The 72,089-nt window shown below is 41.5% G+C and overlaps 1 protein-coding gene across 3 annotated transcripts; it reads left to right on the top strand.

The window, feature by feature from the left end:
* Nucleotides 1-651: 651 nt before the first annotated feature.
* Nucleotides 652-50,127, top strand: banp (BTG3 associated nuclear protein). 3 transcript variants are annotated; one of them, XM_078256701.1, is made up of 13 exons: nt 656-790; nt 2,715-2,793; nt 3,218-3,345; nt 3,465-3,664; nt 3,876-3,965; nt 4,219-4,391; nt 5,569-5,808; nt 7,999-8,157; nt 12,756-12,877; nt 15,176-15,247; nt 26,944-26,988; nt 44,211-44,351; nt 49,049-50,127. In XM_078256701.1, exons 2-13 carry the CDS (start codon nt 2,724-2,726, stop codon nt 49,163-49,165), a joined length of 1,557 nt encoding a protein of 518 aa, XP_078112827.1. In that variant the 5' UTR covers nt 656-790; nt 2,715-2,723; the 3' UTR covers nt 49,166-50,127. The 3 variants fall into 3 exon arrangements, with proteins under 3 accessions (XP_078112829.1, XP_078112827.1, XP_078112828.1); XM_078256702.1 differs by lacking the exon at nt 656-790 and adding an exon at nt 810-2,262; XM_078256703.1 differs by lacking the exon at nt 3,876-3,965 and having other exon boundaries at nt 652-790.
* Nucleotides 50,128-72,089: the final 21,962 nt, after the last annotated feature.

Here is a 72,089-nt window from a genome sequence, read left to right on the forward strand (position 1 = left end):
CAAGCACAAGGTGAAAAGACAGGAGGAGGAGCAGAGTGGCAAAAGGAAAAGGATGTAGCCTACCCAAGGAAGAGTGACACCACCACCTGCAAACATGCAGTGTCAGAGGGAGCAGGACCCTGCCACCCAGCAGCAGTAGTTTGGCAATTGGTACTGCCAGGCCAAAGCCACTATTCAGCATAGGCTATTCTATTATATAGCCTATTCTATAGTAGGCCTATTAATAATAATCTATTCATGTCAGATTGATATTTGATTCTATTCTATTTCATTATGTATAAGCTATTCTGTTTAATTATGTTCCATTATTATTCATATCGATTTATTTGTATAGCTCTGAAAATGTTACAATTTAAATGTAATCCTGGACAGTCTGCTCAAATGGTGACAAACACAAACTACTGCTTGCTTCTGCCAAAACGACAATTTCTTCTGTAGCCTAGCGACCCCTTATTACAGAAGTTTAAATCAACAAAATGATTTCTGTGACGTAATTTTTATGTTTTTGGTAAACAACAATGAAATATCTAAAAGGCTAACCATCTCAAACACATTCCCTTCCACATTTTCCTTCAGTTAAAAATGAACGGATAAGTACTACAGTTAATTTTTTAAAATCTTCTGATGAGTATGCGTGTTGCTTCTGCTGTGGTGGCAGCGACAGCAGACTGCCGTCGACTGGATTGGGTTCCCCTGAATGAGCGAGGAACAAACGAAGGCTCATCTCTCGCGAGGAACGACGCCGTTATCGGAATCTCTACAAACAACACGAGAATTCATCATTCACACGGTAATATAACCCAATCTTACACGGTACATGTGCTGCATGCCAGCAGTTGGGGGAAGAAGATGATTTAAAAATCATATTTATAGTTATTTCTTTCAACAATCATGATTGCTGCATTTCATTTTGTCGGCCTTTGGGCCTAACTAGCATGCTAACACCATGCTAGCGTAGACACCGACTCATTTGCGCTGCTTCGTCTTTAACGTTAGCACGCAAGCTTGCAAATCGGATTTTGTAGCTGTGCTAACTTAGCTAACATTAGCTAGCTAGTATCTGCTCAAGCTAGCTAGCTAGTTAGCTTACGATATTGCCAAATATAATGTTTTGCCGAATTGCAGTAACGTTCGTAATAACGTTAGCTAAGATACATACAATGCAATTGTAGTAAGGTTACATCGGTTTGTTTTATTATTTTATCGTTACCCATAACTTACTTTGCATCGTCAACAACAGACCCCCGCCCAGTTAACCTAGCTAGCTAACGCTAGCAATCTAAACCTTGTCAACTTAATCGGGCTGGCAAGACTTTGCCAGTGTGCCTGATATGTAACGTTAGCTGGCTTTCTTTTGCCAGCAGCTGTAATGTTAGCTGCCTCGATCCACTCAAACTACCAGCACTAACGGAACTGAAGCTAGTATCACCAGTTAGTTAACGTTAATAAGATGCTAGCCGGTTTTGCAGTCAGTTCTCATTCACAATGACATGTCTTTCAATATCATTGCAATTTATTTGGCCATACATGTAAAGAGGAATTGACCCAGGAGGTGGGCATATCATATCTATGGATACATATCCTCTCTCTCTCTCGGACACACCGTTATTGTCACTTGTGTCTGGATCTGGTTCTCTCTCTTCTGAGAAGACATTCCTCTATGCATGCTGTGCAAATATACAATGAATGCAGTCCTGTTTGAGTCAGAGTTTAGCTAAGTGATTGATAGTTAAAAATGCATCCTTCCATTAATTCCATAAATTATAAGGCAAAGGTTTTTGTCCTTGTGAGTTCATTATGCCAAAAACTGACTGCCCTGGCTTGCGTCAATATTAACGTTAGTAGTCTTTTAAAAAATAACTTCAACTTAAAAAAAAAACAAAAAAACGTGGGTGTATATTTTTGCACTTTAAGTCGAATGCTTTTATCTCATGAGACACAAATGTACTCAGATGAAAGCTCAAATACATCTAAAAAATCATAGTAATTACAAAATAATTTAACTTTCTTTGATGGAATGATGCACAGAACTTGATTATTAACTTCTCTCTTATTACTTACTATGTTAGTACACAAAATAGCAATTGTATGATCATAACTAAATAATAAAAATGAACAAACATGTTAAGCAGGCAAATAAAATAATGCAATCAATGAATAGCAGCAAACATGACTAAAACGCACAGCAAAGAGGCTTGACAATATTTGGCATTAGCCTACATATTGCATGCAAACTTTATATCGACTTGACAGACATAGATGGTCAGTATAAGGAAATAATTGTTAAATATGTTTTAAAAAGCCGCACTAATATGGGAGTGATAGTGACAATTCAACTTTTTGTGAAAGAGCTTCAAAGCTTGTTTGTATGCAACCACTTGTACATGCCATTAAAGACTTTTTTGAATAATATAAAGTTATATCTTGTATTTGTGTAGTTACTGATTTTAACATGAAATAACATCTTATTCCTGCAACTTAAGAAACACTTTCTTAAACATCTGTGAATTGTACAAACAAGTGAAATGCAGCTTACGGAGTTTGAGATTACTTCAGTTGTTTGACAAACTAGTCACATTTTTCATGCATAGTCTCCAGTAATGCAGAGGCAGCAACAGACACAGCAGAAATATATTTTGCCTTATAGTAGCATGTCTGTAGAAAAACATTTTGCTGTCTTGTTAAGTTAACGTTTTTATATTATCTTATTTCAGTTGTGAACAATGTCTGAACAAGAGTTGGATGAAATTGTGCAAATAACAGTGGAGGACTTTAACCAGGATGACCAAACAGGTAAAACTCTTGTGAAACATTAGTCTATTGTATCTGTATCTGAATCTATTGTAGTGTATATTAAATTACTGGATATTTACATTCTCTGCCCTCTTGACCAGATATTGTTAAGTTCCATATTAGGCAAGTGCAAAACTATCAAACATGGGCATTTAATCAGTAACAATTTTACTAATTCTCACGTAATTGTTTTAATGTCAGCTTACTTTAGGGTAAGTGTGTGCTGTACAACTTCATTATTTAAAACTTGCACAATAAACGCTGTAAATGGGTTTGGCACTTGGTGTGATCAGATACCCAATACCCCTGCGTTAGATTGGAGCAGGAGCACAGCTTCAATCTGGGCATTCCGTTTTGAAATCTGACTTAGAAGGCTGATGTGTAGTTTTAAGGGTGTCTTTACAGTATATTTGATTCATGCCAGACATACTGGACAATCATGGAGACGATGAGGAAAGGCCTCAGAAGAAAAAGAGGAAATTAAGCAACAGCCAGGAGAATAACAACAACAACAACAACAACAACAACAACCAAGACATATCTTTTATTAAGGTACCAGCTCTGAATAATGGGCACTGTCCAAAGCTCATATGGTTTTATACATTCAAAATATGAGGATAGGATTTGTTAGTTAAGTTACACATACCACGTTTTACAATTTGTTTTTCCAGAATCTGTTGGTCTCATTCACCGCATCAATCAGCCAGCGACTGGAGGGAATTGAATCAAAGTTACATTCCCTGGATGCTACATGCAAAGCCCTTGGACACAAACTGGACAGCATGGTGCCATGTGCAAAGAGTCCTATCCAGGTTCCTATGGTTGCAGGGTCTCCTCAGGGGGCCACTCAAACTTGGAACAAAGTGCGATGGTAAGATGAAAGTATTTGCACACTAGTGCATGTTTCACCAATTAAACATTGCCTTCATTCAGTCTTGGAGTGCAATTGTCCTTTCAGTCATTTTACAAAGCTGTATTGTGATTACGGGAGCCAGCAGAACCACAGTACCTAAACTTAATTTAGACTGCAAAGCATGCATACATGTGCCAGTTAACCACTGTGTTTTGAACTTCTCCTTCAGTGTTGTTCCACAAACAAATGTGATAGTGAGCAGTGAACACCCGAAGGGCACTAGCCAAGAAGACTCCCCTCTGGAGAATCTGCTCAGCAAGTGAGTGGCTCAAATTCACACTATATTCCTAGTGGAGACAGAGGTCAGAAATGTGCAAATCCTTTCCAACACAGCGCCTCATGAACAATGTTGGGGTCATTATTGGAAAACAATAATCAATTGTACCTTGCCCCAGTTTTCAGTCCAGACATTTGAGGACTGTAAATAATCTGCATTCCTCACACAAGGTGGCCGCTGCCATGATCTGTCTGTATGTTAGACCTACTGATTACAAATTTGTGTTTCTTTTCAGCACGATGACCAGGAAGCGTCAGAACACAATCCTGGTAAAGGTGCCGGCCCCTGAGGAGAGTCAGGAAGAACAAGACAGCGGGTCTGAGGCCAGCGACACTGTTTCTAATGGTGGCCATTCCAGCAACGCGCAAAATGGCCAAAATGTCACACTCATCACACTCAATTCAGAAGGTATGACTTCACACATTGCTCTTGTCCACCTTGTAGTCCACTGACTACAAGGTCGTATTTTTAAGGACTGCCTCACTGATTTTAAATTGTGTTCTTTCATATACACCATTACACTTGTCAGTATTCTCTGCATTTACTTGCAAGCCAATCATTGGGGCACATCTTGAACAGTACCATCATTGGTTGAGCAGCAGCTTTACCTTTGGGCCACATTTCTCCAGTAAGGCAAAGGAAATCTAAGCCTTACACCTGTAACTTTTTTACAACAACAAACCTTCCTTTAGTCTTTCAAATGATAAATGGCTGTATATACAGTATATAGGCCTAGTGCTTTTATCCAAAGTGCCAAATTTGCCTCTCATTCACCCATTTACACACGATAGCAGGTAGTGGTTTGGACACTGGTCTGATTTAGGAGCCACAGCTGCTGCAAATAATTACTTTTGATTGTTTTGTTAAGATTGTACTTATTTAACATGGTTAACGTGATGCTTTCAGATGGTGTCCATATTGAAGGAAAAGCAAACTGCTCATGTGTCATATTCATGTCCCTGTGGTTCTGTCTCAACCTGTATTGATAAATGCTCTGATTGGTCATATACGTTTTCAGTGGCTTTACTTAGTGTTTTTGCTGTGCCAGACAGAATTGTTCAATTCTAAATGTGCAAACCTAAATGAAGTCCACATTGTTGTTACTGTGTTGCTATTTTTTGTGATTGTTGGTTTGGTTATTTTCGGTGGACTCGGAACGTTCTTGGTTATCTTCAAAGGCAAACTATTATTCATTTATTTACTTGTTAGTCAGCATTAGCGTGATGGTACCATGTGGTGTTCAGAACAGGGTGTCTCATGCTTTGTTTTTGTGTTTGTTTGTGTGGTGAATTTAACAGCTAACATACGCTGAGAGCAAACTGCCAGACCACATATTCAGCTTTTTAATATCATCAATAACATAAGTTTTGCCTTCACCTACTTCTCATTTACTGCCACATGGGTGTGCTATTGTATTTCATCAAGTATCTCAGTGGCTCTCTACCAGCGTGGTATACGTCAACCTGTGAAGGAAAACTAGGTAGAATTACATACTGCCCCAAATCTCAGTATTTTTAACTACATGTTTGATGAAAGAGAGCCATGTAACTGGGTTTGATGATAACTGTTCTCCTGTTTACTGTAGATGATTACCCAGAGGGCACATGGTTGGGAGATGAGAACAACCCAGAGATGCGAGTTCGTTGCCCAGTGTCTCCAGCTGACATGCTCCATATCACCACAAACTGCCGCACCGCAGAGAAAATGGCTCTGACGCTGTTGGACTACCTGTTCCATCGGGAGGTCCAGGCCATGTCAAACCTCTCTGGCCAGGGCAAACATGGCAAGAAGCAGCTGGACCCGCTCATGATCTATGGCATTCGCTGTGAGTGCTCCTGCCATGACATTACAACCATCTAGTATTGCCAAGTGCATCAATTTCCTGCCACATGCTTCACTTTTCGATATTTTTCTGAAAAAGTGCAGGTCGACCTGGTGGTAAACATTATTCCACGACAGGCCAGTTTGCAAAATAACTAATAACTGTCAAGGCGGTATCCAGTAACCACTGTTTATCTCATGATTATTACATGATTTCTGCATAGTTTATTTATACTAATAAATCTCACTCAGTGGGGTTTAAATCCTTGCCCCCTTACAGCAATAAATGAACTCTGTGGGACCTTCCCACATTTCATCTTTGTTCCATTACAAAGCGGCACCGATTTGAACACAGAAATAGACTGCAGTCTGTATTCCCAAGGCGGGTTACAACAACACACATTCATCATTGCACACACGCATTAATGTGCAACACATTTTATAACATACCAGACTGTAAATGACAAGCACATGTCTGGTAGAAAAGTCCTAACGGAGTCACCCTCAATTCAGTGAACTCTTTGATTCCTGATGAAGCAGAGTCAGGGCTATGATGGTAGACAGACAGATATTTATGAAGGTCCTGTGGCTATGTACTATATTTGTTATATGTTTCATATTGTTGTGTAAAAAGGGGCTCTGTTAGCTTTAGCCTTTCATTTAGGGTGCAGATTGTGCCCCCTGCAGGAGGTTTTAGTAAATATCCCCCATGGCATGCATGAGTGCTTGTATACTTAGTTACCTGTATTTCCTCTCAGCAGTATGGGTGGGTGTAGTTACTGTACATGCAGATTTGACCTGACATAGAGGTATGCATAGGCTGGAGCCGGGCCAGCTGACTTTTGGGTGACTCATTCTGCCTGCTTTGACAAAAAGTAAAAGGAATGAAGGAGCAAGTGCCCTGCCTGCCTGTACAGGACCCATCAGGTGTGAAAGGACTGCCATACAATGCTATCCCACTGTCCACAGATGCCCCTCAGCTCCCCCTCTGTCTCATTTTCTACCCTGAGGTTATTGCTTTGTTGTTAATTTAATAGAAATGAGCTGTCAGGTGGCCCACCCCATTTAAACAGTCTATAACAGTGAGATTGACAGCCACTAAATACAGCTGCATCCAGTTTCACCTGCTCATATCTTTACTGAGGAAGGGATGAGGGACAGTCACAGGCCTGTGTTAACACTGCTTGTCGAAGGGTAAGTGTGCAGAAGTGTAAGTGTGCAGAAGTAAACAGAATCGGGAGAATTGTTTCCTTCGGTTTTCATAAACGTGATTGCAGATGAAGTAGCCCTATTACAAACACCTCCTGTCCTCTTATATAGGCCTGGCCCATCAGCTTAATTATGGCCAGCATATATTCTATTGCAGTCTTAGGCAGTGTCCTCATTTAGGATGCTCATTCATTGTATCCAACATTTGTGTACTTATATTAAACAGTCCTTCCAGAAAAAGGAGGAGTTTTTTTGTGATTGTTGCAGGCAAAAATCCTTGATTATGCAGCACGTTTTCTTAAAAAATGCAATGGAATATGGGGGATATTTATGCAATGAAATTACGGGAACTTGCAAAAACTGCGGTTTCATCATGGCTTCATCGCGGGGTTTGCAGCTTTTCGATGACGTACACGTCGCGTAATTATGTCACTTCATAACGTTCCCATGGCAACGGGAAAATGGCTACTCTTGTGTCAAGTAAACGCAACATTTATCAACTTTCTGCTAAGATATATGTGACTTTTTTGCAATGAAAATGCGGGGATTATGAAATCATGCAAGCCCTGCATATTTTGCGTGGAAATCGACAATTTATGCGGCGAATGTGCGGCGTATTTGAAAAAATGCGGGCTCTGCATAAATATGCGGACTTTGGCTGATTATGCATTGAATTATGCGATCGCATAATCACGTTTTTCTGGAGGGACTGATTAAAAGCTTATATAAGACATCTCATCTACAGTTATGATGACAATATCAGTGTATACTAATTAGGTGACGGAAGGGACATGTAAACATATTCAGTACTTGTTTCCTCCACTAAAGCTTAATGGAGGGAGCATTTTCGGGGCAAAAGGACACAGAAAAGACAATAGCCTGGGCTGGGACAGATCAATTTTGAGATATGATACAACCAAGCCAACAACATTTTTGATAATTTATACAGTATGCGATGACCTTTGAACTGTCCGTGTCCCCACAGGCCACTTGTTCCACAAATTTGGCATCACTGAGTCAGACTGGTATCGCATCAAGCAGAGCATCGATTCAAAGTGTCGCACCGCCTGGAGACGCAAGCAGCGTGGCCAGAGTCTGGCTGTCAAGAGCTTCTCCAAACGCACACCTCGGAGTACATCAGGAGGTAAAGTATAGATTATTATCAGCGGGCTGTAAAGCATGCATTTGTCTAACTTTCAGTGCATCATGATAATGGCACATGCTATATAGGGTGTTGTGTGTGTGTGTGTGTGTGTGTGTGTGTGTATATACTTGTTTATATGTAGACACTAAGGCATGGATACCCAATCTGAGCCCGACGGTACCCGACGGGCCGGGCCGGGTTCGGACAGATATTTAGAAATTATGGTCGGGTTCAGGCTCGGTCACATCAGCGCGATAAGGCATTTGTTGTAAAATGGTGCTGCGGCTCCTTTAAGATAGTTCAGTGTGTGTGCGTGCGTGTGCGTGTGTGTGTGTGTGTGTGCGTGTGTGTATGTGTGTGCCATGTTCATTCATTTGCTCACCAGAAACGGGATTTTAACCCCGACGTTACTGATTTTATAACGTCGGCCCTGGAGGTAACGAGTCTCCCCTGGTTTTCTGACCACGCTCGGAAACGAAGCAATCAGGAAAGGTTAACACATTGAACATTTTAAATTAAACAGCTTATTAACGTGCACTTGTTGCCCCGTGTGCGCTGATGCGCTCATCTGTTGACATTTCCGAATGCCTTCCTACAGTTGCTTAATAAAAGCGGGCTTTCCACACAAAAACGTAGCCTACATGTGTCATTAGTATGAGGGGAAAAAAAAAAGAGCTTTTAACTGTGTCGGGCTCGGGTCGGGCTCGGACACAAATTTCTTAATGCCTGTCGGGCTCGGGCCGGGTTCAGTCACGGGCTCGGACAGAAAAATTCAGTCCGATCCGGACTCTACTAGACACATTAAATAAGTCAATATCTCAAGAAAATGCATAATAGCAACTTCATATTTATATTCATACCTTAAGTACCCCTAAACAGTAAGGGCTGGAGTTAATTATTTGTCAACATTTCTGTATTAATATTAGGGGTGGTACGGTTCACAAAGTCCACGGTTCGGTTCGTATCACGGTTTGAGGGTCACGGTTTTCGGTTCTGTACGGTTCTTGTTATTTTTTCTTTTAAGAAATATACTTCAGCATATGATCAATAGCTAAAATTAGCTAATGTTCCCACACACCAGACTTATACGACGCTGGCGCATCCTCCAACTCCGGGCAGCCTTCCTTATCTCTCCCACTTGACATTTCTGCATGTGACGTGACCCGCAGTGCTCCACACTCCACCTGAGGAGCGGTCGGCTCGGCGCCTCTCAAAATCTGACGAAAATCTTTTAAACTGACCTTTGTCGATCAAAAAAACAGACAGATTCAGCAACTGTATGGCCTATTTCTCGCTTAAAATGTTTTCAGAAACACTTTTCGGTGAACTATTTTCGTAAAATACGAGATTGTATTCAGAGCGAGAGTCTGTTTTGAAATTCGGGAGCAGCAAGAACCACGTGACACATTCGTCCAATCAGCTGCCATGTGTTGCGTTCGTCACGCTCATCCCCCTCGTCGTTTCCAGTAAGTGTTTTAACATAGGTGTCGAAAGTGGGCACTACGGCAGTAAGTGGTTAGTGCACATTAACAGTGTACTGACAAACCGTGCGACGCACGCACGCTCCGAACCCGAGACAAGCGAACCGAGCGGTTCGGATGTTTTTTCATGAACCGTACCACCACTAATTAATATGCATACAAAGGACAAGGATTTTCTTTAAACTACTGAATATGCTTTAAGATTCAGACATTGTAAAAATACCAGCTATATGTTATGTGACAGCCAGGTGGAACGAAAGCGTGATATATATATATAGATTTCTCTAATCTAAGACGCCCTCCCTTTTTCTACAGTACTTACCAGAACATTTACATTTGGTTATTTACTGTGTATCATTCTTTTTTCCAAACATATCATATACAACTTAACGGAGAACAAACCACATACTAATATGTCAAAGAATCACGTATACGACTGGAGTGAATTCTAACAAGTTAAGCATTAGATCACATTCAAAAATCCCATTTAAGTCAACAGTAACATATCCAATTACTTTAAAACCTTCTGACACTTTTCTTGTTAAAATGCTTTCGGAGTGAGCACATGAGAAAACTAATACCTACCTGGCTCCAAGTCTTTATCAGCTGATAACGTTGCTATGTTTTTGCGGCTGTTTTCTAATCAAACAAGGTGCACAGTTGTGAGAATCAACTACACACCCAAAAAAAAGAGACATCTGCTGCTGTTTCTTTTGGTTACGGGCCACTGACGCCATCGCTGGTTTCGTATTGCTTTCAGTAGAGCGGCACGTTAAGTTAGTTAGTTCGTAGTTATGGAACTCATTAACTTAAAGGGAACATTTGCCACCTTTTAATGTGGATGTCCAAATCAGTGCTGAGGGTAAATGCAGTCCATGAAGAAAACAATTCCCCAGTGCGTGCAATATTGACTGAGAAAGCAAGTTCTCCTGCTTGCGGAGATGTAGCAGCCATGCCTACATGAACCAGGATGCATTGCGAGTGAGCAGTGAGTTGCTTAGCTCTCTTAGCTTTTTAGTAAACATAATAAACTCACAAAATGTCAAGAAAGAAAATATTCGTACACCTAAACAAAAAAATGCAACCATACACCTTCTAAATTCAAGTTAGTCTCTCATGGATAGCCACCAATGAATATTTCTATACATTGTTACTGGTTATTCCACCTAGAGGCTTTAGATTTGGTGCAAATTCTCAGTTGGTCAGTTTTGGCATATTCTTGCATTGGCAGACCTTTCTCCACAGCGCTGCGGAGGAGGGTCTGACTAGTCCACAAATCATTTCGGGATGGGAGAGAAACGTCCTCTGGTGTATTGGCATTTCTTTAAACCAATCACAATCGTCATGGAAGCGCTAAATGCCACACGGAGCCACGGTGCCTCTGCACAATAGCCTCGGGAAGGAACTTGTTTTGGTGGAACTCTGAACATTCAGAAGTTGTTTTAGTCGTGCAACAGAAAACTCAGATTGGACAGATAGTCTAGCTAGCTGTCTGGATTGTCTTGGATCTGAGGAGCAGTTAACCATAGTCCTCATAAATCAACCAGAGTTTAAAATTCCAACACAAAGAAAGCGCAAGGTAACGGACATCCAGCCGAAAAGAAGGACATACGGCGGAATTTCTGGCGGCAATGGAGCAATTCCGGAAGTGGAAGGTCGTGGATATCGGCTAGTTTTGGCATGACCGGGGAACTACTACGGTACATAATTTACATGCGCCCTTTTCTCATTCATTGGCTGTTTTGCACCAAAAGACAAAGGATTCAAAGTTCCCTTTTTCTCTCGGTGCCTGTTTTATTACTTTGTATGCAGGAAAATGACAGTCGCACACAATAAACGCATACAGGTTTTATTTCATCAGCTATATGAAAGCTATGTTAAGACCTGAACCCAAATTCAGATACAGTGTGTATTGCTGCAGATGGTTGTAATCTGCACACAATGCCTGCTGTCCTTCTCTCCCTGTGAGCCATCACCTCTCACCTCTGACCAGGGAAAAGTAAGACTGCAGGGGAAACCCAAATATCCTGTGAGCACACACTAGGGGTGGATTGTCAGGCCCTTCCTTTTCAGGCCACACACCCCAGAGTGTACAACACAAATACTAGTTCAGATGGTGCATGCACAGACATGCAAAGACACACCAAACGATATTTCCTTCCCTAATCAGATTACATGTTAATGGATCGGGAAGAGGGAATTCTTCTGCTTTTAAAACCATTATTTATCAGTAAACCAGCAATGAGAGCTCAGACCAAAGCTGTAGTTTTCACAAGCCACCTGGCTCTTGCTTCCTCATCTGGCAAACAAAAGCGCTGAGGATTATTTACATAGTACAGTACATAGCAGTAACAACGAAAGATGGGAGACAGCCTTACTTTTCAAAGCAGCATAACACAAAACAGAAATTTTGAAGTGTATGTGATATGTGCGGAATTTCTCTATACCATTTAAAGCTACATTTCTTTTTTTTCATGCTCAAAAAAGTAGTCGTAGTACTAGACTGCGTTTCTCAGCACTGTTAACTCTGTAAAGTCTGTCACAAGATAGGCCCTCAAATCTTTTTAGTCCTCACTTCTCCTAAATGGTCTTTTTATTGCTGCACATTTTTTTATTATTATTTTGTGGCCTTTGATGCGGACTCTGCTGTCACTGAGCGCTCTCTGTCTTTGATTGCTGACATGGTGTCTTAATGTCTTTTGGGTTGGATTTGCAATGGTTAATGTGACGAGTGACATGCAGGGGTTTCAGACTGCTGGCGTGATAGCGGGTGTTTAGATTGAGGCCTGGAGTTTGGTTTTGGCTGTTAGACCATAAGTGTGTTTGGATGGCTAGCTAGAGAGTCCTCATTGTGTATTTAGGCAGTATAAACACGGCATCATCAGGCAGATGGCCTGGGCATTTGCCAGTTTTTTTTTTTTTTTTTTTTTTTTTTATAAATACAAGAGGTTGCAAAGGCCTCTCTAATGTGTAGGTGTGTGTGTGTTGGTTTGTGTGTCTGCGTCTTAGAGACATCCTTTTTTCTTATGTGTGCTTGAATCATTTGCACTGTTCTTGACTTACTTCCATTGTACACATGAGCGCACCAATGACCATACGTTTTTTCCTCTTAACCAGAGGGAGGCGTGGGAGAAGAAACGGGCCACATTGAGACTGCCACGCAGCAGACCTTGCACTACACATTGGCCAATCAACAAGTCCAGTTCCACCGTATTGGCGAGGATGGACAAGTTCAGGTGGTGAGTGTCAGACATGTTATCCCTCAATCTTTGTCTGAATTAAGCAAACCTTTTTTTATTTATTTATAGGCAAACACACAACAAAGTGCTCTCTTACATTGAGTCTTTATCCTCCTTTCTCACAATATTTATCAGATGTGTATCTTACAGTTAGCTCCCTTTATTCTGATATTTATTTTCTCTCACTGCTGTCATATGAGGGCCCCATAGAGAAGGGTTTGTAGTACAGGGGGAAAGAGCTTTCCACCCACCACAGTGACACATGCAGCGGTATAGTACAGTATAGTGCAGCTTATGTCAACGAAGGCGTTGTCCATGATCAGGGATTGGATGACCTTACAGCTGCTACGGCCAAAGGTCACAGTCAGGCCCGCTACAGCGTTATGGGTGGGCTGACAAGGAGGAAGTGACCGTACCTCTCATATCTTGTCTTCATTTTGCCCTGAAATCATCCCAAATACCTAATTTTAAAGGGGTGATAGAATGATTATGTAGGGTATTTTACACTGTTCCTTAAGGTCTCCTTAAAATTGCCCGAATGCTATTTTATTAGGCCCTTAACTACCCTGTGAATATGGCTCTATTTGGAACAATGATGTCCGATTTCAATTTAATACATTTTTGTGAATTTCAGAGGAATTCTAAGGGGAGGCTAGCTAACTCTCATTGATAGAGCTCCATCTAGCCGCAGGCTCTATCAATGAGACTCGCGGACAAGAGGCGTTTATTTCCCCGATCGTTTGTTTAAATAACTCAACACATTATAATTACACACATTATAAGATTAACTGGAACCTGTGGTAAGAGATTGCTGGTGTAACAAGCTCGCTGACCGCGCTCTCACTCACACACACTGGCCATTTAGCAGGAAGAGGGGAGCTGCAGGTTTTGCATTCTATCACCCCTTTAACAAATGAGGAGCCAATCAGTCGAATAAACTCTATTGCCTGTTAAAGGTCTTAAAGATATCAGAGTTTTGAAGTTGTCTGTGGAATTGATCAAATTGATAAAGTGCCCTGTATTAGGTCAGGGTTTATCATTAAGGTTACAGGCAATAATTGAGTGAGAGCAGCTTGGCCCATTCTTGTTTACTTGTATAGTCAAACAGCTGGTGACAGATACTGTACACACAAGCTGTGAGACAATGTTTGTCATGAGGGGTTTCTTCATTAGGAAATGAAATAGAAGTTCCTTTTCTAAGAGCCACAAGTGCATGTGTGTGGGTTACAAAGTCAGTCTTAACCCACGAAAAAATGTGATTAAACCACATGATATACACCCACTCCATGTAATGACAGTGCTACAAAGCTAGCTCATAATTGACAGTGTTGAGTATATCTGCTGTTAATAGGTTGCTACGTGATGCATGGGTTTGGAGGTACTGTTGAAAAGTGACTCACCTGAGAAAGGAAGAAACAGGCATCAAAGATGGAGGGCGGACAGGCACGAAGAGAAGTTAGGTAGAAGGTGGAAGAGTGAGAGAGAATGATTTTCAGGAGCTCAGTGTGCAGATATTACCCTCCCGGCACTGCAGAGTATAAAGGGTGCAGCTGATCTTTAAAATGTATGAGTGCTGCTAATATGGCAGAGGAAATGAAGTATACTTACCGGCTTTGATTCAGTGCTGCAACAAATGTTTGATAATAACAAACAAAATGTGTTGCTGGATTACACGCACCACACAAGGCCTGCTATTTAATTATTTTTAACCACATTCTGTACATTGCAGCTAAAATAAAGCTTAAAGGATAGATTCACAATGTTTCAAGTTTCTCTTAAAACAATAGTCTTATACCCATATGAACATTGAAACAGGTTTTGCTTGCTGTGATCATTGCTCCACTTCATACTGGCATTAAGAGATCCTTTCCTGTCCCACCCTTTCTGTGATTTTAATGTAAGTGTGATCCACTTGATTTGTTTAACTTAGACTACTGAATCCTCATATAATACATTTTTGCACAAAGCAAGGACTGGATTTTGATCCACATCCCTAATATTAGACACACTTTAGAAATGGATTTCTTAATGGGCAGTATGAAGAGGAGGAATGATTAAAGCAAGCAATGTTCAATGTTAATATGGGCGTCTGACTATTGTTTTAAGACAGACTTTGAACATTTCTGAAGCTATCCTTTCATCACAATTTAAAATGGTAGATAATTATATGTAGATTTCTCTGTAGTTGAAAATAGTTTTAGAAAAAAACATGCCTTTGCAAATGTATTGATTTCTTGATCATATTTGTGTAATGTTTCCTGCTTCAGCTGTCTCTCATTCTTCATCTGTTTCTCTCAGATTCCACAGGGTCAGCTGCACATTGCCCAGGTGCCACAAGGAGAGGAGGTGCAGATCACACAGGACAGTGAGGCAAGTGTGTGTGTGTGTGTGTGTGTGTGTGTGTGTATGCGCGTGTGTGTGTGTATGCGCGTGTGTATGCGCGTGTGTGTGTATGCGCGTGTGTGTGTGTGTGTATGCGCGTGTGTATGCGCGTGTGTGTCTGTATGCGCGCGCGCGCAACATGACATCATGACTTTAAACATACATGGCACTTTCCTAAAGCCAAGAGGCGTGTTATCTGTACGCAAGGAAAAGAAGAACGGGGTTGAGTTGAGGTTGAAAAGAAGAACGGGGTTGGGTTTAGGTTGAAAAGAAGAACGGTGTTGGGTTTAGGTTGAAAAGAAGAACAGGGTTGGGTTTAGCAAAAGAACAAACGTGGAAAGGAAACACGAGGGACGTGATCCCCGCTCTCCTGGGTGAAAGTCCTGTGTTTTACCCATCCGCCACCCCAACTAACCTCATGCGGATTTTCGGCCTTTCATACGGCGTCAATTCCCACGCACATACCTGCAAACTAGTCACTTTTCGGCAAAAATCGCCGTTTTGAATGGGAAAATGTCATCCAAGAGTTTTTATTTTGTGGGGCGGGGGGGTGGGGGGTACGAGACCTGGTGCTAATATGGCACTGGTCCCTTAACGACCGTTATCTACCGGACTGAATTGCAACGCGGATTTCGGTGCCACTGAAATGCCTGCGCTTCTCTATGATGCTCGGAAAACGGCCGTTTGTCATTTTGTCTTTTTCAGCCCTTCTGAGTTTGCAGGTATGCACGCAATCGCAAGGTAATGTAAGTCAATGGAGACCAAACGGCGTTGGTACGCAAATCATGGCATATGAATTGGCATGTCATACATACACCACTTCATGAGATCAGTCTAGTCTGTGTCTGTGCGCGAGAATGAGAGAGAGAGAGAGAAAAGAGAAACGATCGGCCACTCCTTTTCTTAATTCATTCTTCATTGTTTATTACATTTCCGAGCAAGAATTAATCTCCAGTATAATAGTGTATATAAGGGTTTTAGGGAACTCATGCTTGAGAAAGAAGTGGTTTACTGGGAAGAAAAATGCTGTTGTCTACTTTAGTGTGGGAATGTCAGTATGTTGTGTTGGAAGTCTGGTTTGTAATTTGGTCGACTTCGGGCAAGCTGATTACTTGCATTATTTGACTGGCTATTTGAAATACTCCATTATATCTGTGTGAGCATGTCGAGTCAGCAAATGCACCCTGGTTTGTCCTCTGCAATTTCTACATGACTTAACAGGCACAGAGACATTTGTTTTTATTTAGCTTAGAAACGGTGGAATTGATACATTTGCGTTAACTGAATCATTCATTAAGCTTTCTTTGTTGAGAACAGTAATTAACAAATTCCGAACAAAGGAATGCTTGAAGATGTATAATTTTGCATGAAGACACTACAATTGTGCAGAAATAAATAAAGTTTCCTATACATTATTTTGGTCAATAACAAGAACTGCTGTCCAAGGCATTACTCCACAGAGCTACAGTTTCCTTTTGATGAGGCTCTCTGTCACGTTCAAAGCTTACAAAGTGTTTCTTCAGAAAATTAGGTTTGATCCTCTTTCAGCTCTGTGGAAGATCTACTATTTAAATGTTTAGCCACACCCATTATATCCCAATGAATGATTCAATTTGTGCTTGCACAGGTCACATTTTGGAGACTATAAGCTAGTCTACTACTTAAGAAATGAAGGGCCATGTAATAGAGCAAACTATTGTTTTTCATCTGTCAAATAGGTTTGTAAGAGTCACTAAACATTTGTGTCTTTTGAACCCTGTATGTTTCTGATTGCCCATGCAAATAGCCATCCCAATGAAGCATAATGCACCCCAGTAATACCTGAAAACATTTAAGTCATTATTGAATTTTAGCAAAAGCAGATGTTCTGTAATGTTTTTAAATGTGCCTGCTTTTGCATGGGGTTATAAATTTACATATAAATATTATAAATGTACCTAAATTTATAACTCCATGCAAAAGCAGACGGCTATACACTTGTAAGATTTCTCGTTAATGCAATTATCTAATCAACCAATCACATGGCAGCTGCTTCAATGCATTTAGCAGTGTCGTCCAGGTCTAGACAATTTCCTCAACTCCAAACTGAATGTCAGAATGGGAAAGAAAGGTGATCTTAGCAACTTTGAGCATGGCATGGTTGTTGGTGCCAGATGGGCTGGTTTGAGTATTTCACAATCTGCTCAGTTACTGGGATTTTCACGCACAACCATTTCTAGGGTTTACAAAGAATGGTCTGAAAAAGGAACAACATCCAGTATGCTGCAGTCCTGTGGGCGGAAATGCCTTGTTGATGCTAGAGGTCAGAGGAGAATGGGCCGACTGATTCCAGCTGATAGAAGATCAACTTTGACTCAAATAACCACTCGTTACAACCGAGGTATGCAGCAAAGCATTTGTGAAGCCACAACATGCACAACCTTGAGGCGGATGGGCTACACCAGCAGAAGACCCCACCGGGTACCACTCATCGCCACTAAAAATAGGAAAATGAAGCTACAATTTGCACGAGCTCACCAAAATTGGACAGTTGAAGACTGTTGATGAGTCTCGATTTCTGTTGACTCAGATGGTAGAGTCAGAATTTGGCGTAAACAGAATGAGAACATAGATCCGTCATGCCTTGTTACCACTGGGCAGGCTTGTGGTGGTGGTGTAAAGATGTAGGGAATGTTTTCTTGGCACACTTTAGGCCCCTTAGTACCAATTGGGCATCGTTTAAATGCCACAGCCTACCTGAGCATTGTTTCTGACCATGGCCATCCTTTTATGACCACCATGTACCCATCCTCTGATGGCTACATCCAGCAGGATAATGCACCATGTCACAAAGCTTGAATCATTTCAAATAGGTTTTTCAAACATGTCAGTGAGTTCAGTGTAGTAAAATGGCCCCCACAGTCACCAGATCTCAATCCAGTAGAACATCTTTGGGATGTGGTGGAACGGGAGCTTCGTGCCCTGGAGGTGCATCCCACAAATCTCCATTAACTACAAGATGCTTTCCTATCAATATGGGCCAACATTTCTAAAGAATGCTTCCAGCACCTTGTTGAATCAACGCCACGAAGAATTTTGGCAGTTCTGAAGGCAAAAGGGGGTCAAACACGGTATTAGTAGGGTGTTCCTAATAATCCTTTAGGTGAGTGTATAAACATTACAGAACATCTGCACAAAAGTAAGCACAGATGCAAATATGTGGTGTATAATCTGCAATTTGGTCAGGATGGACGGGTAAGAACATGTTCAAAGTAAACTAAATAGAAGTTTACGTTTACAGATGAATCCATGCTGTTGATTGTAAACCACATATTTGTATCAGTGCTTACCTTTGTGCAGATGTTTTGTAATGTTTATATAGCCGCCTGCTTTTGTATGAGGTTATACAGCAGGAATAATAATGATTGAACGATTGAATGATAATTGAACGCGTCAACATTTTTGCCAGTAAATATATTTCCGATGGGGCAATTGGAATGACATTTTCACCAGATGTCAGTGACAACCCAAGTAATCCACACATACAAAGAAATCAAAACATGTATGTCCATGAAAAAAGTTGTGGAATGATAATGGGAATAAATATTGAACACATGAAGAAAAAGGGGTGTAAAAAGGCATGGGAAGCCAATAAACCAGCTGAAATCTTTCAGTATGTAGGAAGCAATCCTGCCCCCTATTAGTACAAATTAATATCAACTGGATTAGTCCTAATTGATGGCCTATAAAAAGGTTTCTCATTACCAAGGTGTCATTCAAGAAGCATTTCATGATGGGTAAAAGCAAAGAGCTGTCCCAAGACCTTCGCAAGCTTATTGTAGAAAAACATACAGACGGATATCTAAACTTCTGAAAGGTCCAGTGTGCACTGTTGGGGCCATTATCCGGAAGTGGAAAGAACATAATTTCACCATTAACCGGCCACGACCAGGTGCTTCTCACAAGATTTCTGACAGAGGAGTCCATAGAATACTTAGAAGAGTTGTCGAAGAACCAAGGACCACTCATGGAGATCTTCAGAAAGACCTGGAAGAAGCAGTTACAGTTGTTTCAAAGAAAACAATTAGTAATGCACTCAACCGCCATGGCCTCTATGCACGCACACCACGCAAGACACCACTGCTCAAGAAAAGGCATGTGGAAGCTCGCTTAAAGTTTGCTGCACAACATCTGGACAAGCCAATGACATACTGGGAGAATAGAATCTGGTCAAATGAGACCAAAATCAAAACTCTTTGGCTGTCATAGCATACACCATGTTTGGAGGAGAAATGGCACTGCACATTAACCCTAAAAACACCATACCAACAGTGAAGTTTGGAGGTGGGAGCATCATGGTGTGGGGCTGTTTTTCAGCATCTGGCACTGGCAGACTTCATATAATTGAAGGAAGGATGAATGGAGAAATGTACCGTGACATAAGAATAACAATCTGCTGCCATCCACCAGGATGCTGAAGATGAAACGATGGTGGACTTTTCAGCAAGACAATGATCCCAAACACTCACTTCTCATGCTTCTGTCATGAATGACGATGCGTGGCGCTTTTCACATATTATCACATATTAGTTCTTGTTAGCTGAGCAAAGACGTCTCTTCCTCAGTTTCTGTAGGTTCCTATCTTGGTCATATGCTCTACCGTGGTAGAGGCTTGTTGTCCATTGGTCACGATTCCGTGACAGTGTTGTCCATCTCTCAGGTTTTATGTCAAAGTCTATGAGATCTCTCTTTAACACGTCCTTGAAGCACAGTTTAGGTCTGCCCGTATGCCGAGTTCCCTCCTCCAATACTCTATGTAGTACTGAGTGGGGAATGCAAGATCGTGGCATTCTGTTGACATGGCCTGCCCATCTCAAACGATTGAATTTCAGCCTTGAAGACGGGTTCAGAATTTGTGACAGTGAACAGTTCTTCATTCGTCATCTTGTTCTCCCAGGTCTTTCCAATAATAAACTGCAGGTTTTTTGTGTGGAAAGCACTGATTCTACTCTCTTGGGGGTGATATGTAGGCCAGGTTTCAGATCCATATAGGAGTATACTCAGTATACATGCTTCGTACACTCTAACTTTAGTTCGCACAGATAGATGTATATTCCCCCAGACTCGTTTGGTTAGACGACCAAAAGTAGAGGCTGCTTTTCCTAAACGAGTGGATATTTCCAGGTCTAGTGTGGTGTTGCGCGTCATGGTGGATCCCAGATAGGTAAACTTTTCCACATCCTCAAGAGTGATATCATTTATTGTGAATGAGTGAGATTCAGCAGCCTGTGACATGGTGACAGTTTTCTTCAGGCTGATGGTAAGCCCGAACTGGTCACATGATTTAGCAAAGCTGTCAAGTAGGGTCTGGAGCTGTTCTGGAGATAATGCACAGAGAGCAGCATCGTCAGCATAGAGTAGTTCTCGGATAATAAACTGCTGTGTTTTGGTTTTCGCCTTGAAGCGGGCCAAGTTGAAAAACTTTCCATCATCTCGGGATAGTAATGAGACTCCTGTGGTGTTATGTATATCTTTGTAGGCTTTCTGGAATACATATGAAAAGTATATGCTAAAGAGTGTAGGCGCCAGTACGCATCCTTGCTTTACTCCTCTCTTGATTATTGTTATTGTCCTTGGAGACTTTAACAAAGGAAACTTCACTCATGTACTACCTAAATATAGAAGCATATTAAATGCCCGACCAGAGAGGAGAACATTCTGGATCACTGTTACACCACAGTCAGGGATGCTTATCACGCCGTCCCCAGTGCTGCACTGGGGCTATCTGACAGCGTCATGGTCCACCTGATCCCCGCCTACAGGCAGAAACTTAAGCTCTGCAAACCTGTATTGAGGACATCAAGGAAGTGGACCAGTGAGGCTGTGGAGGATCTCCAGTCGTGTTTGGACTCCACTGACTGGGATGTGTTCAGGACTGCAACCAACAGTCTGGATGAGTACACAGAGGCTGTGACGTCATACATCAGCCCATTGTCCACCTTTGATGGACAATGGGTCGGTCCTGACACCATCCTCCTCAACACCTCCCAACAAAGGGTCTTCCCTGACACCATCCCCCGCGACACTTCCCAACAGCTCCAGCTACAGTGCATCACCTCCACCTCCCCCACCTTAAAGGTCCCCCCCTCCACCTCCCCACCCATCTCAGTGACGACTTTCTCCATCAATGAGGAAGACGTCAACAGACTGTTCAGGAGACAGAACCCCAGGAAAGCTGCTGGACCGGATGCTGTCTCCCCATCTAGCTTGAAGCACTGCGCTGACCAGCTGTCTCCAGTGTTCACAGACATTTTCAACACCTCACTGGAGACATGTCACGTGCCTGTTTCAAGACCTCAACAATCATCCCTGTTCCCAAGAAGCCAAGGACAACAGGATTTAATGACTTCAGACCCGTCGCCCTGACCTCTGTGGTTATGAAGTCCTTTGAGCGCCTTGTGCTTTCTCACCTCAAAGCCATCACCGACCCCCTCCTGGACCCCCTGCAGTTTGCCTACAGAGCCAATAGGTCTGTAGACAATGCAGTCAACCTGGCCCTACACTACATCCTCTGGCACCTGGACTCCGCAGGAACCTACGCCAGGATCCTGGTGGCAGGTTTGTGGACTTCAGCTCTGCCTTTAACACCATCATCTCCGCTCTGCTTCAGGAGAAACTCTCCCAGCTTGGTGTGCCTGACTCCACCTGCAGGTGGATCACTGACTTCCTGTCTGACAGGAAGCAGCATGTGAAGCTGGGGAAAGACTTCTCCGACTCACAGACCATCAGCACCGGATCCCCTCAGGGCTGCGTTCTTTCTCCTCTGCTCTTCTCCCTGTACACCAACAGCGGCACCTCCAGTCACCAGTCTGTCAAGCTTCTGAAGTTTGCGGACGACACCTCCCTCATCGGACTCATCTCTGATGGTGACGAGTCCGCCTACAGGTCGGAGGCTGACCACCTGGTGAAGTGGTGCAAGCAAAACAACCTAGAGCTCAATGCTCTAAAGACAGTGGAGATGGTTGTGGACTTAAGAAGAACCCAGCCCCACCTGCCCCCATCACCCTCTGTGGCTCCACAATTGACACTGTGGAGTCTTTCCGCTTCCTGGGAACTACCATCTCCCAGGACCTCAAGCGGGAGCTGAACATCAGTTCCCTCGTCAAGAAAGCACAACAGAGGATGTACTTCCTGCGGCAGCTGAAGTAATTCAACCTGCCAAAGACAATGATGGTGCACTTCTACACAGCCATCATTGAGTCCATCCTCACATCCTCCATCACCATCTGGTACGCTGCTGCCACAGCCAAGGACAAGGGCAGACTGCAGCGTGTCATTCGGTCAGCTGAGAAGGTGATTGGCTGCAATCTGCCGCCGCTCCAGGACCTTTACGCCACCAGGACTCTGAAGCGTGCTGGAAAGATTGCGGCTGACCCCTCCCACCCCGGCAACAAACTCTTTGAGCCACTCCCCTCTGGCAGGAGGCTGAGGTCCATCAGGACAAAAACCTCACGTCACAAGGACAGTTTTTTCCCCTCTGCCACTAGCCTTATCAACAAGGCCCGGAAACCACCCTGACTCTCTCCACACCCCCCCTCTGGCTCTACATGCCACTGTACTTAATCTGCTCTTTTTATCTTAACTATTACTCTCTTATTTTTAATACATTCTGTGTGTGTATATATATATATACACATATATTTATACTTGTTTGTTCTGTTTAACCTGCTTGTTTAACTTATTTTAGAGAATGTGTGACGTGCTCCTACAACACCAAAACAAATTCCTTGTATGTGTAAACGTACTTGGCAATAAAGCTTTTCTGATTCTGATTGAGAAACTTTCAGAAAGCTTGCCATCAAACTGTACTCTACCATGCATTCCATCATGGAATGATTGGATCAGTGATAGCAGAGTTGGGGGACAGCCAGCTTTCTGGAGCACTAGGAATAGTGAGTCTCTGTCGACATAATCAAAAGCCTTCGTGAGGTCTACAAAAGCCATATGGAGTGGTTGTCGCTGTTCTCGTGATTTCTCTTGCAGTTGTCTAACAGCAAATATCATGTTGGTGGTGGAGCGCTGTGGTCTGAATCCACATTGTGACTCTGGGTATACCTCCTCTGCAATCTCCTGAAGACGTTTGAGCAGGATTCTAGCAAGTACCTTTCCAGTGACACTAGGTAGGGAGATGCCACGGTAGTTATTACAGTTTCCTCGATAGCCCTTGTTCTTGTACTGTGATTTTATCATCTTTAAAATCTTGCGGTACCTGTTTGGCTGCCCAGCATTTCAGGATGAGATTGTGTATATGGTTGGCAAGTGGCAGTAACCCTGCCTGCAAGAGCTCACTTGGGATTTCATCTGCACCAGCAGATTTTCCTTTGCTCATGTTTGAGATTGTAGTTATCACTTCAGTTATGTCAGGTTCAATATTGAGATGGCAATGACACCGAGAGGCAGGGAGACTTGAAAGAGTCTGATGGCAGGTGTTCCCCTTGGTTCCAAAAAAAATTGTCTAACTTGGTGGTGATATGGTCTAGGTTCAAGCAGCATTACTGACACAACCATACTGTGTACACAATCTGCACTATGGTAGGTTTGAGTGTTCAGTACTTCCTTCCTTTGCTTCTGAGATATGATGACGAAGTCAAGCTGATGCCATGACTTAGAACGAGGGTGACACCAAGTCATTTTCCTGTGTCTATTTGAGGGAAATAAGGTGTTGGTAATACACAGGTTATTTATAACAGTCGTTGGCCATTCTCATTCATGTGCCCCACACCAAACCTCCCAATACAAGCAGGCCAGCTTTGGTAATCGTCACCAACACGAGGTCCCAGGAGGACCAAACGCTCAGAGTTGGTGGAGGTCTTCATTGCACCTTCAAGTTGGTGGTAGAAGAGGTCCTTGTCAGCAGATAGAGCAACGAGTGTTGGTGCATAAGCAGAGATGACTTTGATCATTCCTTGACAAGTGTAGAGCTTAAGAGTGGATATTCTATCACTAACAGCGGTAGGTGTCTGTATGCTGTTGATGAGGATGTTGTTCACAGCAAATCCAGTGCCATAGAGACGGGGTTCATCAGCAGACTTGCCAAACCATAAGAAGGTATAGTTCTGTTCCTTGATACTTCCAGCACCAGCAAGTCTTGTTTCCTGGAGAGCAGCTATGTGCACTTTGCGCCGGGATAGTTCATTGTCAATGACAGCGGTCTTCCTGGCACCATCTCTCTCAGGGTCCAGATCATGGTCTGTTAACATTCCGGTCATCATTGTCCTAACGTTCCATGTAGAGAAAAGTAGTTTGATATTCTGTGGACTATGTCAAAACATGTCAGACCACCCCATCTGACAGTTTGTTGGTGAGTTGGAGTACCTTACTGGCCAGGGGCTGCCTGGCTTTTAGCGGGCGATAGCTACCATGAGATTAAGTAATCCCTCCCACTCTCGGTGTCCTCACCTACACTCTGGCTCATAACCGGTAACTATCTCATCCTGGGTATTGTTTCCTGCAAGGATGAGTTACAGACGCAGGTTTCCTCTGCATTGGTTGGTTGGTTGGTTGATTGACGCATAGATGCATGGCGCTAAGATGCGAAAGTTGCTGCCAGGACTTTAAAGCTACCTTGGGTGGTCCTCTCACTTATCAAGGGCTTCTCTTTTCTGAAGTTCTCGGGGTCAGAGGACAGGCACAGCCAGTACGTCTACGAGAAGATCCAGATGCAGGGAATGGCAAAAGTATAAGCTATGCTAGGTACAATTGCCTCAATGGGATCCCAGCTCCATTGTTGATGTGTGGCTGTTGACTCAAAGAGTTCATCCTACCTTGAAGGCAAGTTTTGTTTTTAGATTTGCCAGGGTGAACACCCACCCTCCTCATTCCCTATACAGGGATATGAGGGCTCCAGATTAGTCGCCGGAGTACTCGACCATGAGACAGGTAGTACTGGGCTACGTGATACCAGTAGCAGGTTTTTCCAACCTGACCTGACTCTCGATCCCAAACACACAGCCAAGGAAACTCTCAATTGGTTTCAAAGAAAGAAAATCAAGCTGTTAGAATGGCCCAGTCAATCACCTGACTTGAATCCAATTGAAAACCTCTGCAAAGAACTGAAGATCAGAGTTCATAGAAGATGCCCCCGGAACCTTGAAGATGTGTGGAAGAATGGGCAAAAATCACAGCTGAGCAATGTGTGCGACTACTTTCTTCATACAGGAGGCGTCTTGAAGCTATCATTACCAACAAAGGCTTTTCTACTAAGTATTACATTTCAGCATGTGTGTTCAATACTTTTTCCCTGTGTCATTTCACTTCATTACACACAACTTAATTTATGGACTTATTTGTTTTGATATCTTTGTATGTGTGGATTACTTGGGTTGTTACTGACATCTGGTGAAAATGTCATGCCTATATAGCCCCATCAGAAATATCTTTACTGAGAAAAATGTTGACACGTTCAATACTTATTTACCCCGCTGTAAATTTAGTTTGGACATATTGCCCAGATGACACATGTCCCTCACCAGAGAGGCACTCTGCTTGCACACCCAGCATTGGCCTGCTAGTTGAAATCAAAATCTAACTCCAAACCACAGCTGCTGAAGAGGAATTTCCACATCAGCATCATTGTTGGTAATTGTTTTGAGGATGTGGAAGAGAGATTTATTTCAAGTCGACAGTCTATGCACTACACACATACACATCTAATCACATACTGTGTATGATACGTGTCACCCATACATGACAGCTTGACATTTGTGCAAAAGCAATCGACACCTTGATCAAGTGTTTTTCTTATTTCCCGTTCAGTTGTGCCGAAGGAAACTCGGAGGAGAGATGCAGGATTGAGTGAGAGAGTTAAGTGGAGGCAGAAAAGCTCTAAAGCCTTTCCTGCTCTTTGTGGCTGCGCCCAGATTTTTTTCCCTCTCTCCTTCCTATTTCATGACATTGTTTGTTTTTTTGAGTTCAAAGCTTAGCAACAAAATCCCACTTCTCCCAACTGCCACTCATAGAATATGTTTTCATTGAGAACGGGCCCTTTTCATCAAAGACATTGGTTTTAGCGTGCTTAAAAAAAGGAAATGAGCTGTTTGAGAGATTACACTCCTCTCCGACAGCATTTGATATATACATAAAATACAATTAGCAAGATAAAACAACTGAAAGTTGGGGTTGGCTAAATATGGCTTGTATGATGTCCTCTCTTATGTGGTCTTGTAAACATCACTGTGGGTGTTCAGAGACTTTACGGTGGTCATTGCATCTCGATGAGACTGCGTTGGGCTTATACATTTGCGAACGGGTTTCTGTTTTTGTTTACAAGGGAAATGACATATCGTTGACGTATATACAAGGACGCTGCCTCCACCTCACATTCATGAAAAACTCCTCTGCCAAACCCTGAATGTGCAGAGTCCTGGAAACAGTTGATACACCTCAGATATTGACACTGTCAACTCTGTTGTCACTGTTGATAACAAGAGTTCAGTTTAGCACTATTTAATGGCTTGAATCACCTTATGACAATGCAGGTTTTAGTAATTCATGCAGGTTAGGGCCAATAGGAGGGCAAAGAAATGGGCAAGATGTATCATTTAAAGGGGCTTTATGTTTGCTGGTTAAAATGGCTAAATAATTCGGTGTATACATATAATATTGGTATCAGGCTTTTTACATGACATGTCACTTTTCTATTTCAGGGAAATCTCCAGATCCACCAGGTGCAGTTTGGTCAGGATGGACAGGTAAGAACACGTTCACAGTAAACTAAATAGAAGTTATAGTACACAAATGAATCCATGCTTTAGATTATACACCACATATTTGCATCAGTGCTTACTTTTGTGCATAAAGTACAAATTCTTCAAAACACAATGGCTGGATAACAGTAAAAGTGGATATGTGTGGGTTTTTTTGTTAGAGAAATGGTGGTGCACCAATCTTCGGTCAGCTTTACACAGTAGTCTTCGTCAGATCTTTCACAAGTGATTCGTATGTCTGATGGCTGTCTGAGCAGGCTCTTTGTCAATGACATTTTGCTGGTTCTGTCAATAGACCTTTTTCACGGCAGACATGTTGACATGTCATAGTAGGAAAAGCACAGGTGAATTCAAAACCATTAATGATGGCTGCATTCCACTTAGGAGAGGCCCTGGTATTGAGCATGCTGACTCACTGAAATAGCTTACTGGGACACTTGATGGAATTGAGCCATCGTTAAGGTTAGCCATTTCAGCTGTGCTTTTCCTACTATGACAAGTCAAAATGTCTGCTGTGAAAAAGGTCCATTTATGTACCTTAAAGGCTCTGAACACCCACACAGGTGTTTTCAGTTAATCTGGATGATTGGACCTCTTCCCAGACTGACTGATTGACATCTTCCTGAGTCTCTTGTTAGCTTTGTTGCACCTGTTACGGCAGGACAAATGACACCTTTATCATTGTTATTGGTAGATGAAGATTTGTGACCTACTACATTCCCATTAAAGCTCCAGCCCTCCTTCAACCTGAGCAGAGGTCTAATCAGCCAGAATAACTGAAATCACCTGCGTGGGTGTTCAGAGGCTTTAATTGAACCCTAAATGCACAAAGTCACTGAGTAGTCCAAATAGAAAATGCAACATATCTGACGCAGAATGGCAGCCACGTATGAATGTTTCAGTGCCAGGATTTGAATTATCTCACTAAACTGATACTGTATATTTTCCTCTTTTAATGTATTACAATCTTGTGTGGTGTGGTGGTTCTGAAAAAAACAAACCTGTGCCTGCCTTCTTTGCTGGATCTGTTTGCGCAGTGATTGCACAACAACTCTTTACCATGGCGTGTTTGTTTTTCCATGTGACTGCACCTGGCAGATGGTGAATGTTTGCGTTTTTGCCATTCAGGATAGTGAACCATAGTGACTTCTGTGTACGGTGATGTCACATTCATATCCTCTATTGCAATGGTTCCCAACCTGGGGTCCGGGGACCCCTCAGGGGGGCGGCAAAGATCACAGGAGGTGTGCAAGTCTTTATCTGGTTTGAGGTTGAAGTAAAAAAAAATATATATTTGCACATGTTAAACAAATTATGATAATACACTAGAATATATAATGTATACAAAAGTCTGTATAAAACTATGTATTTTTGTTCTTGCTTACAATTGTAGGCAGGCTACTTAGTAGGCCAAACCTCCGGGACCTCTTAACCTGGGGCCCTTGCTGTCATCAGGTCAGCTGCTAGCTCCTATCATCCTCATTTTTCCTGCCGCCACGGCATCACTATTTTATGAATGAAACATGGCGGAGAAATGTAAAAGTGCTGATAACTCCTTTGTATCAAAAAAGAAAGTAAGGCTCTATCTCGAGAGTTACCTCAACTTCGGTTTCGGAGGGGGAGCTCAGCTTTTCTTAGACATAAGTAGAGGGGGGCGCCAAGGAAAAAAGGTTGGGAACCACTGCTCTATTGCACTGTCGCTGTAAGTGTGGCAACCCTGATGTGTAGATGTGAACAAACTGTTCAAATACTTGTATTGCACTTATGTTATAGTAAGGCAGAAAATATAACTTAATTTTAGTAAATGGGAAGTTTTACTGTGGAGTTTTCTTATAAATAACCAATTAATTAAATTAGGACTGGACCCGAAAATTTGACTATTGGGTAGGCATCCAGTTTTTAAATTTGGGATTGTTTTTATACAGACCGACTTCTATAAAAACTGACTTCTTTTTGGATTTCATTGTATGTATTGCTAGGTAAATCTAGGTAAATGTGTATATGTTTTTTTTTTTTAATCTTTCATCCTTTTATCTTGGTTTTTGGTTGTATTGACCAGGCTTAGTAATTTATTTTTTTGCCATTAAAAAAAACATCCCAATCTACCATACAGTTGGATATAATAATGATATACTAATTAGAAACATACGCCCACACTGCCCGAGCAACACACACACACACACACACACACACACACACACACACACTCAGATGTTTTTTGTGTCCTCTCAGTGGCTGACATGCTTATGTCTTCGTCCATCCCTCTCCCCTCCTCTATCTCTGTCTGGGATGTTTTGGACCGAGGGCCCATCCTGTTTCTCTGTTCTTTCCGCTGATTCTCGATCAAAGCAGAGCTGGCCTGTGTATGACCAATGCAGGCCACATATGTTTGCCTGCAGACCAACCCATACTTTAACATTCATGATTTCATCATGTTTGTCTAGAATCAAGACTTTAAGGAAGGAAGTTTTTTCTCACGCGGCCCACCTGGTGGTTAAACTGTTCTGTGCTATTTTGTTAGGACAGGTGTTTTTATGTTAACAGCCAATAGAGTAGTGGTTCTCAACCTTTTTTGTGCCAGTGCCCCCCTATCCATTATCCAGGTCCCTAACCGCCCCCCAAGGAATAAGATGTAGGCTAGTTGCCCCGAATATTAATGATTACGCCGTAATATTAGGCCTGTTGTTGTTACTGTTGTTATCACAAATAATCAACAAATCATATCATTGAATGACAAACAACATATTTATTAGTTTCCCAGGTATCAAAAAAGCCATGTGGATATAGAAATTATATTTACAGGTGTTTAAAAAAAAATGCAACCATTTGACATTCAATTTAAATTAGGTAACAGCAGCCAATCAGAACGACTAGATATGTAACATTCAAACTTTAATTAGGTATTACAAACACTGACAGTAGCCAATCAGAAACCGCTAGCAATTTAACATTCAAATCTAAATCTATAACTGACTTGTTCCAACGGAAAACATGTTGGTACTTATCAAGGGGTAAAAGCAGAAGGATTTACTTCCAAAAGTTTACAACCTTTGAAAGTTAGTGAGAGCCTTTTGGTGATCGCCTTTCTTGCAAGTAAATGGCAAAAAAAAAAAGTTTTGATAAACGCAACCCCACATCGCGCTGCGTTTTGTGGAGGTGTGAGAATCCCGTACAGTAAACAGTTACATCACTGCCTCTATCGCTTCCACAAGAAAGTTTTAAAACACCAAATACAAGCCCTGAACTGCCCAGGAGTTTGAGAAACCGCTAAATGTTTGCCAAACAACAAAGCACAGTCGATGTCTCTCGCTCGTCTTTTACTTTCTCTCTTTCTCCGTGAAATGAAGCTGCCTTCAGGTGCAATAGGAAACGTTGTGTTCTAAAAAAGATCTGACGAAAAACTGTTACTGTGAAATATAAAGTCTACTTGTGCTACATTGGGGGGTTAAAGAACACAACAGGACGTCGCACCACCCTTCTTTTTTTTCTTTTTTTTTTTTTTAATCTGAAGGCAGCTTCACGCTGAAGTACGGAGCTCATTTAAGATGATGCTCTGACGTCCCGTTTCCATGAAGGCAGCGCGGGGCTGCGCCAAACAAAGCTAACAGAAGCACAGAAGAGGAGTTATGATACACTGTCTCGTCCAGTTGCAGTGCCGTGAACTGGCAGGTTTTAATGTTGCAGACCACTGTTTTTTGCAAGTAGTTTAAAGTGTAAACATGTATTGTTATTGTGAATCTTTGGTTTCAACTAGCTTTCAAAAAAACGCCCCCTAAGGGCACCTCAACGCCCCCCTTTGCAAAAAATTGCTTCCAGCGCCCCCCGCCGTCATGTTCAGTACCGCCCCCATTGACAAACACTGCAATAGAGGATATTTTTCCTTCTAAAATGTGAATGGAGGCTAAACATAGAGTATTTACTGTTGGGGTCATTACGAGAAAATTACACATAATTTTTTACTTTTTTCAATGAATTCCACATGCAGCATTCATTAAATTACTTTTGCATTATGCAGTAAAACAAAAATGTACTTGCATTAATTGGGTCACTAAATGTTTTAGGGCTAAGGCTGTGCCTACAGACAATATTACTGCATGAACCAGCCGTATTTTATCGTCTCCCCGCTACCTTAAACAACAGGCCTCCATCAACGCAGCCCTTTGAGTTTCATTACTTTTTACTTCCAAGGTTTGTAGTAAAAATAGCAAAAGTCCACAGCTTTAAATTCAGACTTTCTGAATTATATTCGCCACGGTGTTGGTCATGTGCACTCTACTCATAATTCAGAAATTTCTGGCATGAACTGAAGGCAGAATAAGACGAAGGAGATTTGTCCATAGATATTATGTCAATGAAGAGACTTAAGAGGCTTAAGAGTGTAATGCAAGTAACAACCTATTTGTTCACTCAGTAAAGTAATGCCTTTTTGTTCAAATACAGTAAGTAGTAATGCGATTATGACTTTACTTTCTGAAGAATTTCTGGACCTCCAACACTGCACTTGACAACTAAGACAATCATCACCCCTTCTTAGTAATACATAACAATGTGGTTACAAGCCACCCACTGTCTGGATCCATTTGCTTTCTGCTGCTCAGTTCTGGATTTGTCTGATTAAGATTTCAATCCTCAGTCACTCATTGGTTCAATGCACCATTGGCTATCCGTGTGCGCGCACATATGTGATGTGTGGATGCATCTGTTTTATGTGAGTTTTTGTTGTTTGTATTGTTTTACTGGCTGTTTAGCTATGTGTGTGTGTGTGTGTGTGTTTTCAATTGATTGAGGTAGTCCACACATCCCCATGCTCCTCCTCTCTCACACACTCACAAACGTCTGCTTGTGTCCTCAACTGACCTGCTCGCTGAGCCTGACAGCAGCATTTCTCTCTCTCTCTCTCTCTCTCTCTCTAGGATCTAGGAAGTTTTGGCCAGAGTTTGGTTTAGATTTTGCACCACAACACACATTTCCAGCAATTATTCATATCCGTTTACAGAGTACATAAGCGATTTTTTTTTTTTTTTTGCAGATTTCCATCTCCTTTATCACGTTTAGCTTTTCTGTAGGGTATAGTGTAGGCTTTTTAAAAATGCAGCATGGGCTATGTATAGTCATTAGTTTCTTGCAGATAGACACCAAAGGATGCAAGAACAAAAAGCTGCAGAAAGGACTCTATTCCCTTGGCAGTGTCTGGGAGCCTAGTCCAATAAAAAGCTCTTTTATTTTCCCTTTCTTTTTAGCTCATGCTTTGATAGGGTCTGTAAAATGATGAGTGCAGGGCCAAAGCAAACACACAGTGACTTATTTTTTAAAAATGAATTTTGCAGGTCGAGCTTTTCACACGCATGCAGTGGTACAATACAGTGGCAGCGTCTCCTCGCTTGTATATTCTCATATTCTTTTAGGTCAGCACTTAAATCTGATGAACCCCAGAAAGCACATAAAGACCCTCAAGGGAAACAGGGCCCGAACAAGTATGGTGTTAGTGATAGCACTTATTCAAGGAGATACATCGCTTTGATCAGATATGGTCACATCTAAATGACAAATGATGTCTTTATCATGATTGGTGTGGTGTATCTTGGACCAGAATTTGTTAAGAACCTCAGACAAAGACAAAACAGATCAGACTTAATCCTGATGTGTGTGTTTTTGTAAATGTCTAATGTGTGTGTTTACAGAGAGGCCTACATCAAATAGGCTATGTATTATGTCCCTGTTTTTGTAGTCTGGCAAAATAGTGCAAAGGCTATTAGTGTAACCTAGCATGCCCAATCCATCACACAAGTGCACTTTTTTCTTTCTCTGGGGTGGTTTTCCTCTCGTCCCTATTTGCGCTCTTTTTTTTTTTTTAATCTTCCATGTACTTTTTAGCTGTGATTACACCTGTCTTTTAAAGGCCACCTGCCGCATCCAATCACTCCAGGTCACATTGACTGTCAGCCCATACTCTTGGGTGGAACCTTGGCCGCATTATCCGTTACATAGATAAAGAAAGGTTGTCGCACTCTCTGGTTGTGATTTTAAACCGCTCCACACAGATGTTTTTGCACTCTGGCTCCATCAGGGTCTCTTAATTTATGCACATGTTTTCCATTGCTTATTTTGTGTCTCTCTGCTGTATTTGTCCCATTGAGAGTCATTCACAATCCACATTATGGTGTCCTGGCTCACGGTTTTCCTATCAGATCTCAGTGTGTGGATATGTCATGTGAGCTGTGGCTGGCCACAATATGAATGCAAAAAGCATCGCACATTTGTTGGACATCTTTTATTGAGCTGTCAAGTGTCATAAATCTGGCCTTAGAGGCTTAATTATGGAAGCGGTTTAGTAATTCCCTCCACTTGATTTCTTTACTTCTCCGCTACGGATGGGTACAGATAATGGATCGTTGAATTACTTACTACTAATTACGTTTTATTACTACTACATGCCAAATCAATCTTTTGGTAGTTAGTTAGTAAAAAAATAACATACACTGTGAGTTCTCCCTTCAAAGCTGTCATTATTTTGTCATCAGACTATGCAGACTATACCTAGAACATATACTAATTTAGATATTAGGGCTGGGCATCGACAATGATTTCCCGATTTGTTTCCGATTCATAAAGTCCCAGATTTGTTTTATTCTCGATTCAATTTTATTCCCGATTTTTATTTTAAATTCAAGATCGATTAGGTTACTACTACTACTACTACTACTAGATATGCTAGTTTTCCTAACAACAATTACTTTAGATCATGGAAAATAGAAATTGGTATATTCTGTTTGATTTTGTTCTGTTTATAAGTCTGCTACTCGCTGTGTTCAATGCTCTGTGATGCTCTGCAGGAGGCCTGTTCCATACTGTCGTGCTGCAACACAAGTGTTTTCTCATGAATCCCATTTCTGAGAATAACATTTGTTGTGTTTAAGACTTCACAGCTAAAATAAATTCCTTCCCTCTGTGATTATTTGGTCAGGAAATCAATACATTTTGCAACCACTCGTCGAAAAAAAAAACGAATGTGATCACCTAAATTCTTTCGCTCACAGCTCGTCAGTCGTGTGTGTCAGTGTTTGAGTAAATCATGCTGTCCACTAAGTTAACTGGTACTAATCATGCTTTGCTCACTGTTGCATAATGCTTCAGAATGAACTTAACATAAGATTCTTTCAGTAAGAGATTAGTGAGAGGATTTAGGGCCTTGAAGGATAAGGGGTCAAACCCCTGCCCCAGCTTTACTGACAAAAGAAATCCAGGTGTCTTTTTGTAGTTGAGGAGACAGGCTGTGTTAAAATTCTGAGAGTGCTGCAGACTGACCCCTCTGTCTCTGTCCACACATATTGACACTGAAGATTTACTGCATGCAGTGAGTAGCGCAGTGTGCTTCACACATTTCACTATTCACTTTGTTTAGCTGCTCATGCATGTTTAATATGTGTAGTTCAGCTGCAGATGTTTCTGTATCCGCTTCCATCTCGGTCTATGCCAACTTAGTCCTGAACTTAGTGCAAATGTGCCAGCTGAAAGTCTGAACAGCCTATAAAACCCCTTTCATGTAGACGGAAGAGAAGGCAGACCCCATGAAACTATAAAATAACTAGTCTTTTACTGCACACCCTGTCTGTTGTAGCCTCTTATCTGGTGCCCTTCTCTCTTTGTGCTATGATCTTACCCTGCACTGATGCAGACCAAATGGAGGATTGTAAGATGAAAGGAGCGACTGATGAGGAGGAGGGAAGAGAGAAAAAAGATGGGGAGAGGAAAGCCAGAAAGGGAGACTGTCTGTCTGAAAGGGATGTTTTGACCCGTTCATGATTGAAAACTGAGACCAGTTAAGCTGTGAATCGGACAAAAACTCATGCATGGTACCAGGTAGAGCTGTCAATCTTTCTCTATCATACCATTCAAATTTCATTTGTGATTTTTTTTTATTTATTTATTTTTTTTTATATTCAAATATTTAATGCTCAAATGCAACCTGTTATAAATATGTACTACACTACTCAGGTTTATGCATTATCAATGCCACAATAAGCATGTGTTTGTTGTTACATGTTCTGTCCACTAGAGGGACTTCCAACATCAGCTTGGCCGAGAGGGGACCTACGTCATAGCAGATTGCATTTCTGGCACGCTGCTCTCTGTTTATATTCTTTTCCACCACACACGCAGCGACAAACACAAATCAACAGAGAACGCTGTAATGAAACGTTATCTAACAAGTGTATTGAAGCGGCTCTGTTGTAAAGGCTAACGTTGCTCAGTTAGCACAATGATATCATGTTAGGAAGCACAGCCAAAACGATTTGTTATAAACTTAGTGACAATAGTGTTAGCCACGATGCTAATGGAATTGATAACTAAGTCAAACGGTGCTGCCACTACTATTTAAGTGATTTAAAAGCAACCTGTTTCTTGCAGATTGTCACGTTACTGAGAATACAGCTGTTAGAAGGTAATATGAAGTCGAAGCTCTGACAGCTGTAGTGCAGCTAACATTAACTTTAGCTGTCTTCATGAAGCTCCCAGGTAAGCTCCTATAACTCGCGACGCAGCTAGGAAACCAGAACAAGCTAACTAATGATTACATAAGCATTTTGGCTCGGTGGATGTCGATTTTAAAGTCATGTTAAAACTATTTCCCGTCCTTCTTCCGATTTCTAGCCGCAGCCTGTCACTCCCCCCTGTACTGACGTTACTCTGTACGTAACGTTAGCTCATAATGCCTTGTGTTTCTCACTCCCGTAACTTATTGTTCATCAGACGTGACATGAGAAGAGTGAGATTAGCTAACGTTAGCCAACCTATTTATAAAAAAAAAAATCACATTTGAATAGTAATTTCAGCATTCGAATAGTATTGATTTTTTTACTATTCAAATTATAGTCGACTTTCGGAATTCGTTCCAACAGCCCTAGTACCAGGTGCCACATAAGAAAGGAGGCGGTGCCCTCTGCTAGCTCAAAAGGCTTAGGCAAATACAATGTGCCCTCAATGGCTTTGGATGTCCCCCATCTTTGCTGTCATTGCCCTTTGCAAATATGTAAAAGCTGAAAAGAAACAAAAATAATGTAATAATAAAAGCTACAGAGGAGCAGCAAATCCACTGTCGAGTGAGCTCACAGTTTTTAGAGGACTCTCCCTGGCAGATAGCTGTAAACCAATGGCGTGTCAGTCTGAGAAATCAAACTCATCTCAAGAGACAGCTATACTATACTATGCCTGCATCATTTACCGATGATGGACCTGAGTGCCGCCCATCGACATGATTGTCAAGAGCCTGAAGACACACACACACACACACACACACACACACACACACACTCACACACACACTCACACTCACACACTTACTTCAGTCCCTCCCCCTAGTTGAACCTCTGCCACCCCTTCCTGTCACCACGTGTGAGTTGCATCTGTTGGACCCTCCCAAGCGACATTGCTCATGGTCAGTGTGGGAACTGGGTCACAGAACAGAGAGCTCAGCACAGGTCCCTCCTGTGCTGCCAGGACCTGTAAACACTAAACCAGTCCAGAACCAGAACAATACAGGGAGTGTATATAGGGATGGTGCACAGTGTCAATGAGTTGATAAAGGAGACAATGAGAAAAAGGAGGGCCAGACAAGAAAAAGTGAGCGAATGATGTGAGGTAATAAAGAGGAAACTAGATATTTTAGTGCGTTTTGAACTCATATTGTACTGCAAATGTTGATGTTCTTACAGTTGTGTGCATTTATGCCAGAGACATCAGCTCCTCGATGTCTGTTTCGGTTAGCTTCGGTAATGGTCTAGTGTTCTAGGACAGCATCTCTTGATTTGTCATGTCTTCACACAAGCAGATGCTTGAACAATCTGTAAGGTTAACCTCAGAGAATCAGGGTGTGATTTGTGCTGGAATCAAACTGCTGGCCCGTCGCCCGAGTTACTCAGTTGTCCTATTTATCTCTCTGCTCATGTCGTTTCTAATGTGTAAGGGGTTTTTGAGATTCCTGTGATTCACAGTCTGAGGGGAGGGTAAAAGGGAGATGAAAAGATACAAACAAGATGTTTTATGAACAATGTTTAGTGTAAGTGGGTTGTACGTAAGCAGTCAAGGATTTAGAGGTCTAGTGGTGGATCCTGTTTCAAAGGAGTAGTGGTCTGCTTTGTGTCCCTGTGGCATCATGGCCTGGAGATAAAGAGCCACAGATCAGGAAATCCATAGTTCTGAATATGTGCGTAGGTGTGTGTGTGTTTGCTACTCAGCATTTTGTAGCAGAGGAGGGTACCCCCCCCCAGTGGTGTTTTCTTTTGTCTTTGTGGGCAGAGCCTAGAGTCGCTGGGCTGCGTGAGTAAAAGGGACCAGATGTTTTAGTTGCATTTCAGCGTGACTCACCATCGGCACAGGCCTGATGCAGCCCTGCTTCACCAGTCCCAGACCTACAGTGCTCGTCATTCATCAGTTTCAGCTTCTACAGTATCCTCACAGGGACAGCAATAGTTAGTGCATTTACATGGACTTTAGGGTAATTATAACCGGGGTTTAGGTAATACTTGTTTCATGTAAACAACTCAATCAGAATATTTGACACATAACCAGAACAAACATGATTTCATTAACGGAGCTAGTCTTTCCAATGACTTCTGGCAAACTGCATTTTGGCAGAATTTTTTTGTATGCACACACACACACACACCACAAAAAAATGGAGTGAAATGGATGCAGAGTAGTGTGATTGGAAAAAAATCAGCATGCCTAAAAGTGGGGGAACAATAAAACTTTTCTTTAGTGGAAATGATAGAAAAACAGCTTGCATACACTGCAACTAAAGGTGTGTTGTACAATTCCGACTACACATTTTTCTGGACATCAATGTGACTGTTTATTATGCCAGAGAAAGCACCAGCCAGATGGTTGAGATGGATGTTACTTGATAGAGAGTCCTCTGAATGGTTTGTTTTGTTTCCTCTTTTACCAGCACTGACAAGTGTACAGGCAGCAGTAAAAGGGATTGTATCTGATGTGATGTCTCAGTGAGTTAAAGACTGCAGTGTGCTACATGCTGGTGTAAGATGACAGATCTGAGACTTGAAGATTCTTGGCTGCTATGTGTCAGTCAAAGGTGCTGATTTCGGGACCCATTGATCCCTCTCCAAGATATATTGTTATATTGAGGTTTAGATGTACTGCTTGAAACGTCAGTCTTAGGTCATCTGGACATGTTTCCAAATCATCTTCATTTGTTTTACATAAGAGAAGGGCCAAAACTAAAATCACTTCAGTTGTGTCAAAAAAATTACATTTAATTTAGGAAACGTCTTGGCCTTCCCCATTTATAGATTGTCTCAATACTAGATTAAATGACTTGTTAAGATTGGTGTTTTGTGCAGTGTGATATTTTGTTAGTTGAGTTTAACAACCTGTGTACATCAACTTCTCTGGCATCATTGGATAATATTTGGATAATAATTGGAAACACGATGAAGTCATCAACCTAAATCATGAAATTTACCTTCGTAAATTAGCCACGCCAAGTTTGGATTTGCGCTACAGAACAGAGAAAACCTTCAATGGAATTGTCTTCCTTTTTTGTTTTTAAAGGGCCCGGCTGCTACTTTTGTCAACAGTTCCCATTTGATTTAGTGGTTCTGGATCAGAATTCAACACAAGCTGGTTTTGTCATAAAACCTCTCGGAGTTCTGTCTAAATCTGACTCCCAGTGTGCTGATGGGAGTTGTGGAGCAAAGGATGCAAGGGAGGGTTTGATTGGATGCAGGTGTTGAGCTCTGGTGTAGAAACAGTGTCAGGGTGTGGGTGGAGATGGGAAGCAGTGGGCCAGGCTACGAGGTCAGGGATCTTGCAAGATATGAAGATTTATAATACGGATGTATTTCAAAGAATAATGTGTGGACAGGAGATAGATATATCAGTAATGTATGGTAATATCACTTGTCAGAAGTCTGAACCTATAACTGCAAATAAGTGAGACAATTCCCAAATCATAGAGGAACAAAGCATGATGCTCTTTGGCTTCTATTTCAACTTCTGATATTTTCTGGTTTGTATCACAAGCCCACTGTTGCCTATTCAATCATATTGTGAGCTGAGTCCCAGCTGAAATCAGAATAGTCCTCAGAGTTAATGCCTGCAGTGAGACATATTTAGGCCAGTGTGATCATTTTCCCAGTCTTCACTAAACAAGGACTCAGCACACCGCTGTGTCTATGGGCATCATTACAGCCAAGTCGCAGCCAGGCCTTAGCCCCCCTTTGTCCACCCCCTCTACCCCACCTACCCACCCGTAGCTAGTGTTTCTGCTTGGACATCTGTCCACAGTTGGCAGTTGCAGATGTTGTTGGCGGCTGTTAAGCTGAGAGGAAGTTCCAGCCACTCCAAAGTCCAAATGTTTCTTTTTTCATTTCCTTGTTTTTTTTTTTTCAGATCTGAAAGAAGAGGCGCACAGAAAAAAAAAAAAAAACAAAAAAAAAACAAACAGAAAGACAGAGCACAGAAAATTGGATCGTATGGAGTTTTGTTTCTTCTAAAAGGAGTATCTTGTGTTATGGGGGATCCCAGTGTGCTTTGATTACAGTGAGGGTGAAGCAAAATCTTTAAAAACATACACCGACACAAACACACACATGCACACTAAGCGGGTTACTCATAGTATCGTTCACAACTGAGTTTAACTGACACCTTCTGTGAGCCTGGGAATTGATACCAGCCTGCACCATGTATGTGCTTTGTGGAAGCAGATTTTCTGATTGATGCATTATTCTGAGACTGTTACCAAGGATAGAAGTTTAACTTCAACAAATTACGTGAAAAGGAGAAAAAGTACATTTTAAAATTCTCAGACAAGCATAAATGAGGGCTGGGTAACAAAGTCTTGTTCATCCAGTTATTACTTGTCTTTTAGTCTTGAAATCATGAATATTTTTTGCATTAAGCTGCTTGTTGTTGTTGTTCACTTTTGTGTCTCTGTTCTCCCATTGCTGTGTCCTGGATCCATTACCGAAAGCATTACAGCATCAGCAAACGATTTCCCCCCCTTTTTTCTCAAGGCAATGGCAGCTAGCAAAGCCTGCAGAGGATTTAAGATGCGCTTTTCTCTCCAGTACTGTGCTGCAGTATCATGGCCCTTTAATCCTGCTTTTTTCGCTAGCCAGCCAGCCAGCACTGATTATTTAAGGGTCCCAATCCCTAAAACTTTAGGGTCAACAGTAACCCAACAGTAAGTCAAATCTAATATATTGGGCTGCATTGTAAATGAGTCATCGCAGCTCTTTAGGCAGTCAAGGCAAGCCTGTAAAGTTTTCCCAGTGTTGGGACTTGGCTGCTCCAAGAAAGCCCTCTCAAACATTTCTCACCTTTTTGTATAATGTATTAGTTTTCTACTAACTAGGGCTGGGACGGGATGGATTTTTTCTTACCGCGGTTGAAAAGCAAGAAATTCCCACGGTATACCGCAACCCCCTTATGAGGGTATCATAAGTTAGAGCGAGAATGGCACGGTGCCTTAAAGTGTAACTCTCGCAACCTAGGGTCTTTTTGTGAATGTACCCGAGTCAAACTTTCGCTTAAAAACATATTTAGGACGGAATCGGCACTTTTAAGATTTACCGTATTTTCGAGCAGAGTTTCATGTTGTCGAGCCTTCTTAGTGTTTTAGAAATAGCTATTTTGAGGCTAGCATAAAAGTGCCCCTAGCAACTCTGTTAGCTGCTAGACTAATGTGCAATGGTAAACACTGCAGCTGTAACATTAATGTGTCTATCTCAGCTGAGAACGGTGAAATTACATACAAGACACAAGCCATTACACAGGTACTCTCGCATATATATATAGGCATAATAGTCAACACAAATGGAATGTTATTATGTGTCATGGAACACTGCGCTCCTCAACTCGCGAAAGGTCGGATTTGCTCCATCTTTTGATGATAAGTTCTGTTTAGAAAACCTTGAATCCATGTAAGACACAATGTCATCAGACACAATTCATGTCATTAGACACAACGTGCACACATATGTGCAGGCCACTGTTTTTTTGCGGTGATGACGGTGACGAGCTCAGGCGGTAACCGTCCCAGCCCTACTACTAACAATTTGAGTTGTTGTTCAAGCAGAATAACTTTCTACCTCATAAGACCTTTCCTTGAAATCATTTTGTGATTATTTTTGTTTTTGCATCATTGCCAAACAACTTAATGATGATTATGTCCTATTAGCAGAATGAGGAGTAATTATCATCATCATATAATCACGTAATGGTGCTCAGTAGAGTTTTACATGAAATGAAATTATAGACAACAAATCAGAAATGCATGCTATAGGGAACAAAATATTATACTACAAGACAAATGTATCCTCTGAGTACACTTTCCTGGCAACTTCCGTGAAGTGGATGTACATCTCTTGAGCATAGATTTCTCTTTTGCATGTTTTCGAGTGAGTCATACTTTGAAGCCAAGTATGACAGTATTACACCCAAATAGTGGGGAGGAGTTGCTCTGACAAAGCGAGTCGTGGGACAGGATGTGGACCCGAGAAGTTCCTGTGTAATCGCTGCAGAGATCTCACACACCGTTCCAACTCTGTAAATGCTTTTGTGAGCCTCTGTCTGCTGCTCCTCACAGCTGAGAATGCAAACTGCTCTCAAATGGAGGCTGTGAATCTAATTGAGTGAGACAAGTGTTTACAATCTCAAGTATCAAACATAGAATCTCTTGATCTGCGGCAATTATACACTTTCAGTACAGACACACGATCATGCTTGGCTTTACACACACACACACACACACACACACACACGTTCACATACAAACGTTCACATACAAACGACTGCAGACAGATGCACACTTGGCAGAAGCTGCATTTGATTCCTATTAAGAGAACAGTGTGAGGAAGTGTAGGATGGATCTATATAGATGTCTGCCACGAAGAAACACTTGACAGCTGTTAATACATTTGGGTTCTCACTGTTCTCAATCAGCTGACTGATTTAGCATTATTTTTTTTTTATGGATTTAGTCTCTGTGGGACTTCAAGCATGTATATGCACAGGAATAGTTCAACAATTTTCAATTTTTGGAAAATATGCTCATTCACTAGTGCCAAGCGACAGTTAGACAGAGCCAATCAAGCTATTTCTGCCTGCTCCCAGTCTTTATGTGAAGCTAAGCTAACTGGCTGCTAGCTCCAGCTATATATTTAATGCCCAGACATAAGAGTGGTATCGATCTTCTGCTAACTATCTGCAAGAAAACAAATATGCATATTTCCCGACATATCAAACTATTCCTTTAACTGGATCATTACTGTTTACACCAACCCTCCATGCTAATGCTCAAATTGATCAGGAATGTTTTATGGGTCCAAAAACACTTCAGCTTCATTTGACCCAGCTCTAACAGTCTTCTGCTATAACAACAGTCTAGTTCACTCAGCCTCGATCCATGTCGGTGCTCGAAGTGTCCCGGTTGTCTGATCGGGTGAGTCAGGCAGACTTCTTACTCTAATAACTTCCATCGGGCCGTCTCGGCCTGGCATATTATGGTGATGAGGTGGCAGATTTTGTGGTGAAACTGGCAGAGTCTCTTAGATGACGAGGCAAGTCGGGGGGTTAACTGAACCTTTGGGGCCCGTCACTAACTCAGAACTTCAAAGAAAAGGATGGACTTGGGGTTGGGATGCAGTGTGGGACTCCGGGATTGGAAGGGTTAGGGGGCAACAAACCTCATCTGTAATTGAGGTTTGTGAGGTTTTGGTTTTTTGCAGGCTTGCATATTCTCCCTTAAATTTTTAGTGTCTGCTGAGCATGTCCCAGCCAGTCCCAGTACCAAGTGCAGCAGGAAGAGGACTGAGCTGGAGACAGAAACCTCACATAACATCGCAGAGAAAGCACACAAAGACAACATACATATGAAACCTGCAAGACAGGAAACACTGAAAGTGGCCTCTGTTCAGTCCAAGGCCATGACACTGGGAAAAATATAAATGAGACCATGCTGTAGAAATGCCTTTTATTTCAAACCAGTAAACCCCCACACACACACACACACACACACACACACACACACACACACACACACACACACTTTCTTGTTGGAAAGCTCTTTGCCACACTGGAGGGTAGTAGTGTCGTATCTGACCCCTGTCTGTTTAAAATGAACATGCACTAAGCTGATTGAATGTTTCCCTCCCTTCGTTCTGTGTCTGTGTTGACAGGATGATTGCATGTTAATTTGTATGTCTGTTGTCACATGGGAGTTATGTTATCCAAATGAACAGCAGTATGCTGTGTGTGTGTGTGTGTGTGTGTGTGTGTGTGTGTGTGTGTGTGTGTGTGTGTGTGTGTGTGTGTGTGTGTGTGTGTGTGTGTGTGTGTGTGTGTGTGTGTGTGTGTGTAACCCTAACACACACACACGCTGTCCTTTTATGCGTTTGTGGTCACAGTCTATCTATAGGAATGACCTCAACAAACTATAGGAATACCCAACAGCACTCCAGCTGCGCTGCTCTGTAATTAGTGCGTCAAAACCACAGAGCTCTAATGTCGCCTGGCTGACTTTCAGCGCTGTGGGAGCTTAGGATCCCCCTGCGATGTCTCACTCTCCATTCTCTGCCAATTTCCCTTATTTCTTTGTCTAAATATGGCTTAAATTAAATGAACCCAAATAAAAAAGGAATCGTAACTAGCCTATCATGTTATGGAGCCTAGGAAAACAAAACTTGGGAAAAAATATAATTGAATTGAATGGACCATAAAGTTCCTCTCCAACTCAATGTATAAACAGAGCACGGGATGAGAAGCAGTGAGAACAGCAGGACTGAAATGTTTGTTTACGTCACTCAGATTCCGCCGCCTGACTCTTTCCTTGCCACAATGTTATTTGGTGCGTCTGTGTGACACCATGCTCGTACACACTGATTGTAATGAATAAAAGAACATATACACATCAGATAGGACATAAATGAGGCTTGCTGCCGTTTGTTTTTATTTGTTTCTTGTTCCAATGGTTTGTGCTGTAGCTAATTGCAGAGCCAGCCTGATTGTTGCTTTTTAAACTCAGCTGGATAAAGCTGATGAGGGGAGTTTCATTCGGGATCTGTTGCACTTTTATGTGGAAGTGTGATGAAGATTGATTGATTGACTGATGATTATTTTGCGAATGGATTGAAAACGTCAGTCATGGTTGACTCATTTTTTGTCTTCTCCGGCCTTGTCTGTCCTAGGTTTTGCGTGGGGCTCAGCTCATAGCAGTGGCATCAGCTGATGGCGGAGCCACAGCAGTTGAGGGCTCCCCCCTCCCCCCTGACATCCAGGTGCAGTACGTCCAACTAGCCCCCGTCACAGATCACACAGCTGCCGTACAGGTAAAACCACACACAAACAAACACAAACAAACAAACTCTTCCAGGCTCTCATACACGTGTACACAGACACAGATGGTTTGTAACTGGGTAGCATTCTAAGAGCTGTAAGTATGCATATGTTGTGTGAGGTGAAACTACTAATCTAAATTACTCCCACTACACAATATCTGTTCCCCACCTCTTTTCCTCCATCTGAAGTACATATTGTAGATCAGGAATCAGTCCTTCAGCGATGCTATTAATTATGCTGAGTACTCAGTGCTCGGCCAGAAGATAAAAATGCCAGGATTTTGCTTATTTTAGTACTCTGATGTGTAGAAGTAACAGAGATTAACTAAAACAGTGTTTCCTCTATGTTGATTTTGCAGCCCGCCACGGCAACATTTCTGCCGCCACGTATCAGAAATAGAGCAGACGCACAACAGGGTTTTCGCTATGTACATGTAGCAGCGGCGCACCGCCGCTCCTTCAGCTGTTTTTGAAAAGTCATAAAGTCGTAATTACACGACTCTGCAGAGCCGTCTGCTCTACTGAACTCAAGCGAACTGTCATCCGCTCTCTCTCCCCTTTAGGGTGAGCAACTGGAACAGTGACAGGACGTCATCACTCGCGAAGTCATTGAAATATGACAGCTACAGTTTATTGGAAAATAGCATTGTGGACACTGAATTTGATGAATTTACTGTTTATCGGAAGAAGAAGCTAACGTTAGCGAACGCTGCGGTCCCTCTGCCTCTGACTCCCCGCTGCAGGAGACGTTTCCACCGAAACGCTGTATTAACGTTACTGTTTTAAAACCAGGTTAGTGGGGGGGCATACTGCTCAAAACCAACATGAAAAACGTAACCAGTGATGTTCACTCAGTGTTTCGTTTTGTTGTTAAACTGTGTGTAAAATGGGCGGTGACGTTAAATCACCGGTTTCAGGTAACGGCACCCTACGGTACCGTCTATTTGCTGGATGGTTTCAAGGTAACGGTCGGTAGCTAACATTAGCAGATAAGCCCGTTGATAGCAACGCTATTGTTCATATTTTGGCACAATGTTTCTGACCGTAGTAGTGGTCATAGTGACTGAAAGTGTGATGTGAGATGCTAAAAAGAAACTACACGCTGTTTTCAGGTAACGTTACTTTTTGATGTTCAACACCCAGAATGTATTTTCACTTAATTGCCAGTTCTGAAACTGTGACTTTTTTTTTGGGGTCACAGCTGAAAATGCATACTCTTTTAAAGGAGTGGCCAATTGTTTGTTTTTGTTTTTATTGTTTTTTGACTTAATAATTTAGCTCCAGCCCCCTGAAAATTAAAACAGAGTTCATCTTTTGTATCCTTCATTATGTATTTTCCCAATTCTAGGAGTCCATACATGTCTTCTTCTCTTGTGTAATATTTCTATTCTTCTTTCTTTTCCTTCTCATGAGAAATTAGGAGCTGACTAGCTGCCAAAGTTTCTGGTTGTTGGGGCTGACACCTGCCCTCTTTTGTGCTATTGTGGTTTGATCAGCTTCATAATGAGGCAGAATAAATCCTGTAATATTTCACTCATAATTACTGTAATGTTGAAATGGAAACATGAGTGATGATTTTTATTGCAATTTAGCTTAACTACTTGCAGGTACAATGGGTCTCCTTTTCTCTTGTCGTAATTTTGCTCAGCTTTCAGTCATTATGATGGTTGTTTGGACAAACAGTAATTTAACATAATAAAGGGTAGTGGATGGAATGTTACAAGGAGAAGAGTAGGAATTGGTAGATATGCCTAAAATACCTTGATGATTGTGCTTTTTGAGCAACAACCACATGTGGAATCGGGATGGTGCACAGGCACCCGGCATATTGGCCTTTTGAAGTGGTCATTTTGACTCTGCGAGGAATATAAAAGAACCACACTTTTCCGTTGTTCTCTCTGCTTTTTGTTTTTCCCAAATATGTTGAATATCACATTTTCTCCCTACTGATTCTTTCCCTCAAGTCCCATGCTAAAACGGTGCCCTCTAGTCCTGCTGTGAGTCTTTGTTGTGTTGTTTCAGTATAAACAGAGAGAACTTCAAAGGATTTATGGCTGTTTAAAATACCAATCCTGTCCTGATATGGATCTCCCTACAGACACCCACGCACCAGGTTTTGGAATTTTCAAGTTAAAACGTTGCTTCCTATATTGATGAATTGTTTTGGGGTGAAGATGATAGACTGATGGACTCCAGCACGCATACACAATCATTGCCACGTACATTGTATTCCAAGGTTCGTACTGTTGCTTGGCGCAGCGAGCAATCAAACTGTTTGTTTACTCAAGTGATTCGTTTGAATGGATTTTTTTTAGATCTGAAAAGAGCTAATTTTTTCTTAATGTTTGATTGTACACAGATCTTGACAGAAATCAACAAAGTACACAGAGATCTGGTCATCAGCAATCTGTGTGGTGGAGTTTGGGTTCAGTAAGAGCGCAGGGACATGCTGAAGGACCGAATCAAACAGCTTGTTAACAATGTGGTGTTTATTCATCAAACGATATTCAAACTCGTCAACGGCAGATTTCATTAGACTTCAGTGCCAAAATATCGTACGTGCCAAGAAAATAGGTTGGTGCAATACAAGTGTACTTTTTTTTTTTTAAGCATGCCTTGAAGGACTTTACAGAGTAAGAACCTACCTAGTCTATATCCTGAGGCCGGATATCTGTTGCCTTGGGCTGTGTTGACATTTTAAACTCCGGTCGATTTATGAAGACTACGGTTAACCTTTTCTCAGATCTCTGCTGGGTAAATCCAGACAGCTAGCTAGACTATCTGTCCAATCTGAGTTTTCTGTTGCATGACTAAAACAACTTTTAAACGTACACGTTCCACCAAAACAAGTTCCTTCCGAGCCTATTTCGCAGCGGCTCCGCGGCTTTTCCGGTGCTTAGCCCCGCCCAAGACGATTGTGATTGGTTTAAAGAAATGCCAATAAACCAGAGCACGTTTTCCTCCCATCCCCGAATGCTATGTGGAGTAGCCAGACCCTCCTCCAGCGCGCTTTGGAGGAGGGTCTGGCAAAGCGAGACTAGAACCTACCAAACGCTATCCAACCAATAATCAATCATAGGACAAAATATGTAATGCAATACAATTAAAACACAAGGAAGGAAATAAGGACATAGAATAGCATTGACCAATTGCAACTACAAAAAAGTTTTTGCAAAACTAAAAACTACAGTAAAGTAGCCCATGTGGGAGCATAGATACTTGGCTTGGCCAGTCTGGTACAGAGTGGTTTATTATCACAGTTGGGTTTTGATGTCCTAACGTGTAAACATCGCTGGCTTTCAGTTCAAAGTTCAGAGGAAGGTTAGCGCTGTTCTTTTCCCCTTTTTCTGAAAAGTGTTGAATTGAGAAAATTGCTCTCATCTGTTTCCAGACATATGGTAGCATTTATGCAAGTTCTTGAAAAATTTCTTAGGCTTTTGTATTAATTTATCTCTGCATTTCCCCTCTCTTATTATTAAATAGTTTCCATTACCCAAACTAGATGAATTAGGGACGGCTGGGTAGCTCACCTGGTAGAGCAGGCGCCGACATATAGAGGTTTACTCCTCGATGCAGCTGCCGCAGGTTTCGACACCCGACCTGCGGCCCTTTGCTGCATGTCATTCCCCCTCTCGTTCCCCTTTTAATGTCTAGATCTGTCCGATGAAAATAAAGGCCTAAAATGCCCCAAAAAATATCTTTAAACTAGATGAATTAGGGGGCAACACACTGTGATTTTTTTGCATTCCAAGGGGCATTTCTGCAAGTTGGTAATAATCTGTGGCTAAATTTGGCACAGCATGGTTTACCTCCTACTCGGGTCTAAAGTTGGTACTACAGAGCACCAACAGTATGGTTTAACCACACTTCTTGCAAACATGCCAGAATAGCTTCTAAAGCATACAATTCAAAGCAATGGATCCATTAACTTTGAGTATTTCCAAATGGAGAACAAGGCCTGTAGTGAGACACTTCAATATGTCCAATGTTTCAAATGCTCAGTGAAAAAAGCATGGATCCATATGAGTTTTACTTGGCCTCTTTAAGGCCAGTGGTAACAGTGTGTCAGCCTCATCTGTTGTTGCACTGTGTGCGCTGCTGTGGTGCAGCTGTGCTCCATTCAGTGCTGTTGTCTAGTGACAGGCATGTTGGGCTTGAGTGCGGATTACATGCTGCAGGTGTGTTTGAGGGAACCTTTGGCGTGCATTCAAGGAAGGAGTGAGTCACTCTTCATGGTCATCATCCAGGACTGAGTCATGAACCTCTCATCTTTTGAGGGTTTTTTTATCCACACAATACCTCGCTCTGTCTGACACCGACCATAGAGACAGAGTCAGAGAGCATTAAAATACAAATGGCTCATCACTTGTCAAGTCTCTCTCCACCTGTCGCTCTGCCTCTTTTCTCGGCCCTTCCACCGACTGTCTTCTTCTTTCTTCTCTCTGATATATCTCTTCTCTAATCTCTCGTCATTCCTCTGCTCCTTCTATCTTTAGTCCATTCACTGTGTCTCCCACAATGACACATGGACAGGGGCTACAGTATGGTTTGGTCTCCATCTGTTAGTTTACAGGAAACACACTTGTGTTACAGCTTTTTCTAATTACACTGATTAGCTCAAGCCAGGTCAGATCTCGCAGTCTTCCCATTTGTTACCGCTTCCCTCTCCTCTCTTTCATGTGTCCCAGGCTGCTGAGCTGGCCCCTGCCCTGCAGGCGGACATGGAGGTGAAAGAAGCCATCCAGGGTGCCATCCAGGGAGAGAACGGCGAAGTGGTCCAGATTGTCACCTCTGTGGCCACCTGAGAGCCCCGCCTGGTTCAGCGCAGCCCAGAACTCTGCTCCACAGCATGGCCTGACGAGTCTCAGAGGTCGACAAATGCACACAGTCTGATAAACAATGGAGTCAGAAAGCATTTTTAATAAATATGTCTATTCTGTAGGTCACTGGTGAAACACAGGGAAAAAGGATTTTTCAGAAGGTTTTTTTTTTGTTTCCCCTGCAAATTTCTCAATTCATTGCCAACCAGATGTCGCAATGTGGAAATGTCCACAGAGAACTTGAAAAGACTGATACTCCAAAATCAGCTATGGCCTCTCTGGTGTTTTCATCACCATGAGGGCCTGGCCCACTGCAGAATACACAGTGGGATTATTGTCTATCCAGGGAGGATGCTGCTTATGCAGACCATCACCCTGCCACTTCATCAGCACACACGCTTGTTTACATCAACTTTGGAAAACAGTGGAGTTATTTGGACCTGAGCTGCTTGGCTGACCCCGAAACCCCCATGAGGGTTTGAAAAACCCCTGAATCCCACCTCAAACAACCAGTACTGTGCTCCTTTTCTCGCCATTTCTTGTCACGGTGGACTGCATTGGAAAGTAAATTCGGCTCTGCACAGCTTCTCTTGGTTGTGATTCATTTGGTTTCCTGTCACTCTCCATGATTCAGTCCACATTATGTCTGCCGGCTGTGAGCCCTGCCTTCCTTTACTTAGCTCTTGTTGTTTTCATATTGCTTTAGCCGCACCGCTTTGTTTGTATGTTTGTGTGTTTGATTTATCTCATTGTTACATGACGAAATTTCTGGGGAGCCTTAATTTTGGAGGTAGAAGACCGTGAACTAGAAGAGATGGTGCCAGTGGTAGACAGTACAAGTTGCTTGTAGAAAACCAAGGAAACCTTGAAGTTGTTTATTCCTCCCAGTTTTGTCTTTGTGAAAGATACATTCATGTGAATAAAACATGTTTGTGGTTGCCATAAAAGTGTGTTTTTATTTTGGTTTCTCTTTATTTCCAGCAACCGTGGTCATCAAAATGGCTTCAAAGATTTCCAAGACATGACTTCGCTTTCATCCACTGCAAATAAACAATTGAAGAGAGTGTGAAATGATAGTTTGGTTTTGAGGTCTTGTTTCATGCTGTGCTAATGTATTTACTATTTTTGAAGTAAATATGTATCATGTCAACTTCAATAACCATAGCATTAGGCTACTGTAATGTCAGCAATCCTGACCAAATAGACTTTTAAACTAAGCTTTTACATGGTCTCGACAAGGTTTTTGTCAAAAGACTACTTAATATGCTGGCCTCATTATGGCAGTGTCTGAACTGTACTTACATTTCCTTTCAAATCCACTCTGAGCCCACTGCATGATTATGCTTTCCTGTCAGTAGAGATATAGAATGTGTTGGAGTGATGCTCTGCTAATGATTCATATCTCTGCAGTCGGCAACAAAAGAGATAAGCGAGACACTCTGAGGCTGTGTGTTGGTTTGGGGAAGTTTCCCATGCTCAGTGTGATGTAATGGTGTATTTTGGAGTGGGGGAAAGAACCAGGCGACAAAATGAACTTGATAAAACAACATCCACAGTCTTGGCTGCATCCTCTTGTTTCCTTTCAGTCTGTTGTTGCTGTCTCTGACCCTCATCACACTGCCTCTTCATCTTGTCCATTCCCCTCATCGGCTCCCTTACGTATTCCTCTTCTCCCACTCAACTTGTATTTTCCGCTTCCTGGAAGCTGTGTTAAAGTCCATTTACTCCCCTTTAAAATGATACACTCAGCTGGCCCATCCCTTTGAAATAATCTTGATGTAGCTGACTTAAAATGTTGGCTTGGATAACCGTCTCCCCCAGCGACCCCTCCATTAAATCTTGGACTTGGAAGGAAACAGACCCTGCACGTAATGGTCTTTTGCTCTTCGCTTTTACAACCCTGGGCTCCATCCAGGAGCTGGAGTGGTTACCATAGCGATGGACCCTCTCTCTGGGTGCCTCTAAGATAACCTGCTGAAAACAGAAATGAATGATACATGTAGAGATGAGATTGCTTGGAAGCAGAATGCATGTTTGAGGAGAAGGAGTGGAGTGATGGACAGAGCCCAGGCGGTGTATGTTTCCCTTCCTTCTATCAGCAACTCTGTGTTCTCCTGCAGTGACAGTGGCTCCGCTGGCATCTGCTTCAACACGCAAGTCCTAACCTCAGCAACTCGCCTGGCTTTTACTTTGCTTGCAAAATTTCCCTTGCTCAAACTTTTTACAAGGCTGGAGGAGTTATCTCAGGATGTGCACAGATGAGTTAACATATTTGTTGGAGCAAAAATGTCCAAACGGAATGTGTAATGGGATCGTAAATCAGCAATTGTTAATCTCTGGGAAACAAAGCTCCCCACAGCTAGAAGTTATCTTTCTCATGCCAGTGGACAGATTACACCAGATCACTGGTGTCATCGTCTACAGTTTATACACTTTTTTTTTTTCTCACTTGCTGAATATTCCTAAAGATCAAAACTTTGCCTTTAGAAACATCTCTGTAGCAGCATGGCTGTTGTTACATGCATCATAAAATAGAAAGAGCTGCTGGATGTTAGTTTTTTGAGATGTTCATTGACATCCAAAAATTGTAGCTATGGGCAATAATTGAACTGCCCTTTTGGCTGCTCAATAAAAGATGACAAGCTGCTAGAAAGATCTTTCTTGATTATCCTTTTTTATTTTATTTTTTTGCTTTGCATATGACTTGGTGTATTACTTTTTACAGCAGTAAATATCTAAATATCAGCAGTACAATTAATATAATAGATGCTAAAGGAGGGTGATCCATGAGGGCCTCCTAAGAATGTAAGGAAGAAGAAATCCACTGATCTGAAAACTATACAGGCAACTTTGCAATATTTCAATATAAGCTACATGGAAATTTCCATCCTACAGTAAATCAGGATTTACTATTCCAAGAATACTTTACAGTTTAGTTTATATTTTACTAGAATATGTATTACTTCCAAATCTATAAATCAAGCAACCAAGATGTTGTGAACCAATATTAGTTTTATGGAGTTTCCCTCACAACTGAGACTGATTTTGTGAATTTGATTTAAAAAGTAACTCTTCTTTAACAGAGCAGCTCAACACTGTTTTGAGTATCAGTTATCGATTTACAGACTCCACACAAATACAAGTTCTTTGGTTATTTTGTTACCAGTGGTAGAAAAAGTACGAAGATACTGTACATTGTGTACTAATATATCTATCTGTATCCTATTTGCTGCAATGACTTATACATATTTGTGTACCTGGTATTTCCTCTCCTCGTTAGCTCTCTCGACATTTTCATTAAGCTTGACGTTACTTAACCCTGCATCAACTGGCGCGAGGCTTTTAAAGAGCTGTGCACGCGCTGAATGTTGGTGATTATGTCACCTGGAAAAAGCGGAATATCCATTTCCAGCCATTTAGTTTTTTTTAACTGAATCTTCAAAGATACGAATGATAATTTAATAAGACCCAGCAGCGAATTCCTTGACTCATGAAAAGTAGTAAAAAGTGTGAGGAGAGGGTTCGCAGCTGAAGCTGCGTGGATGGGAGGTACTCCAGTTTAGGGACCAGATGTGAGGGAGAGGAGGGGTACAAACTCATCCAGACAACGGCTACAAAATGCTTCCTGGTCAACGAGTTTGTTCAAAACAAACTGTAAAAGTTGACAGCTCGGACCTACGATTTAATGCTTCTACTTTTGGCGTCGAAGGTAAGTTGGTATTTGATGTGCCGTGCAGTGTTAATTTTGAAACGCATTACGTCGTTGAACTGAAGGTGAACTTAGACGTGATGACGTGAGGGGGGGGTAACTGCTTTTTACGGGCTCACGAGGTGTTTTCTGATCTCTGCTGCTTTCTTTACGACGTTTACTTGAATTTGACCGCCCGGCAATAACATTAAAACCTACCCAACTCTATCCAAATTCTGTGGTAGGCTTTTCACGGTACTCCGGCTCACAATGTGCCTCATCTGACAGACTGTCAAACGTTTGAATGCGAAGAAAGAAGCAGGTGCACCATGCCAAGGGCCCCTAACCAAAAAAAAAATATATATATATAAAGATCTAAAAAAGAGATTTAGCCTACTGGATTACACTTTGTATTTTATAGGTGATAAATTAAAGACAGAAAAGTCAATAGTCTCATGTGATAAACCATACAACTTCATTGAAGGTGACTCTCCTTTGGGAATCTACCTGTGCACAGCTTATGAGGTATGGGGGCTTCCCTTTTATTTATTTTTCATAACTTCTAAACTATACATAATATGATTTATTTGAAGGAGATATTATCTGTGTGTGTGTGTGTGTGTGTTTGTGTTGTGATCTTAATGTGTGTGGGTTGCAAGAAATGTTGTCTTGGATAACTAGGAGGCCGTGCCATAAACATGTGTCACAGTGTCTGAACCAGAGGTATTTATACAATGTGTATTGTGGTCTGTTTGAGCAAGTGACTGTAACACATTTTATTAGCATCGAATGCCATTACAAGTAATTGAGAGCCTACTGTTTACTGTAAGCTGCCGGAAACTTAATAAGATCTACACTGCCAATGTCAGTATAACAAGATTTCTGGGAAGACTTTCATACAGTATTACTTTTGCAAGTTGGTAAAGAATAGAAAGTTACATTTACAGGAAGTACATTGACCTAGTTGTCAATACCTGGAACACAGTACCTGACACTGTGCATATTTTGCCTCAGCTATGTCTCTTTCCTTATCGTGAAATGCTCTATATGGCAGATGGCAACTCACGGAAAAAAAATCCAGATTGATAACGTCTGTGCAAATGTAAATATGCATCAGTTTAAGGATAACTTCAGTTTGAAAGACAAGTATTGTTCTTACAGTATAGGTCAGAGATAGAAATGACTGCATCTTGCAGTGTATTTTTTTAATGCTTTGTGAGTTTTAACATGCCAGAATGGTCCTTTTGTTTTCAGACTTTAGGGACCTAGAGAGGTCGTCCAGTTTGGACTGAGGCCGACTCTGATTCCATGGGAGAACGACTGCTTGTTTGTTAACGCCAGTAAGCTCTCACGTGATGAAAGGAAACTCCAATTTGCTTTTCGTTGCGCAGAAGTGTAAGTGCTTTGAGAGAGGCTGTCTTCGATTTACTTCCTCTTATCTTTGTTATGGTTATAATAAATATGATTATGCCAGATGTGGCATGCGGTACAAGGCTTTGGCTGGAGCCAAAAATGGTTGATAACTCAACATGTTTTCCTCCAGTCCAACCGTAACAGGAGGTCAGCCCAGGAAAAAAGGGACTCCAAGGTTTCAACACCAGTGTCTGACACTGCATACCACCATGTCTGGTTATATTCACACATTAACCTATCAGGATTGAAGAGCGTCACACTGTGTGTTTTTGTGTGTGTGTGTGCACGCTGGGGGGGGGGGGTTGCTGGCAGCCTGGCACTGGCACTGGCACATTCATTTACAGTTTGTGTGTACGCAGGGCAGAGAGACATGTTTTATTGTGTTTGAGTGTTTATGGGCTTCATAAAGTGAGCGCTTTGCCTCCTATTGGTATATTGGCATACAGCAGAAAGTCTCCTTGTCTAAGCATAGAGTCTTAGGCCAAGCCATTCGCTGGCTCACCAAAACCCAGTCTGCACAAGACAGTCTGCCACCAAAGTCACTAGAGGACAAGAGACAGTAAAGCCTTGTTTAGTCTTTAAAAAATGTCCCTAGCTATACAGGCTGGATACATGATAGCAGCATAGAGAGATAATGAGTTTTCACATTCATATAAAACGCCAATACATTGATATATCAACAGGATTGGACTGATTCAGCTTGTATGACTCAAGCAAAGTGTCAGGGAGGAGATAAAGACCTTCTTCTGACATTGCAGTGGGTTGGGGAGTAAACAAGAGGATCTTTGGATGAAGAAAGATTTTAATGAAAGGTAAAATAATTACACAGGGAGTAAGGCAAGAGGAGGACTGCTAAACATCAACATGCTTTCCAATTTTAGCTGGGTCAGAGTCCTCTAAGGCCAACAACCATCACAAAACCTGCGTGTATACTACTGATGGCAGGTGTTTACTCAGCAGTTGAAAGATGTTCAGCACAGTACTTTCGTAACACTAATTGACCATTACAATTCTCTGTTATGTTAATGCAGCTGGTCATTGGCAGCTAATTCATATTACAAATACAAGCTGGAAAGTAATTTATACATCATTGAGGGGAATTTCATTTCCCTTGGTTTATCATAGACATGATCAATATATATTGTAATATTTTTGCATCTTAACACATCTTTGGGGCAGCTCAGTCTGTTTTTGTATTTCCTGTTGTTCCTTATTACATGTGATAGTGTAGAGTGGAAAGTGAGAGATGGGTGAGAGGGAGCAGCAGATAAAAATAATAAATTGGAATAGTCTCACAAGAAGAAAGCTTGGCTATATTTTTCATATATTGCATAGGCCTGATCTGGAAATTATGTTTGGGGGTCATACTATATATCATGAGGAGTAGACTTCACTTTTAATGGTGTGAGCATGGGTGTTCCATTTACCTGGGAACTCAGAAGACGAAGCTGGGAATGACGCCACACCCGAGTTGAATGCGTTCCATTTACAAGTCGGATTTTTCATTGTGGGGATAGCTATAGCCAGGTTAGCCATTGCTAGCAATACCAGTTGTTAACAATGCATCACGCTGTTTTTGTGCATACAAACGTAAGCGTAACAACACGATAGAAGATGGACAGGACTGTGTGTATGACCAATTAAGTGCGACACAAATAAGACAGAAGTGCTAATAACTGTATGTTACTACAGCTTTCACTACTGTTGTTTCAGGGGGCAGCCATGTTGGATTTTGAACTCGGGTATACTGCGAGGTTGTCGAGTTCCGAGCTCGGAAATCCGAGGTCAGGGGGCGTGTTTCCGACTTTGTCCTCGGAAAATCCGACTTCCGAATACAAATGGAACGCACTATAAGTACCAGCTCAAAGTGATCCTGTTTCTTTAAGAGAGTGTTGCATTATGGATTGTTTGTAGCTTAGCATTGCTAGGCTAGCAAATTCCACCCTTTCTGTCTCCAGTGAACCCCAGTTTAATCTACTAGAATAATTTGCCAGTTTATGTAACTTGCTGCCATAGAGAAAATAAATTGTTGACTGGTAGCGTCTTTACCGTAGAAATAGGTCGGACAGAACCTTTAGTAATATAACGCCACAAAATATCTTTTTAGAAAACGGTGAGCCCAAAAGACCACATGCCTCGAACAGCGGAGTGTGTGAGTATATTTCTTTTTATGTTTCTTATTCCAGAAGTAACAAATCCTCCATTTTGACTTGTCATAGTTGGATAAGCCCAGGTGTGACTAATAGCACTAACGATGGCTTTGTTCTACTCAACAGTAAGAGTGACAGTGAACATGCACAATAGCAGAAACCTGAAATCAAAGTAGCTAAGTGGAATTCAGCCATCATTTATTTTAATTATTTACATCTGTGCTTTTTCTACTGTGACATGTCGAAATGTGAGAAAGTTCAAATAAGGTAAAGTCTGCACAGGTGAGGAGTGACATGACATGACAACCAAAGACACCACATCGTGGTGGTAGCTAATTTTAAAGCTATCTAGTTCCCTGAGTAATACACCTCTGCACAAGCAGTTAACAAATAAATTAAAACAAAGTTGTCTTTTAAGTTTGGTTAATCCATTCTGGGTGAATAAATAGTGTTAATGATAGTAGGTATTATGACATTAGCTAAGCCTGCTATATTGGGTCATATAATAGTTTTCTGTTAGCAATCTGTAGTGATGTTGTTAGTAGGATGGAATGTAACTTGTAGCTGTAGTGGAGGAGTTCAAAATACAGCATGATGGTAATGACCTGCTGTCTGAAAACACACCTTAAGTATAGCACTGCCAAGCTAGAGTACCTGTATGGTAACTATTGTAGTGGCCTTTTTAGCTCTCTTTGTGTCTGGATGAATGGATATGATACTGTCGATTGATTCAGGTACTGAAAGCACCTCCTAAAGCACTATTGTAGGAAAAATCTTTTTTTAGGGGTCCAAGCCCGAGGGGGCTGGGAACTGCGTTTGCAATGCAATGCGGTTCACAGATCCAGCGGAGCTGTGGAACCCTATTGTTTTCCTAAGGTTTCTTATTATTATTCTCCGCCTAAAACTGATGCTACAGCCTAAACCATACATATCCACGCGTTCCCTGAATTCAGCTGAATCTCCTGATATAGGCCATGCCCATTTCCACCTATACTTTTATGCTAAATCTTGATTCTTTTTCTAACTCCTCCTAGATCGTGCGACCGATCTGCACGAAACTTGGCAAGTAGCATCGCCAGACCGACCTGACAAAAGGTTATCAAAAGAAATTTTATCGGATGAAAATTGCGAAAATTACGCACAAACAAATTTGTGTAGCTAGCTACGAAAACACGAACTTTGTCATATCTCAGCCAAAATAAAAGCCAAACTTTAGATTATTTTTTGCCATGACCCTCTGGGCCTCCAAAACATTTTTTTACGAAAATTGGCCACTAGGGGGTGCTACAAGTACAAAAAGATTATATCTCATGAACGTCTCATTTGATTTTTACGAAATTTTGAGGGTAGCCTACCATCTAGGGCCACTCCTGAGGCCACGCCTACAGTGGGGTACTGATTTGTCAAAGTGGGCGTGGCCTATGCGACCCAGGTTTGGATTCACCACTTACACTAATGTGAGCAACTTCAAATTTACAGTGTAGATGTAGAATGGTTCATGGACCTCACATACCAAACTCTGTAAATGCTATCACAAACCTTGAGATTGTTGTTCAACTTGGCACTGCGATGCTCTGTACCAAATTTGGCGAAGATCGGCCATTAGGGGGGCGCTATAGTCAACGTAGAGCAGTTTTGGCCCTTTTACTCAATGTTAATGGGATATTTGCAACGGCAATGTACCGCAGACCTTGCGGCTCACACCTCTCAATATTTCCTGACGTTTGCCTCCCCACCATTACGCTTTGGGTCCTGCTTTCGCACACTCCCCAGGTCGTTGGGGGCGACTCGCGCCGGGAGGCTTGGACCCCGTCATAACTGCTTGCAGTTCTAGTTTTACTTACATTTTTTTGTTGATGAAGGTTTTGGTCAGCCTTGCTATGTTCTTCTTCTGTATATTTATTATTCTACACACCCAAGCAAACACTCCTGGGAAAGACCTACAGTACTTGATATAGTATGTTTAAACATAAAATGTACCAGCTTTCATGAACTGTGAGTTGGTGGTTTGTGGCAAATGCAAAATGTTTATTCATATGACAGTGTTTTGGATCATTACTTTAAACTCCCAGTCAATTAGGTTTTTTACTTTTGTTCTTTTAGGCCATGCCTGACACATAAAGTCCATTTCTCAGCACCTTCATGCCTCTTCTGCAGCCCATCAAGTCATGTCATTCTTTTTGTTTTCCTTAATGGCCTCCAGGAAGTGTGTGGCAACACTCAAGAGAAGGGAAAACTAGAAGCAGATCCTCATTAAATCTCTCACACTGAAATAAATCTTATGCACTGTTTTTGCTGGAAAACACAGGAAACAGGGATGTGATGTGAACCTCTCAGCTCAGGCTGTCGTCTGGCTGAGCTGTTGGTGTTCAGGTCCAATCAGGGTCCAGTGCTGTGAGACAGACTTTGCCCCGTTGTTATGATGCAAGTGAAGACAGGGGAGTGGAGAAAAGGCAATGGGCTTCATTGCCTTCCAGCTCTGACAATTATCTTTGCAATCAGCTCTGAACAAGGAGCTTTTTATTTCAAGGATCCACCCTGCCTGCACCACTCAGCTCGACTGTACTCAGCTTAGGAACATGAGGTGAATGTTGTTGTACCCAGCTGTGTCTTGGCTCAGCAATAGTATAGTGCAATTAGAGAGTGAGAGACAAGATCAGGAAACACCCAAATGCTGTGTTGTCACTGCTGAGTAACATGATGAAGTGAGTGTGGCTGGCAGAGAAATCTGGGGTCTGTTTCAGGAAGGAGGTTTAACAAACTGTGAGTCTAACCCTGATCTCTGAGTTGATTTACCCTGAGATGGGAAACTCTGAGTTTTCGGTTCCAGAACAGCTGATTTGAGTTGGTTCAATCAACTCAGAGTAGGTTGACTCAGAGTTAAGCGCGTGCACCACCACTATAAAAAGGCAGCATGAATGGAGCCATGATACTATGATTCACCATGGTAACAACCACAAAGAAACTGGTCGGCGGAAATACTCATGCGCACATCGAGTTTGAACGAATTAATGTATTTTGTTAAGAAAGCAACACAGCGGCTGCTGCAAAAGAGAGAATTTTGAGAGAGGGAAAATTGCTGCTAAAGTAAATACGTAAGTTCCAATATAGTGTATTAATATCATATTTAATTGGAAATATAATATTACTGGTGAAATGGTATTGAATCTATAATCTATTTCATTTAGGTGCAATCCTGCGGGCAAAAAAGTCCAGGCCTACTAATCCCATTCTGAGGCTGCAGCACCATCATTAACAGAATTATAATTCCTAATCTTATATTTCAAAGGGTTTACCTGCAATACTGTGGAACTCCTTTTTAATAGCTCTTACTAATTTTTGTCCAGGGAACACTACAAAAACGTTAAACACGTTTCAGAGCTACAGTGGCTTTGCTTATATGCTCCACATCACCAATGTTGTAAAGAAAATGGCCGTTTGCAAAAAAAACATAATGTGACACAAATAATCTGCTGGGATGTAGAGCATGTCCACGATGGGTGACGTTAGTGATATGAGGACGGATAAGGTTATGTAGGCTACATAACTGATAGACTGGGAAGAAAAACGATAGCCAAATAGGTAGGCTAGTATCTGGAAATGAAAATGCATCTATAGTCGGGGCCTCAATATCATCTCCCGACGTATGTTTAACTCCCTGCGAAGTAATACAGCTTCTTCATCATCGGGATCGTCGACAAACGGAAATGCCATATTTTGAGAAAAAAACGTTTTATAGTCTGCCTAACACAGTTAAAGCGTAACTCTCGCCAAAATGTAACCTAGGGTCTTTTTGTGAATGTACCTGAGTCAAACTTTCGTTTAAAAGCATATTTAGGACAGAATCACCACTTTTAAGATTTACCGTATTTTTTTTTTTCGGTCAAATGGCCTTTTGAATGGGAGTGCTAGGGGCACTTTTATGCTAGCCTCAAAATAGTTCTTTTTAAAACACTAAGAAGGCTTGACACAACATGAAACTTTGCAGGGGCTCTACACCTTAACGAAAGCATTGACAACATTGTTTGTGTACTCAGAGTTTACTAAAAAAGAAAGGTTTTGAGCAACTCACCTTAGCAGTTGTTGTTTACGCTATCCGCCATTTTCCCAGTCAAAAATAGGCGATCGCCGAATGCGAATGAACGGACTCCATAGGAGGAAATGTCATTCCTACATGAGACTCCTTTTTCAACTACAAGGTCAATATTATGTTTCACTAACAACAAAACAACGAATTATCCGTGCATTTATATGGTACTAAGCTTTTGGAGCTTTCCATCTTTACTCTCCTCCCTTGACTATTTTTGACTGGCTCGATAGACGGCGACCGGAAGAACAACAGCTACAGTGAGTTGCTCAAAACCTTTCTTTTTAGTAAACTCTGTGTACACAAACAATGTTGTCAATGCTTTTGTTAAGGTGTAGAGACCCTGGTCATACTTCGAGCAAAGTTTCATGTTGTGTCGAGCCTTCTTAGTGTTTTAGAAATAGCTATTTTGAGGCTAGCATAAAAGTGCCCCTAGCACTCCCATTCAAAAGGCCATTTGACCGAAAAACGAAAATACGGTCAATCTTAAAAGTGGCGATTCCGTCCTAAATATGCTTTTAAACGAAAGTTTGACTCGAGTACGTTCACAAAAAGACCCTAGGTTGCATTTTGGCGAGAGTTACGCTTTAACAAACCAACACTGTTTTTTTATTCATGCAGATAACAAACTGCGCTAAAATGCGCCTGATACAGACTGAATGAATGAATAAATGAGGAAATGAAAGAGCGCAGTGTCAGAGGGAGGAGACTGAGAGAAACTCAAGGTTTATTGAAGAATGCTCCCGACCAGGTTAGCTTCACAGGCTCAGTTACCATAACAACTGACTCTGAAGTTAAAGTGCCCATATTATGCTCATTTTCAGGTTCATAATTGTATTTTGAGGTTGTACCAGAATAGGTTTACATGGTTTAATGTTCAAAAAACACCATATTTTTGTTGTACTGCACATTGCTGCAGCTCCTCTTTTCACCCTGTGTGTCCAGGTCTCAGTTTTAGCTACAGAGTGAGACATCTCACTTCTGTACCATCTTTGTTGGGAGTCGCACATGCGCAGTAGCTAGGTAGGATCACATCAGCTAGCTAGCTGTTTCTCTAACTTCAGTCAGTACAAGGCAGGATAAGCCGGGAGACTTCTTCTAAACGAGGGTGTACTTCCAACTTTGCGTGGAATACCTGCAGAATAGGGACATGTAAGTGTAGAGTAGACTTTTGTAGATTATGGTGAACTTGTGTGTGTTGTAGCAGCAGTGTTTTGCCATTGAGAACGAGGGGGCTAACCGCTAGCATGCTAGCGTTTCGGCTGGTGACGTAGAAAGCCCTGCAGATTTTGAACAGCTCACCCAGAGACTGAAGGCAGGTTACATTCAGAAACCCGTATCTCACTCAAAACAGCATGGATGTTTTTTTTTCCAAGTTTGTATGCGTGTGGAAGCACCAGAGACACAAAATAACACCCCAATTTCCAGAAAAAGTGATTTTTTTCATAATAAGGGCACTTTAAATTAGTTCTCTTTCTGAAACGGGCTGGAGTAACCCCTCTCTCTCAGGTTTGATTAACCTCCCTTTCTGAAACAGAAAACTCAGTTTCCCTCATCTCAGGGTTAACAAACTCAGAGTTTTCACTAAACCTGCTTTCTGAAACGAATCCCAGATGTAAACTTGAAGGATTAATGAAACTCTGCCTGCGCTGAGTGAACTCACAGAATTTAAGGGAGGGGGGGGAGGGAATACATTTGATTGGATTGTATATTTGTGCACGATAAAGAGAATATAGTGTTAATTATCAATCATTTGTGTGGTAATGTGTTAAAGCTTTGCAGTAAATGGCTAAAATGATACCATATATGTTTGTTATATGTGTGTGGGAGACTCAAGAGAGAGCATTCATTTTTTAGACACCATCTGGTTCAGCTCTTCTTGATCACATGATCAGTGGGTAGAGGGGTTTGGTTACAATACACACACACACACACACACACACACACACACACACACGTTCACATTCTTAATTAAAGGTCACATTTAAGATTTCCTGTTTTTGTGTATGTGTTATTTTTTAACCAAGCCAGAAAGCCAACGTATTCCATTGTTTAGACCTTTTTTTCACTTATTTATGGGATGTCGTTATCAAAACTGATTTGAAATGCTCAGAATTAAATTGCATTTCACAACAACAGATTTATTCTGAATCATGTCGATCTATCATGTTATCTACCCACACTGGAGAAGATTTAGTCATATTTATTTATTAGAGATTATCTCAATTAAACCTAACATATCATACTAATATTTCCAACAGTGGTACCACATAGAGCACAGTTTATCGCTCACCATTCATCCTGTCTTCTTCTCTACTCATCAGCAGTGCACTACACATGCACAAAGAAAATCTGTGATTAACAAACCTGCAATTAGAGTTATGATGGATAGATCCCGAAGTGGAATCAGAATGTGGTAAATTGTGCGTTCAGGTTGTAATTGGTGAGCGCATTTAAAAAAATTAGCTCACAAAGTTGTTAGTGATGTTGTGTAAAGATCGATTGCTGTCGAAAATATGATAGCAAATGTGTGCGGGAGATGAATGAGCTGGCTCTCTCTCTTTGTCTTTTGGCTCAGAAACATTCCTAATTTACGATGCAGAGTGCTACCTGAAGATACATTGACAGAAACATGAGTTTGGATTCCTGTGTGTGTGTGTGTGTGTGTGTGTGTGTGTGTGTGTGTGTATTTTTTGGAGGCTCCTGTGCTAAAATTCTTAGTATTTTCTGAAGCAATGGGTCCTTGTTTTCAGACAGAAGTAAACAAAAGCAAGCCTTTAATTTCTAGGCACAGGCCATCGGTTTTGTTGGCTGTGATGACTATTATCACCAGATTTTATCACCTGCACCTTTTATCTGATCTGCATCCAGTATCAGATCTACTTGTCAAATGCAAATCCATCTGAATCCCTTATTAATCTCATATCAGTCTATTTCGGTTTAAAGGTACAGTTCAATATTTTGGGAAATAGTCTTATTTGCTTTAATGCCAAGAGATTGATGATCAGATTACTACTGCTCTCACACATAAGAGTGCTATGCTCTCATACAACTCTTGGCAAGAAAGTGAAACACTTCAACAATTCTATGCAGCAAAAGTTTATATATCTAGCATTTTGTGTGAAGGCCAAAAGAAATTTAGAGTTTTTCATTACATATTTGCTACAGTATTTATATCAACTTCTGCAAATAAAAACTAATGAGAAGATAAATATTGGTTAGACAAAGAGCTTAAAAACATTACAAACGTGGAACCAAATCAAAAATGGAACCAGCTATCACGACCCAACCCTGTGTACCTCAGTGTAATGATCCGTAATTTGAGCATTTAACTCAGCTGAACACAACTCCTACCAAAGAGTCATTTTGAAGAGTATGCCAGACATGTAGGTCAGTTGGCCTACTTCACATATCATGATTTAATTGAGAGCAGTTCAGGTAATGGTTAAGTAGAGTTTTGCTAGAAGGGGAAACATTTGAAATTTAAGCATCTTATTTAATCATTCCTATTAAATCCCTTTCAAATGCTTCATACTTTTTATATTGGTTAGCAAGATGGCATCACTGTAGTGTTGAGAACTTCTGTGTGAACAGTAGTTGTGGCTAATATTTATAATGGAGGCACTCACATCTATGTGTTATGATAAGATATGTGATCCCGGTCATTACTGACCCCGGCCTCCTCTCTGAGACATGTACCCAGACCCATGAAGTCACTGCTTGTGCTGAGTGAATGTATTTTGATTAGACATTAGATCTCGGTCATTACTGATCCATCTCTCTATTAGTTCTGTATATCATTTCATCTCGCTCTGCTGTGATTGCTTCCACATGCCAAGCCCCAGGCTCCACAGGCCCACACAGGGTTGTAGAGTCTGTGGGTGTGTGTGGGGGGTTCAGGAACCCATATAATGGGCTTAGGCAGCCATGGAGTCCCCCTGGATGCATCAGTGGAGGGGACACAGAAGCCTGCTGATGAAGAGGTGGTTGGTGGGATAACATGATGGTTGTTAGGGTAGGATAGAGGGGCGTGCAGGGCAGATTGAGGAAAGAAGGGGATTTGGGCAGACACATCCTTGGGCTTGCTTAGTACTGATGAAAGAAATTTGGATCATGGGGATGGACAGAACAGATGCTTCCAGCTAGGTCACCACATGTATATGTAAACATATGCTACATGCACACTAGATGTATTGTAAGTCTGCATGTTTCCAGTTGACAGTGAATATATTTGTGTTTTGCTTCTGGGAAAGGTGGATTACTCAGCGAGTGGAGTGTGTTTGATGGCATGACGTTGTTTGAGTGAATTCAGCCTTTACCTAATAGTTCTTACAGACAGGATATATTTCATATATCCATAATAAGCACAGGGGAGCTTTGGTTGTCAGTTCTACCCCAGGTGGAGTGTACATCTGCCCAAATGGTCTGTGTCAGGAAAAGCACAGGAAAAATGAGAAAAACAGCTGCAGGCGTTCATGAACACACAAAAACAGTCTCACCACCATTTTCCGCTGAAAATGGCTTGCAGTATGATCAAATGACAGACAAACTGGCAATTTACTCTGCTCGTCTCTCTGGCTAGCTGTCCTGGTAGTGGTAGGAAGCCAGAGGTGTCTGTGATGAAAGAGACCCCAAACTTTAGAGGAGAAGGAGAACAACAGGCCTACAACAGAGACCATTTTTGAATTGCTATATTTTGATTTGTGGCATCCTTTCTTGGAATAAATAGAGTATTGTTTTTTTCTAAAAATGTTCCTGACTGTTTTAAGTCAGGTCCCAGAGCCAGTTTGACATTTTCCTTTTATTTGTAATTTCTATACAATTCTGCATGGTTTGGTGGTAAGTGTCCGAGAGGTGCAAAGAGTCATTACATACCCAAGCCATAATCCACAATCAGTGCTTCTTTTCATTGTAATCATTTCTTTCCTTTTTTTTTTAATTGAGAACATGTGTTGGCACATCTTTTTTGTTTTGCCTGTTACTATTTTGTCAGGTTACATAGTAACCCCCGGGAATATCACATATATTTTTGATTGCCGTCCTAAAGAAATTGCTCAGAGAACTTTCCGCCCAGTGAACAGCTCCATTCTCAGATAACAATAATCAGCAAGCCGAGACAAGCGTGTGAACACAGTCGCCCAAACTGTTTGAAGGAGGCTAAAGATATTTGGTTTCTTGGGTGTGAAAAAAGAGTTTAATGGCTATATCCTTCTGCTTCCACAGTTCATGGTAACCTAAGAATAATGTTCACAGTGATTTGATAAGAACCAAGTACTACACAGGCTCTTTCTTGGCTTGAGTGTCACTCTTTTGCATTTGCACGGTGCTGGAGAGCAGCAGTGCATCCTCATGTGCAGCTAGCGTTTGTGCTGAACCCAATTGATTCTGTCTGTTCCAGAGTTACATCCCTATGTTTGATCAGGGAAAGTTACATTGTTTAGTACATGGACCCTGGAAAAGGAGGCCTGTGGGCCTTTGAAAATAATAACTTTCCAATACTACACACTGAGCACAGCCAATCCACCTTGATTCAAACCATGTGCATGAAACAGGATAATGCTTTTTTAGAACACAGTCTATAAAGAATAGTGTTTTTAATGGGGCATATGCAGTTGTCTTGTCATTATGAATTTAGATTCAATCAGTGTGGCCAGAGGGTCTGACTGGAAAGCTCTAATTTTGCGGAGGGGGACCCATTTGCCTCTGAATATTTAGATGGGAAGACCACAATGGTTGTAAATAAACAGAGTGTGTGTGACACTTTCCATCCACTACACACATACTCTGATATCAGTAAATCTCATCAGCTATACGTCCTCACGTTTTTAAGGTCAGGAAGCTGATGAAAACCTGCAAAAACCATCTTTGTGTTTGCCTTTCTTAGATGTGTCCTCATTTCCACCTGTTAGTGATCTATTTTATGTGTCTCTTAGGCTAATCAGTTCTGGCTATCGACACGGAGAAGCATGTTTTACCCTTATCCTTGTTTACCACTATTCATACACCCCCCCGTCCTCTTTTAGACCTAGATGCATGCTGTGGCTTTTCCTGTGTACATATTGCGTAGCTTGTATAAGTGTCTCAACTACTGTACTGTAATTGCCCACAATGTCTTCCATATGTGGTTGTTGTGTTCTACCATCATAACGTTCTTCTCAAGATTGTCAGAGAGCTTGAGAAACTGAGATGTCATCTAGCCTGCTCATGAACATGCAACACAGTCTCACGGCAGTTCGTGAAATGGTCACATTATTTTTAATCTATTGATTTGTGTACACGGACATGTTTATCTCGTTTATTTCGTGGTGGTCAGCACATAATGGGAAGCATCTATACGGAGGTTGGGTTTAGGAAAAGAAGAATGGGGAAAGTTAACGTCACACGCCAGGACACGATCCGTGGTCTCTGGGGGACGCGGGACAACAACGGGACGGTTGAGTTTAGGAAAAGAACAACGGGGAAAGTTAACGTCACACGCGGGACACGATCCCCGGTCTCCGGTCTCCGGGGTGAAAAGTTAACGTCACACGCAGGAAAAGTTAACGTCACACGTGGGACACGATTCCCGGTCTCCGGGGTGAAAGTCCTGTGTTGTTTGACCCATCCACCACCCCAACCAACCTCCCTGCGTGGATTTTCGGCATTTCATACTACTCGCTACTGTAGTTGTGCTGTGATCACGAAAGATGCTTCCCATTGAAATACATTAGTTTAAAATGTGTGCTGACCACCATGAAATAAACAAGATAAACGTGTCCGTGTACACGAATCAATAGATTAAAAATAACGTGACCATTTCACGAACTGCCGTGAGACTGGGTTAGAACATGAGCATCCTTTTCACCACGTAATGTCCTCATTGCTTGCACAGACAAAATGTGTCTGTCCACAGAGGGGATGCCTTTCCTAGAAAGCTAATCACCACATATCAGAAAAGTGTAAGTAGATGATATTCTTTAGGAAAGAGTGATATGTTTACAGTTCTCAGTTGGTGGTATGGTGTTGTATAGACAAACGAACACTGGCCTTAACTTTTTAACCTTAAACTTAACTTGCTTTATGACCAAAACAAGATGCAGTTCATACTTTTGCTGCATGTTCAGCCAGTTGAATGCAGTCCCCCCCCCCCCCCCCCCCCGAACAAAAAGACCACACTAATTCTACCAGTCACATCACTGTGCATTGGATTCAGGTTTACCATTGAAAATCCATTTGAAAGTTTGGGTTTTTAAGTTTTGATTTAATTTTCTCAAACTCAACAAGAGTTACAATTTACAGATTCTCACTATCCAGCTGGGCTGAGTTCAATTGGAATTAAGATGATGTGCTTAGCTGTTTCCACTAATATATTTCCACTAATATATCACTCGTTGCTGGAGGCTAGGAAGATTAGAAGTTTTTTTTGTTCCTCAAACCAATGCCGATTCAAAGGACCTTGCAAGCACTCACGAGCAGCTGTGTCTATCCTTACGTTACTAGTCTCCTAATCTCTGAATCCAGCTGTCTTCTGTTGAGTAAAGCTTACTTTTACCAAATATTTTGCTGTTTTTAGTGAAATGTAAAACACTGGCATCTGTTATATTGTTATATTGTTTTTTGCTCGACTCAATAGCCATGAATAAATGAAAACAGTGATTTCTTAAGAACACATTTTCCTCCCCCAGTTGATAAAGAAGGCACAGATTTAGAGTAAACAGTGAGAGCCATCAGTTTGTGCCGCTGTGTTTTCACTGGCAACCTCACACTGTGTGGAGCTCTTGAGTTTGATTGACACAGTGTGGTTGCCACTCCTTCATGCATCATTCCAAAACATTCCAATGGTTTGCTTTTATATTAATGTAGATAACGGAAATCATTTCATTAGCTGTTGCTGTGCTACTAGCAAGTCCATACATGAGCCTTTTTTTGTGACTTAACAGTGATCCCAGTGTTGCTTACCGCTGCAATGAATGGGCCGGGTTGTACTGTTGTCATTTTCCTGATTGATTTGTATTGTGTTGCATTGTTTATCTTGCTAGAGATATTCAGGGATTCCATTAGACTATTGAAGTATGTCCAAGAAGCACTTGTACTGTGTGTACTTCCGTTTCATGGTAAACTTTCTCATGGAGTGGGAAGATACATTGGGATTAGGGGAGTTGCTTTGTTGGGATCTTCTAAGCGATTATTTATAAGTAAATAATGCGGTGCCCTCCAGTTGTGTGTGTGTGTGTTTGTCTTTCATCCAGATATATGTGTGCACCCTTGTTTCTCTGCCAGCTGCACTACTGTCTTTTTTAAACATCAAACTCATTGGGTGCTGTAGTGAGCCAGTGACGTGTGTAACATTTTTTTTTTTCTACTCTTGTCCCTGATAGGAGAGTGTGACCAAGCAGCAGAGAGCAGCTGAAGAAATATATACAACCCATACAGAAACTGCAGTAACATAAACAGTAAGTGCAGAATTTTTTAAGCATGTATTAATGACCAATTAGTAATGTGTTTCATGTATACCTACCATATGTATCCTTAGTGCTTTATGTGATGTATGTGCACTTATGCTGCATTGTATACATCCCCAATATACAGAGCGAAAGAAGTCGCAATACAAGTGACAAATGTTTGTCATGATGCACAAATAAAACAATTTGCAAATGGGTAAGTATTATGTATGTATAAAGATTTTAGAATTTTTCACTATACCATTCAAATTCGATAAATGTCAAAACACGTTTACAAATAAATACAATTGACACAAATGTCAAGTAATACACATATATATTTCCAACCTTTTTAGGGGCCCCAGTACCAAAGGTGCTTTGAACAATTCAGAACAGTCGCTGTTGCATGTTAAAAATACACGGGCATACATTTACATCTTTATATAAATGCATCTTGGTTTTGAAACATTGAACCAACAAAATGTCTTTCTTTCTCTGTTTATGTCCTTTCTGTACTGTATGTGTGTCAAAAAAGTAGATTATTACAGGTTAAAATGGACAGGTACCAGGGAAGATATTATGTATATATGTGTGATATTCATATATATCATATGTGATAGTAAGGGTTCTTGAGAAACACAGACTTGTGCAGAATTATGTGTTAAAGCAACACTCAAAAATATTTTGAGTATCAAAGACTCACCCCGTGAGAATGAAAAGGGGTTCTGAAGTTTGTTGCTTGCTCATTTGTGGAGGATGGCAGCTGTAGTCATCTTGTATTCACAGCAGTTATAATTAATTCCAATGGTGATCCAGAGTCACGGAGAAAATCATGTCAAAACATGTTAAAATGTCCATAGAAATTTCTATTCCACTAAGTCCACTGATCCCAATGATCCACTTCTCCACTGTTAAACCTGATGTTCAGTCTGTTCCAAACAATCATTGTTTCACCATAAATCGCTAAATATTCTACTTCCAGCAAAGCCTCAGATTTATGGAGGCAAAAGCGTGACAGGGAAAAAGCAGCGTGTTTGGAACATACTGAACATATGAATCATAGGTGGAGGAGTAGATAATTCTGCATGAGCAGGGCTTAATTTGAGCCAGAACATGCCGGAACATGTTCCGGCACCTGAACGTTGGATCCATTACCTTTTTTATTGGATCCGGCACCTCCTGTGTCACTATGAAAAATGAATCGCCTAAATGAAAAAAAAATTACTGTTTGTGTAGTGTTCAATGTTGTTATCTGTCTTCTTAGTCTTTATTCCCCATTGAAGTTCCACAAAAATCTTGTGTTGCATTTTCGATGCGTTTTGAGGTGAATTTTCAGGGTAAGACAGAGGGGGAGGGAGGGGATCGGCACTTCAAGTGACACATGCGCTTGTGCTGGTTGAGATTGCTGTTAGCCTCGTTTCACTCAGGGGAAAAATGAGTCCCAATTAAGCAAAAATCGTTTCCGCCGATCAAGAATGTGGAGACTTTAGCCTACATTTCGTACCCATGCAGTGCATGTTCTGAAATTAAAATAAACATTGTCCTGATGTATACACAGCGTTGTTTAGATTTTTTTTTGTCAGAGAAGCTACGTAGGCAGTGTAATTTTTTTGTTTTGTTCCGTTACCTCCAACGGAGTCGCCGCATCCCCCCTCTGCGCTCCGGGACCTCCCACTTTACAAATTAAGCACTGTGCATGAGGTTTAATACTTAGTTTTGCCAAAAGCTATGTGCAGTTGTTTGCTACTGATAGTCAACTTCGTCAGTTTGACTAAATCCTTTTAAAGAAAAATAATCAAGCTAATTAACATTATTCATTGGAATTCTGTTGACTGCATGGTGACTGATAACCTGACGCGCCAGATGGTTTGTTAACACAGAACCATCTGAGAAGCCGTCATTGGAAATGGCAGGCACTTTAAAAAAATACCTGGCAGGTGATTACATGAACCATCCGTTTGTCCCGTCCACCATTGTTGTTTGAAAACGAACAGTCGCGGCCGCCACACACACCTAAACCACTCCCCTAGCTGCCAATAGCTCCTCACAGGACGCTGATTGGTACAGTCCGCTGCTGTTTGGACACAAACACATTACGTGAAGCCTAGTCTGGCTCAACGGATGTACATTGCTGGGATAAAGCCTGACATGTCAGCCTGACAGCCTGACTGGCTCCCTGTTTCCCAACGCATCCATTTTAAAGTCCCCCTCCTCACCCACAAAGCCATCCATAACCAGGACCCTTCCTACTGTACATTACAGACCTGCTAATTTTATTGCTTCACTTATTTTTAATATGCTTGTTTTTCATTTGTCGATTTTATTGCTTCACTTGTTTTTAATGTGCTTAATGTACTGGTTTTATAGTAAAGTATCTTTGAGTACTTTGAAAAGCGTTATATAAATAACATGTATTATTTTTTTTATTATTACCGCCTTGCCGTTTAGACTAAATTCAAAAGTTTCTCTAAATAGTCAATTCATTCACAAACTGCATGTCTCAACATATGCAAGGGAAGCATTTCAAAAGTGTAATCTATTGTTCTAAGGTTAAAAAAGTTAGAAATACACACAGTTGGATTGTAGTTTTTGGAAAATGTTGATATTTCTGTAAGCTGGCAGTATTTGTGAACAGGTAAATACATTTCTGATCACTAGGGCTGGGCACCGAATTCATTACTTTTTAGGCATCGACCGAATTGCCTCGAAAGTATCTGGTATTGAAAAATACTTTGTCATTTAATACCCAATTTCAATCCCTAAGGAGTAAATCTCATCAGCGTCAGTGAGCCAATAAGCATGCAACATGCTTCTACCAAGATCTAATAATGTGTACTTTACAAAGTGCTTTTCCAGAAAAACAGCAGATAAAAACCAAGAACAACACAACCAACAACAATGAAGTAAAATACAAAAAACTGAAAATTAAAAAAATATATGTACACACACATACATACACATATACACACATGTATACATATACACAGACATACATTAAATGGGCAAGGTAGTAGTAGGAGCTGAAAAATAAAGATTTGTGCTGTAATGTTGTAATTTCCTTTTGTTTTATAAAATTGGTATCGAAAAAAGTATTGTTTAGGAACCGGTATCGAAGTCACGGTATTGGAATCGGTACCGGTTCCAAACCTTT

Source organism: Sander vitreus, chromosome 8 (assembly GCF_031162955.1).
Source record: "Sander vitreus isolate 19-12246 chromosome 8, sanVit1, whole genome shotgun sequence".
Lineage (NCBI taxonomy): Eukaryota > Metazoa > Chordata > Actinopteri > Perciformes > Percidae > Sander > Sander vitreus.

Excerpts from the sequence above, each read along its gene's own strand:
- banp (XM_078256701.1), top strand. The coding sequence starts at position 2,724 with ATGTCTGAACAAGAGTTGGATGAAATTGTGCAAATAACAGTGGAGGAC. Across the intron at positions 5,809-7,998 it reads CATGATCTATGGCATTCGCT|GCCACTTGTTCCACAAATTT; the intron begins GTGAGTGCTCCT and ends GTGTCCCCACAG. Across the intron at positions 44,352-49,048 it reads ATCACACAGCTGCCGTACAG|GCTGCTGAGCTGGCCCCTGC; the intron begins GTAAAACCACAC and ends CATGTGTCCCAG.